The 72,089-nt window shown below is 38.5% G+C and overlaps 1 long non-coding RNA gene and 2 pseudogenes across 1 annotated transcript; 2 read left to right on the top strand and 1 right to left on the bottom strand.

Moving 5' to 3' along the window:
- Positions 1–10,703: 10,703 nt before the first annotated feature.
- Positions 10,704–12,428, top strand: LOC147619328 (fe(II)/2-oxoglutarate-dependent dioxygenase 4-like; annotated as a pseudogene).
- A 46,545-nt stretch (positions 12,429–58,973) lies between these two features.
- LOC147619327 (uncharacterized) lies at positions 58,974–59,580 on the top strand. Its single transcript, XR_015261905.1, has 3 exons — positions 58,974–59,117; positions 59,200–59,289; positions 59,382–59,580. It is a non-coding gene; the product is annotated as an uncharacterized LOC147619327 (long non-coding RNA).
- An 8,818-nt stretch (positions 59,581–68,398) lies between these two features.
- LOC147619326 (uncharacterized) lies at positions 68,399–68,922 on the bottom strand (annotated as a pseudogene).
- Between the last annotated feature and the right edge of the window lie 3,167 nt (positions 68,923–72,089).

The raw sequence follows: 72,089 nt of genomic DNA, 5'->3' as shown, positions 1-72,089 counted from the left end.
ATAGCATGGCTTGCATAGTGCTTTATGCATAAGCCTCATGCATAATGCTTTATGCATAAGGTCTCATGCATAACTTTATGCTTAAAGCTTTATGCACAAGCTTTAGCATAGCTTGCAGAAGGCTTGCATAGCAGCATAGTTTGCGTAAGCTTTTGTATGTATGCATTACTAATCCTTTTCTCACCCTTTGTTCGTTTTGTAGGTCCTCTAATCATCTCTTTCAACATCACGAAAAAGAGGTAAGTGCTTTCCTCTCTTTCCTCTCTTTCCTCTATTATTATTGCACCCTTGGGTGCTAGGGATTTGTTTTGTAGGTTTGCGCATAAGCATTATGCATAATGCTCATTCACGTTTTATGCATAATACTTTATGCATAAGCCTCATGCATAGCTTTATGCATAAGGCCTCATGCATGCTTTATGCATAAGGCCTCATGCATAGTTTTATGCTTAAGGCCTCATGGGTTAAGGCCTTATGCATAGTGCTTTATGCATAAGACCTCATGTGCATAGCTTTGTAGGCTTGCGCATAAGGTTTATGCATAAGCTTTATGCACAATCTTTATGCATAATTCTCATGCATGCTTTATGCATAAGCTCATGCATAGCCTTATGCATAAGGCCTCATGTATAAGGCCTCATGCATAAATGAATGAATGTTGAGGGATAATTCATGTATATGCTCTTATTAAAGTGTCCATGTGGGCTTTGTTATGTGTGTGTAGAAACATGTCTCGCACTTCAGATGAGACACCAGCTTACTCTCCATCCTTCTCTCCATATTCCATGTCGCCTGACCAGTTTATGGGTTTTTTAGCAGAAGCCATGCTCGAGCAAAGAGCGATGGCACAAGAATATTTTGGGAGAGGAGCGGGCACTTCCCGCACCATCGGGCACCACCACTGCTAACCCTAGTTTACCTGTACAAACCCCACAAAGAGCTGCCATAACCCCTCCCTCAAGTCCCTCGACCACTCGCAGAGGACAATGCTTGAATAGTGGAGGTGGAGCCGGTTGTTTTCCAAGTGGGGACATGGATGGGTCTACGTCCCCACGTGAGTGTCCTTCCCCATCTAGCGCCAGAAGCACTCCATGCTCGTGATCATCGCGACGTTTCGACACACAACCCACAACCCACGCTCGTGATCATCGCAACATTTCGACACACAAATCACACCTGTCCATAGGAAAAAATATTACACAATTGTCAATGGCAATGTGGTTTTCGATAATGTCGAGCAAGAGATGAAGAGCGGCATCCGCGAGCTTTGCCACATTGTCTTTGCAAATGATTATGACTTTATGACCAAAGTTGGTTAAAGATAAGAAAGATAGAGTCATAAATCAAATCAAGGATGAGTACAAGCCGACCGTCGGTAGTGATGTCATCCCCATAAGGTGGATAAAGGACCACATGGTGGACGTCATGAAACATATGCGGGGAGATGTGACTAGGAGAGTGAAGGTAGGGGGTGAGAAGCCTTGGTACATGAGCACCGAGGATTGGAATGAGGAGAAACAAAAGCATGCAAGAAATCCCCAATGCTACAAGCAACAGGAGGATGCGACCAAAGCCCGAATGGAGAGTGTAGGAAGCTCTCACCTTGGAAGCGGCGGTTGGGACGCATTCCATGTCTACTTTTTATAAGTATCAATGCTGATCTTGTATGTTTCATTTGATGTTATGTCTACTTTGTAAGTATCAATGCTTATCTTGTTGTTTTGATACTTTTAGAAGTGGTTGGTCGATCGGCAACGGGAGAAGAGGAGGACATTGCTCGCTGCCATAACACGTACTTTATTTTGGAGAAGCTTGAGCAAGAAGGCACCAACCTCAATTGGGGGCGCATTGTAGATATGTTAAGTGCAGTAAGCATTAACCTTATGATTTGTATACTTGCTTTACCATGTCATGTTAGATCGTTGTTTTGTAGACCAAAAAAAGCATCTTGTATGGTTTTCGCAGGGGGACCAATGCCTGACCCTGAGTGAGGGCTCCGCATAGAGTGGCCTTACCCATGTCTTTCCTCTTGTACATACATATTTCGGTTAGCTCACATCTTTGTTTGAGCTTATATAGCTTGTATGCAACTACTTTAAGCAATTTTGGCTTATCTCGTCAGAGCTTGATATGTAAATTTCAATCTTGCAACATAATTTGGCCATTGTTTGCACTTGTGTGAATTGTGTGTTATGGCACTCTAACTTTTCCAATAAATTCGCTTCGTTCTTCACATAAGAGTACAGCTACCTTTGGTACTCTATAATTTTGACATAATGGTGCATCCAGCTACAAGACTGCAGTTGGATGCACCATTATGCCAAAAAAATTATTATCTGCACGCGTCGAGATAACTGTCGAAATAGGAGTCAAAATGTTGGTCGAAAAATCAGAGTCGAAATGTCAGTCGAAATCAGAGTCGAAATAAGCGTGGAAAACATAATTATTTCAACCCTTATTTCGATGCATATATCGGCGCTTATTTCGATGTTTCTATTTTAACGCTTTTTTGACGCGTATTTCGATGTTTCTACTATTTTAAGCTTAGGTCTAAAGCATCGAAAAGAGCATAGATAATGGCCCCGCCTCTTGTAGTGAAATAAATAGTTTATGATGTGTTGTATTTTAAGTCAAATAGATTTATTGTTGCTTTAAACCTCTTGAATGTTTTAAATAGTTTGTGATGTGTTGTATTGTAAGTCAATTGTTGCTTTAAACCTCCTGAATGTTTTAAATAGTTTGTGATGTGTTGTATTGTAAGTCATTATATGATTTTTGGTTTGCTCCTAGTATACTCTGAATTTTTTCTAAATACAAACTTGTTTAGTTTCTGAAGTTAATACATCTTTTATTCTAGATAGTAGCATAAAAAGTATGTTTTGCTTGAAACAAAGGTGCATGTTTGTGTGTTCCATTTTTCAAAAGGTTTTAAAAATGGGTTTCAGCATCTTTGACAATTGGGTACAAACCAAAAAAAAAAAGGAAAATAGAAAAGGCACATGGCACAATTGACACAACTACATGACGTAGGGATATGTGCCACAAATTAGAGAAGGTCCACTCTAAATTTATATTTTATTGTTTTGGAAAGGAGGCTTGATAAACCTCACCATTCCTTTGTGATGATTTGAATGTTTTTTTGCAACATGCTTGGAATGATTCTTTTGTTTGAAGGAGCTATGATTATGACCTTCATATGGCTCCACTATGTAGTTTGTCATGCCTTGTCGTAAAAAATCTAAAAATACAAGGATTCAACACGGAGCACAAAGCATGGACTTTCTCACTCTTAAGAAATCATGCTTTGATATAGACTACAAAAATAACCTTTAAAGATTATAGCCAAAGTGTTGATTCTATTCAAGCCTCAAGTGCGATACTCTTGAGAATTTCTCATGTCATCGTCATCGACGTGGTACTAAAGATAAGAACTAACTTAATTCATAAATAGGTTTGCATATACCATCATAGTGGCCCTAGTGTGGATCAATGATACTAGATGATGTAACTTAATATATTCATATATATATAGGTTTGCATACCTTCAGAGTGTAGATCGAAATGATACTAGATGATATTCAAAACATTGCAACCTCATCGTGTGTGCACTCAAGTGACATGATGTCCTATGGCCCATGATTTTAAATTATGGGAAATGAGAATGACTTTATTTCATGATTAAGATCAAGCATTCCTAAAATTTCCAGCATAAATTATGATTGGTTCTCATAATACTTATATCTACCCTTTCCAGAAGCATTTTGTTCTCTAATTATATCCTACTGTTTATTGATTTTTGTACGCATTAGGTCTATTTTTTCTTTTTTTCTTTTCAAAAAAAGGCTGATGAATTATGATTAAGGAAGGGGAGAAATTACAAAGACGACATCCACGTGTCGATCATGCATAGCTACTATCCTAGTGGCTGGCGCGTGGCCACAGCACGTGATCATGCATGAGGAAAAACAAAGGAAAAAAAAAGGGGATCCGAGGCAATAAGAGCCACTTGTCTGGTTCTATATCGCTCCGGCCAAGTGTCACACGCGTGTTAGCATGTGCTCCACGTGGTCTGGGAGGATCGGATTAGCCTGTTGGCGGGATCATAGCAGGTCGCTTCTTCCAGACTGGTTCCTGCTTGAGCTCCAGCCAAGCTGGTGATGATTTTCCTCTCGCCTCTCCTCCTTCGTCCTCCTGAGGAACGAGCTCTCTTTTGCTCTGGCTAGCCGCCGACTCCTTCTTTCCCTCAGGTCGCCGGATGGGGCTTGCGAGGGATCTTCGTCTCGCTTGATTGCTCTTCCTCCTATGCCTCTTAAGCACAGACGGTTCTGTCTCCCTCGACAGCCTTTGGACGAGAGCCCTTCTGTTCAGCTTCTTTCTTTCTTGAACTTGAATCCGGGATCTCCAGCAGAAGGGGGCTACCTCTGGGGGCATGAGGCTTCCTTGCCCTTCAAGGCTGATTGGTTTCTTTTGGGTCCCTTGATTTTTAATTTACGACAGGTTTGATATAAAGGGAATAATCTGTTCTGACTCATTTCCTTTCTTTGCAGGTACACAGCAGAGGTAGATGTGGATGGATCCGACCTCTTGTTGATTTGGGCCTCTGCTATCGAAGGCTCTGGCATATCAGGGACCACCAAGAGACCTTCATGCGAAGTCTCCTGGCTCTTCTGTGTTGCTTCTCTTTTTTGATCTTGAGTCCAGTTGGTAGGCTCTCCTGACGGCGGAAGGGGGACTACCGGGGTCCTTGGAAGTACTCTTGACACACCAGGCCGCCTTCCTCTCTTGATGGAGGATAAGATGGCTCTGCCTCTTTCCTTCTTTGCAGGTACATAAAGGATGCATCTGGCACATCGGGATCATGAGGTTGTGGACTTACCTGATTTTGCCGAGATGCGGTAGCCTCTCCAGAATTCCTGGTGGACAGGCCAGCGGTGACTCCTTCTAGTCGATAGGTCACTTTTCCTTAGTAGCCTTTTGACTTCTCTTGGTTGATTAGTGACTGCATGTCTGTTGTTTCCCTCTTCTCCTGTGAGGGGAGGGCTAGGATTGTTTACTGCATCCTTCTGATAGCTTCTATTAATGCTCTGTCTTTTGAAAGGAGTAAGAGGATCTTGTCTCTGGTTTTTTCAAGTTGATTCATTGTGAAATCTGATTGCCTCTTTTGTAATTTAATCAACAGCATCTTCTCTAGCTTGAAAAGGGCTTGTGTTTGGATGTTCCAGTATCTGTTGCAGGATTTTGCTAGGGGAGGGCCCTTAATTTCAGGATTATCAAAAGTGGCAGCTAACCTCTGCAGCCATGCATGCCATATGTACTCGCACCTTACTACATTCCACAGAGCTGTAGAACAACCTATATTTTCTCCAAGAATTGTATTCTTCCAGTTTACTTCTTTCCCCCAGCTTAGAATAACTGCCTGCAACTCTTTGTAGGATTCTGAGATGTGCTTGCAGTGGATAAAAATGTGTAGATCGTCCTCGGGCTGGCCACATCTAGAACATTGGTCAGAGGCAATGTTGAACTTGGCTGCCTTACACTGGGTCCAGATGGCTCTGTAAGCAATCAGCCATGCGAGACAAGATTTCTTAGGTTCTATGTGTTGACTCCACAGCTCTTTGAGGCAACTATACCATCTTTTCCTGTCTTCCCAGGCTATGTTCCATGTGTGGTTCAGAGTAACCTGGATAGGGGGAGACTTTTCAAGATAAGGAATGGGTAGAATGGGTTTATTTTTTATCTAGCGAAAGGCCAGGAAGTTGAAGCTGGGGGGACTACTGATTCTCCAGATTTCCTGGGTATCCCATTGGGAAGTTCTGCTTTGTACTAGATCTAGTTCAGGGGTTCTGCAGTCGTATTTGCCTACCAGCTCTGCTCTTGTGAGCCAAGTACCGGTGAGGGGGTTAAAAATATCTGACCAAGTAGCCAGTCCTTTCCTGTGCAGATTGAGGGCAATATTCTCTTCTTCTGGACCTAGAAGAGGCTGAGGGAAAAAGGACCACCAGCAGGAGTCGGCAGTTATTAACCCTTCTGATTTCTTGTCATTGAGATTGATGGACAGTGCTCCTTTAGATCTGAACCAGGCTTTCCAGATTGAAGTAACAAGATGACTCCCTTTGGGGGTAATGGGATGTTTCGAAGCTACTATTGTGGTCATGGGTAGATTTACCCATTTATTGTGTCCGGTGATAGAAAATCTGGGGAGGTCTTTGACCAGAAGCTGAGCCCAGTCTTCAGATGGATTTTCCAAGGCTCTGATTATCCATTTAGCGGCCATTCTGTCTGCGATCAGACGGATGTCTAGAATCCCCAGTCCTCCCTTGAATTTTGGGACCATGCAGATCTCCCATTTAACTTTAGGTCTGCTTCTGATCCATGGGTCACCTCCCCACAAGTAGTTTCTGCAAAGCTTGGTGAATTCGTTGAGATCAGCATCAGGAGGCCTCCAGCAAAACTGAGGAAGTAAATCGTGGCTGGGATGATGAAGTGGTTGATGACCATGATTCTACCTGCTAGGGACAGTTGCTTCCTTTTCCATCTAAGTAGCTTACTTTCTATTTTTTGCATTACCCATTGCCATCTTTGTTTCATTGACACCCTGAATCCCATGGGGATTCCAAGAAGCCTGAAAATTTCCCCATCTTGGATGCTATGACATCCTGTTTCCAAGAGCCACGATGGGGGGGGTACGATGAGAGTTTTGATGCCTGTTTTACTGTGATTGACTTTGGATCCTGAAGCCTCACAGTAGATTTGGAGACAACTCCAGAGAACCTTGATATTATCCTCTTCGTTTGCAATGAGGCTGTTGGTATCGTCCGCGAACATCTGAGTGCACATTTGCTCACCGTTAGGAAGTTTGATGCCCACTAGTTCTCCTTTGTTTATCCTGTCCTTTATCAGCCAATTGAGCCCATCTGCAGCTATAGCATAGAGTAGGGGAGCTAGTGGGCACCCTTGTCTGATGCTTTTTTCAAGAGGGAAAGGGTCTGACAGCTCTCCATTGAGGATGATTTTGGCTTTGGCATTCCCAAAAAGTGTCTGAACCATATGGGTGAACTGAGGTCCCAGCCCCATATCTCTTAGGGATTGGAGGATGTAATCCCACTGGATTCTGTCGTAAGCTTTCTCAAAGTCTATCTTGATAAAAAGGAAATCCTGGCTGGATTTTTCTGCATAGTCGAGACCTTCCCATAGGGCGATTATGGAATCCAGGATGAACCGACCTTTGATGAATCCTTTTTGTTCCCTTGAAATCCAGTGTTTCATGTGATTACTCATTCTAGTGGCTAGAACTTTGGCTAATATTTTGTAAACACTGTTAAGCATAGTGAGAGGTCTCCAATTTCCCAAGATCTCCTTGGGGCCTTTTTTGTGGATCAACTTGATGAGACCTTGGTTGATTTGTGTTGGCAGTGCTCCATATTTCAGCGATTCATGCCAAACTTTGAGGATGGGGCCTGTTAGCACCTCACAAAAGGATTGAAAAAACTCAGCTGGGAGACCATCCTCACCTGGGCTCCTGCTGGGTTTGAGGGAATAGATGACCTCTTTGATTTCCTCCTGAGTGATTTCTTTCTCTAGAGTAGCAGCTATGTTGGGCGGGACTGTTGAAGGTCTGACTTGTTTTATTGTGTCCATTGCGGCTGCCTTGGATGGGGAGGGGAGTCCTTCTTCCTGGAAAATGTTGCTGTAGTATTCGGTGATCAGTTTTCTGTTCTCAGTTTGGTTCAAAGCCAAGGTACCTTCCTTATTTGTTAGCAAGGGGATATGCTCTTGCCTTTGTTTGACCTTGAGAATTTTGAACATTTCTTGGTTAGGTCTGTCTGCTTTTCCTGTCCACCATTCCCTGGTAAATAGTTTAGTGTGATGCAGAGCTATTTCTTCCTCTCTTTTGATCTTGGCTCGGATCTGGTTGGTATTGGCTGGGTTGCCAGAAGCCTCTTGCTGGTGCAGTTGTTCTTGGAGCTTTGTGAGTCTGCTGCATCTATGGGCTGCAACCTCTTTTTTGACTTGCCTGAGAAGGTTTTGGATTGACTTGACAGCAAGGTTCCAAGCTTTGGCCGGAGAGAGGGTTTTGGTGAAGAAGGATTCCCATATGAGTTTGACTTCTTCTTGAACTAGAGGCAATTTGAATAGGGCTGGATCTGTATGAAACCAGCACGCTTTGTGTCTGTTCTCCTGGTTATCCATTGTAGTAATGACAGGGTAATGGTCTGAGATGCAAGTGGTTGTGTCTACAACACATTCGCATCTGTTGAATTTGGAAAAGATTTCACCACTTGCGTATGCTCTGTCCAGCCTGGCTTTTCTGGCCAGGTCTCCTGAGGAGTAATTCTGCCATGAAAAACTTCCTTCCTGGCCTAGATCCTGTAGGTTGAATCTACGTTTTACCTTTTCCCAAGCTTGTTTCTCTGATCCAGCCAGGGCTAGACCTTTGGATTTGAATCTGTCTTTGAGGGTTTCTACCATGTTGAAGTCTCCCATTATCAGCAGTGGTGCTCTAAGACTTAGCAAGGATTTCCAGGTCCTGATTCTCAGCTTCTGAGGGCCGTGGGCATAAACACCGACAATGGAGAAGTTGTTCATGTGGAATACTATCCACTGATTGTTAAAGTCTATTTGAAAGTCTTTAAGATCTTGCATGCTGTCATAATGAATGCCTACTGCCAGTCCCCCGGCTCCATGAGTATGAAGTGAGTGGACCCAAAAGTGATCGGAGGAGATGGTGTAAAGCCTTCTTTTCAGTTCCTCCCCTGACGTCTTGATCTCCACAAGGGAGATGACGTCCAGATGTCCTTTTGATTTGATCCATTGTTTTACTAGCTGTGCCTTCTTAGAGTCAGTAAGCCCTTTGACGTTGAAGCTTGCAGCTTTCATTATCTTTTATTTGGGGGTTTGTGGGGACCTCCTTTCGCGGTTGACTGAGGGGTGGCTCCCAGTTGTGCCCTGCCTCTCTTGAGTTCCTTGCTTATATCCATGTCGTTGGGGTTACCAGATGGTGGGATGAGACCCTTTTCAGCGGCTGTTATGACTGTTGTGTCCATGTCAACCACATCCAGATTGTCGATTTCCTTGTCTAATCTCAGCTTGTTGATGGGGGTACTTTCAACAGTGTCATTTTCTTCTTCAGCTTCCCCTGGATCCGGAACAGCTACAAGAACAGAGTATCTATTTGGTTTGACAATAGGGTGAGAGGGCTTGGGCTTGGTGGCTGGTTTCCTTCTATTGACTTGGACAAATTCAGGATCTTTTAAGGCTCCGGAAGGCTGAGGGGGGCCGAGAGAAGGGTTGGATTGACTAGGGTTGAGGGGGGGGTCTTTTTCAGCTGCTTGGGGAAGGATGATCTGAGGGTTTTTTAAGGGGCAATTTCTGATGAGATGACCCTGCTTACCACAATGAAAGCATGAATTAGGCAAGTGCTTGTAGAGGATAGCCTGCGAATGAGAGAACTCACCACATCCTATTTCTATCTTGTCAGGGAGGGGGAGGGCTAGGTCAAGTTCGACTAGGACTTGGGGGTGCCACGCTGGGTTGTAATCCGAGAAGGCTTTGGTTCCTAAAATTTGACCTAAGGGGGCTAAAATAGCTTTGATCCCGGGGTTTAAGTGGATGGGGAGATTAGGGAGCTCAACCCAAACTGGATATACTGACGACTTGGGACCGTCTGGGTTGAAGTCCTTAGACCACCTCATGAAGCAAAAGGGTATATGTCTAAACATCCATTGGCCCGAGCTGATGACTTTCATAGCCATGCTTGCATCTTTGAATAAAAAGAGGTAGTAACCTTTGGGAAGGGCTTGTGTAAGAGTCACCTCTATTCCAAGAGGGGACCAACTTTCTCTTATCCAGGCTCTCATGGATTCCTTGGATGGTCTAGGTCCAAAGAGGAGGCCCACCAGGCATCTTTCTGTATAATCTTCTACTCTGCTCCTTACCTGATCTATTGGCAGGTTAACGTGTACAGTGGTGGCTGCGTTGTGACCTCGGTCAGTGGAGTTGGCTGTCTCTTTCGGCGGGACTGAGTCTGCTACTGCAGGTTCTTTTGCTGTCGGTCTGGAAACCTCTTTGTACTGGTCCTTGTTCTTCATGTTTAAGAGCTGAGCTTTGGCATCTTTTAGTTCCTGCATCAGTCTTGAGTTTTCGTCCATTACTGCTTCCATGATATTCTCTCCACTCCACGTCTTTTCAGGGATGGGGTTCCACGGGTTGGGTGGGGGGGCTAACTGAGAGGTTGAAGGAGATGCTAAGTTAAAGTGACTGCTGAGCATTGGACTTACTTTTGCAGGTGAAGCTGATACGTTCTGGGGTCTACTCAAGGACGGGCTCCTCCTCACAGTGCCCATGCACTTGGGAGGGCATCCGCCCGCAGAGAAAGAGAGCCTGCGCTGCAGATTGAAAGGGCGGGAAACAGGGGAAGAAACAGAGGTTCAAAACCAGCTTTTAAAATCGACTTTAAAATCCAAATTAGGAGCCTTTTCAACGCATTAGGTCTATTTGCACATGTCCAATACTAATGCAATAAAGAACAAAGCCGTTCATAGTATTTAAACGTACGGAGGATATTCATCATGTGTAAATTTGAAGTATCTGGATGGCTTCTGTTCCTCTCTCACACGCTCTGTGCCTCGCACATATTTATCCTTCCTTTTAGCTGGCTCTCTCTCTCTCTCTCTCTCTCTCTCTCTCTCTCACACACACACACAATGGTTGAATATATAGAGCAACCTCAGATTCGAAGCATCAAGGAGCTTGTAGATTCGGGACTTCGGCACGTGCCTGCCCAGTATATACGCCCACCCGAGGAGAGGCCTTGCCTCTCCGAGACTGCTAACTGCACCCTTCAAGTGCCAATTATTAACCTTGCAAACTTCCATGGACAAGCCAGGGCCCAAATTACCAAAGAAATTGGGCTCGCCTGCGTCGAGTGGGGCATCTTTCAGGTACTGAAAAGCACCAGTATCCCTGCAACTGCCAATACTTTGCATTCATTAAGAGCCCAAAATATTGGCTTTCTGTGACGGTAAGCTGCAGGAGCTTGCTTTCATAGTATCAAAGAGCCAACCTTGCACAACCAACGTTTGCATTAAATTCTGCAACAGTAAGCTGCAGGCGTCTACCTTACAAAACCAACTTTTGAATTAAATTTTGATGTAATTATAAGGTGATTAATCATGGGCCTTACAAAGCCAACTTTGGGGTGCTGTTGCCGACTTCTTTGCATTGCCAACCGAGGACAAAATGCGATTAATCTCGGAAGACCCATCTTGTCCATTGAGCTTCGTCACTGGCTTTGTTACCCACGAAAGAATTCGAGAGTGGAAGGACACCTTAGGATTCAAACCTTCCCCTACCATGGATGTCAAGCTGCTACCAGACTTTCTAAGGTGAGTTTTCGGACACAAAAAAAGATCCTCCCTTCCAATATATATTGTTACATCTTTATTATGTCATCTATTCCATTTTGATAGCTTAATTTTTCACGTGAATGAATTTTCAAGGATCCATATAAGAGTCCTGAAGGTTTCCTTATTATGGCTTGTACCCCCTTGTCGATGTTCCTGTATCATGTTACACGTTAAAGTTGTTGAATCATCATATGTACTTACAATTATGCCCTTTATAATGTCTTCTGAACTCCCTTGGTGGACGTTGTTGAATCACCATTTGTTCATACTCCCAGGGCCCCTATATTAGACTTTCATAAACAAATGGCTACCGTTGCACACATCCTATGTGGAGCAATTTTTGCAAGTTTGGCATTGGAGGCCAAGGCCTTTTATAAGCATATTTATCGACAAACCATGGGATGCAATTACTACCCTACTTGTCCAGAGCCAGAGCTTACACTTGGGTTGAGTTCCCATTCGGATTTTGGATCACTCACAATCTTGATGCAAGATGAAGTGCTAGGATTGCAAGTTAGAAAAGGAGATGAATGGGTCAATGTGAATCGTATATCAAATTCATTTGTTGTCTTTTTGGGAGACCAAATTGAGGTACGTTTTGATGCATGCCATGCAAGAAACATTAAAAGCCACTTAAATAAGATTTTGTAGACATATTGTACGTGGGTGAATGGCATTCTATTGCATGTATTACAACCACTTTAACACAACAAGACATTTGTGATGTAATGATGTTCTTATACTTATCTTCTTTCACAGATATTAACAAATGGACACTATAAGAGTGTCGAACATCGCGTTGTCACAAACGTAAAGAAGCCAAGAATGTCCATTGCTTGTTTCTATGGTCCAAGTGAGCATGAAAAGGTGGGACCTTTAGACAAGTTTGTGAGTGATGGAAGTCCAACTACATACAAAGAAACTATTTTTAGTGACTATCTTAAGAATGGATTCAGTAAAGGACTAAATGGCAAGTCCAATCTCGAATTTAGTAGGGATCAGCAATCCATTCCCCCCAAGTAACAAAGAATTCCATTGTCTTTCGAATGTACACATGGTAGTACCTTATGATCAAACTCATCATGCCTTTCTCTTTGTAAAATAGGGAAAAAATAATCATATAGAGGTTTATGTTAGGCCATCCTTTGTCCTATATAGGTAGTATATTATGGTCAAAATCATCAAGCCTTTCTCTGTGTAAAATAGGAAACAAATAATCACAAAGATGTATGTTGGTTTTTCTCTATCTTTTGAAAGGAAGAATGTTAAAAAAACATTGCCAAAAGCATGAAGCCTCTCTATGTAAAATAGTTTTAAAAAAAGCACATAGAGTTTTATGTTAGTTTTCCTCTATTGTTTCAAAGGAAGAATGTAAAAAAACACTCTTTGCCCCCTAAATTTGAGCTTAAATCAATAGTGAAGTGACTCTCTCTCTCTCTCTCTCTCTCTCTCTCTCTCTCTCTCTCTCTCTCTCTCACACACACACACACACACATATATACGTCTATATGTATATGTATATACATACATATATATAGACATGTCTATATGTGTGTGTGTGTGTGTGTGTGTGTATGTGTATTATATATGTATATATGTAAATATATACATACATACACATTACACATATACATAAATATAGATGTGGGTGTGTGTGTCTCGTCTTCGTGTTCGTGTGTGTGTGCATATGTATATATGTATCTATGTTTGTAGTGTATATATATGTATAAATTTATATAAAATACATATATACATACATACCTACCTATATGTATGGATGTATGTAGTATATATATATATGTGTACTCGTATGTATATATATATATATATATACATACATACACACACACACACGTATATACATATTTATATACATACCTACAAATATACATATACGTATATATGTACATACATATATACATGTGTGTGTATGTATGTATGTATGTATGTACATACATACATACATACATATATGTGTGTGTGTATGTGTGTGCATGTGCACGTGTCTATGTACACACACACACACACACACACACACACATACTATGATGCGTTTGAGGATTTGTGAGAATGCATCAATTTGTGTTCGTGGAAGTGTTAAGAGGGTATTTTCCTGACTAGTTTGCATGCACACCATTATTAATAGTGTCATTTCCTTCAATAGTCCCTGCCAAAAGCAATGTGGAGAAGCCTGCACCAGCAGGTAAGAGTACAAAGAATGCATGAACACACTTTAAAAAAAGGTCATCGTCACCGATTAGAATTTCTTCAAAACCAACAATCCCCTCATGGGAGGATTTTTGGAATTCCGGAAGATAGATGGACATTTTGATTATTATTTTTTTTAGAAAAATAGCGTTTTCATAAGGTGAATTTTAAAAATAAAATGGTGGTTGATTAGGCTCTACCCAGCTTAGTTTAAACACTTTATAACTATGATTAGTGTAGGATTAGGGCATCTTCACCACAGCCATCATTCTTGGTACACTCATGTTTTAACAACCATGGTGTGAACACCACACCGTAAAAGCACAGTAGGGTGGCATGGTTTGAACCCAAGCCAAGGCACATACTAGCTCTCAAGCTCTTTCATTGGCCAAGGAGCCACATGCAAACTACATGTTTATGGAGGCAATCGACAATGATATACAATGCCTTCTCCCTTAGGCTATACTTTACACATTGTGCTCACATTTGCCAATGCGATGTTGATGACGATGGTGACAATGGTGATGATTATGATCTTGCCTTTGTGCACAGTACATCAAATCTCCCTCCCTTCCAATATTGTTACAAATTCTAATTAACACATCTTTTTAGCATTGCATCTCTTCCATCTTAATTTTTCATTGTAATATACGTGAATGAATTTTCAAGGATCAATACAAGAGTCTTGAAGGTTTACTTGATTATGGCTTGTATCCTCTTCGTGTTCTTATATCATGTTATACGTTCAAGTTGTTGAATCATCCTTACAATTATGCATTTTATGTCTTTCGAACTCCTTTGGTGGTCTTATATTATGTTATACATTTGAATGTTGTTTGAATCATCATTTGTATATACTCCCAGGGCTCCTATATTAGACTTTCATAAACAAATGGCTACATTGCATACATCCTATTTGAAGAAATTTTTGCAAGTTTGGCATTGAAGGCTTAGGCCTTTTATAAGCATATTTATCCACAAACCATGGGATTCAATTATCTAGGGCTAGAGCTTACATTTGGGTTGAGTTCCCATTCAGATTCTGGGTCACTCACAATCTTAATGCAACATGAAGTGGCAGGACTGCAAGTTAGAAAAGGAGATGAATGGGTCAATGTGAATGCCATATCAAATTCATTTGTTGTATTTTTGGGAGACCAAATTGAGGTATGTTTTTTATGCATGCCATGCATGAAGCATTAAAGATTTTGTAGACATATTGTATGTGGCTCAATGGAATTCTATTGCATGTACTATAGTCACTTTGACACAACAAGACATTTTTTATGTAATGATGTTCTCATACAATATATATTAACAAATGGACACTATAAGAGTGTCGAACATCAAGTTCTCACAAAATAAAAGAAGCATGTGTCCATTACTTGTTTCTATGGTCCAAGTGAGACCATGAAAAGGTGGGACCTTTAGGAAAGTTTGTGAGTGATTAAAGTACAACACTTGGATGGCAATAAGGAAAAAGCTTGTGGTGGGACAAAAGTGCCCATGGCATCACTACATGGCCTCACTATAGCACTACCATAAATATGAGCAGTAACCCTAAGGTGTCTGTTCACACCTGGATGACCGTGGGGAAAAAACTTGGTGGGATAAAAGTGCCTGTGACATCAATACATAGCCTCACTATAGTACTACCATAAATCTCTAATGTGCTAATTGTGATAACAATTTATTATGTGGTAGACTATTTAGGCCCTGATACATTTACAAAATGTGTTAAGAAGCTGGTAGACTATTTAGGTTATAGTAAATCTAAAAAATGAGTTAAAATTAATCCCAAGAAAACTCCTGCTAGACTATTTCAAAATGTTGTGCCTTTTTTAAACAACTTTACAACAAGGATATTTTAGTAGAATTATGAAAGATATATTTCATCCTCTATTGTATGTATGTATGTATATATATATATATAGTACGAACTAATGCTAGTGGCACTAATATAGAAGCCTTCTTAAGGTAAGATAGAAAATGAATATGATAGCCTTTGCAAACATAAAAATCATTTGATCTCAAAAATATGAACAAAAAGGGCCTTTTTGCATGTTTCCTCATGACCCGTGGTCTATTTGTAATCTCGAGCAAAGTGTCACTTGACTTATGAGTCATGGTTGTAAGTTATACTACGTTTTGAAGGTTTATAAGCATTACATGTGTTGTTATTATGTTTGAGTTTATATGGATCATGAAACTTTGAACTATTTTTATAACTTGATCTCAATGGTTACGAGGCTAGGTGGGAAGAGATAATGAAAATAGAAGTGCATTTGAAAACTATTTATAAAGGAAAAGAAATTATAATGGATAAGGAATTACCTTTGATATTGCATTAAAAAAAGTTTTAATGATTAAGATACGAAAACATTGCAAGATATTAAGGAATCTTGAACCCATTATTATTACATTCAATCTATGAGGTCTAAGGTTGGTATATGAAACAAAGAAAATAGTGAGATCGCCAACTAATTATCAAATCCACATAGGTATTGAGAAACTTTTATTATAAGGAATTGAATTCTTAAGAAGAATGTCCACAGAGCTTATTACATGAACTTATGAGATCTAATAAAGAAAGTAATAAATTAATCTCATGATAGTTCTTGTGTAAAAAAACAAGAGAAAGGCCACGGAGCTTGAAAAACATACTTATTTGAGGTAATAATGAAATAAAGATACCAACAAAGTTTCAACATGTTATTTTTGGTACTAGGTTTTTCATTTTGAAAAACAAAATCTACAAGGTTTCTTAGTCCTATGAAAAAAAATGTCAAAAAATAATATATGTGGAGTTAGTAATGGATAGGAAAGGAAAAGGACACTTAGTAGTACCAAGTGAATTACCTAAGCTGGTGCATTCCTAGTCAAGAGAAAGTAAAAGAGCCACAAGCTACAAACTTCTCTATTCATGTGTTTTGTTTACATCAGGAGGGGTATATTAATTCAAAAACATTATAGAAATACATTTATAGGAAGGGTTTTTTAAACCAATTTTGAAAAAAAAAACACAAGTTTATGAAGAAAAAGGGGTCATTTTATTCATAAAAGTATGTAAGTGTAAGGGGTTTTATAAATACCCCTTCAATGCACGTGATACATAAAAAAGTTTAGAGGCCGTGAAGCCCCCGTGGTTTTGAATGTTCTTTGTTTTAGATATCATTTATGTATACTTTTAAGAAGTTTGGTATGTTAAATAGAGATCTAAGACTCATAAGTTTGGAAACATGTGTTTTGGAAGTTGGTCACTCACCTTGAGATGTGGATAAGTGGTTAAATTGAGAGAGTTTTACTAAAGTGCATAAATAACATCTTTGAGCATTTCTTGGTGACAACTAAAGTAAATGGAAAAAAGTAGAAAATATAATTTGTGAAACTTGATCTTAAGACAAAAAAACTTGATGAAAGGAAGTACTAAAAAATGAGGTTACAAATAGATGGCATTGTTTGCCCCACGCACATGCTTTGACAAGGAGCCTTAATGGTGATCTAGGAAGACCACGATAAGGATATCATGCACATAAAATGTAGTGAAAACTCAACGATCTCAATATGTAGAATGCCAAACTAGCCTATATATGGTATCCAAGGTAAATTATATCATAGGCCAACCACTATATGGACCCAATCAACCAAATCAATATGTAAAGTGCTTTGTGTCTCATTCCTAGTAGCTTAAGAACCATAAGTCTACCAACTTAGTTTTCATCAAAGATCTAGTACTAGTTTTTTCAAAGAACTTTGAGAATTTTCTAAAGCCATGATTAATTACCTTGATTTAAAATGCAAGAAATTTTTGCTCTCCCTTTGAAGAGAGTGAGAAATGTACCAGATTTTCTTAATTAATATAAGTAATTAAGGTTATTAGTGACTTTAATCTAAAAAGTAAATGAAAAATTCTCTGTAAGATTCCTCCCCCAACCCCTTTTTGATGTCTAGTATCTTCCCCTGTAATCAATTCCCTCTTCAGAAATATAAGAGATCTTGTCTCTGCCTGTTTTGGCATAGAGAGAGAAAATATTCTAGAGAGAGAATATTCAGATTTTGAATATTTTTGGATAGAAAAATATCTCATCTTATTAAAATGAATTCCCCTGAAACAGAAATTCAGAAAGAACTTTCCAATGTGCAATTGGAATTAGTTGGAAATGGGTATAAAGGACCTTAGCCTAAGGGTCTAGATTTTCAGAAATTCTTGGATTATGGTCCAATTAAGATTCCTATGAGCCAATAAGATCAATCCATGTGTGGGGAGGAGATAAATCCAATTTTGTAAAAAGAAGATACCCAAAAATGAGTAAATGCTCACATAAGGTGAAGAGTTGAAAATGTACAAGGTTTATTAGTAAAAAACTATGAGCAATATTAAAAATATGAGATATTTTGGGTATAATGATTTCATTTTGACACATATGTAAGGAAGGGGAGTCCCTTCAATTCTCACATAAGGTGAAGAGTTGAATATGTACAAGGTTTATTAATAAGAAACTATGAGCAATATTAAAAATATGAGATATTTTGAGTATAATGATGCCATTTTGACACATATGTAAGGAAGGGGGAGAGCATTCAATGAGGCGCCTACTTCACATGGGCAAATTGAGTTTTTATCATAAAAAATTAAGATATTTCATCTCTCCTCATTCAAGTCTAGTTCCAAAACGTTAGCTTAACTAACCTAAAAATGGTCAAAAAGTGACCAAACTGACTTGGAAAATTCTAGAATCAGTTTGTTTGGTTAGGAGCTCAATTTTTCCTATAAATAGGAGCCTCCCCCTTGTTAAAAAAATATAGTGTTTAGTGCATTGTTACTCTATTTCACCCAAGCCAAGAACTATGAATTTATTAATAATTCATTAGTTTTTGACATTTCCCTCTTTCAAAGATTGGTTGGCCACTCTTGTCCAAACAAGAGTTGAACCCTCAAACCATCAAGCCAAAGGAAAGCTTTCAAGTCATTAGTAAGTTGGTGATTCTTCTTTTCACTTATTTTATAGTTTTTATGGCCTTAATGGTTCTTATGCTTTATGTTTTCTTTAAAAATGTTATACCTCATTACAAAAAGGTATTTTCCTCTCTTTTCTAACTAAACCAACCATTTTCTATCCTAGGTGAATGGTTAATTAATTAATGTCAGTTTTTATAATGATTATTTTATTATAAAAGTGTTACTTTTGGCTTAATTGAATTTCATGCATAGAGGTATGCATTAAAGATGAATATTTTATTATAAAAGTGTTACTTTTAGCTTAATTGCATTTCATGCATAGAGGTATGCATAAAAGATGAATATTTTATTATAAAAGTGTTACTTTTAGTATAATTGAATTTCATGCATAGAGGTATGCATAAAAGATGAATATTTTATTATAAAAGTGTTACTTTTAACATAATTAAATTTTATGCATAGAGGTATGCATAAAAGATGAATATTTTATTATAAAAGTGTTACTTTTAGCATAATTAAAATTCATGCATAGAGGTATGCATATAAGATGATTATTTATTGTAAAAGTGTTACTTTTAGCATAATTGAATTTGATGCATAGAGGTATGCATAAAAGATGAATATTTTATTATAAAAGTGTTACTTTTAGCATATTGAATTTCATGCATAGAGGTATGAAAAAAAAATGATTATTTTATTATAAAACTGCAAAGAAAAAAAATGATTATTTTATTATAAAAATGTTACTTTTATCATATTGAATTTCGCGCATAGAGGTGAAAAAAAATATTATTTTATTGTAAAAATGTTACAGAAAAAAAATAATTATTTTATTATAAAAGTGTTACTTTTATCACATTTGAAATTCTTGCATAGAGGTATGCATAAAAGATGATTATTATATTGTAAAAATGTTACTTTTATCATAATTGGATTTCATGCATAGAGGTATGCATAAAAGATATTTTTATACTAAAAGTGTGATTTTCATCATAAATGAATTTTATGCATAAATTAGATGCATAAGAGAAATTCTTTTATTCTAAAAGTGTAATTCCTACTAAATTGAATTTATACATAGGAAGATGCATAAAAGATTGATTTTTATTTTAAAAGTGTTAGTCTCCTTAAATGGAATTTATGCATAATTAGATGCGTAAAGAAATCTTATATTAAATATAAGAATTCCCTTGTATTCTTTAAAAAGATAAGAGGTGTATGAGATGTGATAAGAGATGTGATGAGAAGTGATAAGATACTTATGGGATGAGTTAGGATGTGATAAGATGAGATAAGATGTATATGAGATGAGTTAGGATGTGATAAGATGAGTTAGGATGTGATAAGAGGTGTATGAGATGTGATAAGAGGTGTATGAGGTGTGATAAGATGAGATAAGATGTATATGAGATGAATTAGGATGTGATAAGATGAGTTAAGATGTGTATGAGATGAGGTAAGAAGTGTATGTGATGGGATAAGATGTATATGAGATGAATTAGGATGTGATAAGATGAGTTAAGATGTGTATGAGATGAGGTAAGAAGTGTATGTGATGGGATAAGATGTATATGAGATGAGTTAGGATGTGATAAGAGGTGTATGAGATGTGATAAGAGGTGTATGAGATGTGATAAGATGAGATAAGATGCATATGAGATGAGTTAGGATGTGATAAGATGAGTTAAGATGTGATAAGATGTGTATGGGATGAGATAAGAAGTGTATGTGATGAGATAAGATGAATATAGGTTGTGATAGGGCGAGAATGGATGTAATGTAAAAGAATAGATGTGAAGGCGTATGGGGCTATATGAATGGGAATGTGGAAATGGATGTATGAATGAGGATGTGTGGATGTGAATGTGGATGTGGAGGAATGGATGTAGATATGGATGTGGATGTATACATGTAGATGTGGATGTATGCATATAGATGTGGATGTATGGATGTGAATGTGCATGTAGATGTGGATGTATGGATGAGGATGTATGAATGTGCATGTAGATGTGGATGTACGAATGAGGACGTGGATGTATGCATGTGGATGTGTATGTATGGATGTATGTATGTGGATGTGGATGTATGAATAAGGATGTGAAAATGGATGTATGCATGGATGTGTATAAAGAATAATGAATGTGAATGTGTATGGGAAATAATGTGTCGTCGATATGAATGAATGGATAAGAATGAGTACATATGAAAGGAATGTGGAATAAGTAATGTGGATTGAGGAGGGATAATGTGGAAAGACGGAGTTCGATATAGAAACTATATTTTGTGACTGTTTGTAAATGACTGTTTTATGTCAAGAATGCTGGGAAAGCATTTTGACCGTCTTATGGATTAAGGTCATGGAGACCTAACTGATAAAGTTGCAACTGCTGACGGAGAGTCAATGGATGACGTCTCGCGTAGCAAGGTCGACCAAGGTCTTGACCAGCCTCGATTCGATTAAAATGGTGAGCTTCCGGTACGGTGGATAAGGGACCAAGGAAGCGGCCTATGAGTGAAGTGCTAGGTCACCTGCGACGAAGGATCCTAGAGGGTGCTGACCATACGGTGCTCGGGCTCTAGGTCGCCCAGGATACCCACACGTGCGTCGAGAAAGATAATGGAACAAGGAGTAAGAGTTGTTTTCTAAAACCGGACATGGATCTGGTTGATTGTGTTGCCATATATATATAGGCAATGATGTGTGTGAACACACTTAGGACCGCCGGGGCACTTTTTCCCTCTTTAGGAGGTTTTTTTCCCCGGCTTGTATATACGCCCATCCTTCTAGGGCTAACTTATCTTTTGTACATTGACACAATCTAATACTTGGTGTTGTGTACATTCTTGCTTCTTCTTCTCCAAGCTTTGTGTACTTTCTTGCAACCCTAATTCCAACAATTGGTATCAGAGCAGGCATCGGCTCCCAGGGCTACGCTGCCAGCACCCTCCGACTCACGTTCTCCGATTGAGGTGAGCTTTCACGAGCGCTTGCGGGTCCCTATACTCTGCAGTCAACCCATAGGGCTTCGCGTTCTCAGAATTCGCATCTGAGGTCGTTTCGGGCTCCGTTTTTGCATTGCAAGTTCTGCACAGGTGTTTTCGTCATTTTCTGCAGAAATTTCGACAGTGCAATTTTCTGCAAAACAAGCATACGTATTCTATTGTGACCGTGCTACATAGCACGAGTTGTTCTATGTTCAATCTTTGCTTCATTACAGGTAGCTTTTGCATCAGTTTCAATCAGTGGCCATGGCTGATAACAGCAATGATGTATTTCGCATGTTGTCTGCTGAAGACAAACTGGATGGAGACAGTAACTACCCACTTTGGGCATACATGATGCAGCATGTTTTGGTTGCAAAAGGAGTGTGGAACATTGTGCAGGGTATGGATGTACGTCCAGGTTCTTTGGATGTAGGATCTATTGAGGATCTTGCAGGTTCTAGCAGCTCTACTATTGCTGCTGTTTTACCCAATTCTGAACAAGCTCGTTGGGATGGTAAAGATGCGCAGGCTCATGCCTTGATTGCACTTTCTGTCAAATGTAACATCACCCCACATATTCGTTTAGCTAAAACAGCAAAAGAGGCTTGGGATATTCTAGTTGGTTTGTATGCAGGTCGTAACGAGGCAAAAATCTCTTACTTGCGTAAAGAGCTAGAATTGAAGATTATGCAAGAAGATGATGACATGAATGTTTTTCTTGCTGAGATTAAAGATCTCAAGGAACAGTTGATTTCTGCAGGTGAGATTATTCCTGATCATTCTCTTGTGCAGACTGTTCTTGATGCTTTACCTGAGAGATATCAGACTTTTACTTCCACGTGGAGACTTCTTGCTGAGGACAGACCTGATGCTGTCAAGTATGATACTTTAGTCAACAAACTCTTGCAAGAAGCGCAGTCGAGGCAAAACAGAGCCAGGCAGCATGCAGTTGATCAAACATTTATTGCTGCCCAGCAGAGCAGAGAAGAAGTGGTAAGGCAGCCCCTTCCACTGTTTCTTCTCCTATTAGTAGGTCTGCAACTTCTTCTCCTTCCACAGGTAGTAACAATAAGTCTGAGAAGGCTCTTGATAAAGGCAAGAAAAAGACCAGGTGCAACTATTGTAAGGTAAATGATCATGTCATTAAAAATTACCCTAAGCTAAAGGCTAAAGAGGCAAAGAAGAAAGAGTCAAATGCAGCCACAATAGCAGATGCTTCTACAAATGCAGATTATGCAAATGTTGTGCAGGATACAGAATGGGCGTTTAGCGTGTATTGCCAGTATGACCCATCTGTACATGATGCATGTTTGGTAGTTTTTGTTGACTCTAATGTATGGTATTTTGACAGTGGTGCTACAAAGCACATTACCTCGCATCGTGATATGTTCACTTGTCTTGAGGCTGTCTCTAATGGAAATACTGTCACATGTGCCAATAATGCTTCTTACCCAGTGAAGGGCGTTGGTAAAATTATGCTTACTGCTGCAAATGGCAGCGCTTTCACACTTTCAGATGCTTTGTATGTGCCAGGGATAAAGAAGAATCTATTGTCTGTCTCTGCGCTTGCTAGACTTGGACTTGTAGTCAAATTTGTGGATGACAGATGTACTGTTCATGATTTGACTTCTGGTGATACGATTATTGCATCTGGCACCTTGTTTCGTGGGCTATATAGGCTCAATTCTTATGACAAATGTGTGGAAGATTCAGCAAATGCAGTTTCTGATGAAAAGGCAGTTTCAGATGCAAAACTATGGCATGCTCGTTTTGGTCATCTGAACTTTGCTAGTTTGCTGCGTTTGCAGAAATTTGATATGGTTGCTTCATTGCCCCCTCTTGAGGCACCATTGAAACATGTTTGTGAAGGCTATATTTTGGGCAAAATGCAGCGTTCTGCGTTTCCAAAGGATGGTTCTGTGCGGGCCACTCGCAAATTGCAACTTGTACATAGTGATGTATGTGGGCCTATGCAAACTCCGTCATTTGGTAAACACTTGTACTTCGTGACTTTCATTGATGATTACTCAAGGCATGCATGGGTATATCCACTAAAGGCAAAGTCCGAAGTGTTTTTGTGCTTCAAACAGTTTTTTCTTATGGTTGAAAATGTATCCAATTGTACTGTGGGCACCCTCCGTTCTGATCGAGGGGGGGAGTACTTGTCTAAAGAATTTGATGCATTTCTGGCTAATCGTGGGATAAAACACCAATGTACAGTGCCGTATACCCCTCAGCAAAATGGTGTTGCTGAGAGGAAAAACAGGTCACTTATGGAGATGGCACGATGTATGGTCAAGAGCCAAGCTTTGCCACATGCATTTTGGCTTGAGGCTGTCATGTGTGCTGCATATGTACTCAACAGGTGTCCCACTAAGGCCTTGCAGTCTATTACTCCATACGAAGCTTGGCATGGCAGGAAGCCTTCTATTGGTTACTTGCGTGTCTTTGGTTGCTTGGCCTATGCTTTAGTGCCTGTGCAACAACGCAGAAAATTGGATGATAAGGCTGTCAAATGCATTTTTGTTGGCTACAGTGCTGAGAGCAAGGGTTACAGATTGTATCATCCGCAGTCAAAGCGTATCTTGATTAGTCAAGATGTTGTTTTCGTGGAAGATGCTGTGCAGCCTTTGTTATCATGTACCAAAGAGACAGGTGTGAGCTCACGGGATGTATTTGATACGTTGTTGCCTCTATTTACAGGTGGGAATTCAAATGTAAGTCCTAATGAGGCAAATATTCAGCCTATGCAGATTTCAAACGACATCATAGATCAGCCTATTTCTGATGCAGATTTACAGGATGTAATTTCTGAGGATAAGGCTGAAAATGAGCAGGCTAGAGGTATGCCTAAATGGCTGGTGCAAACCTTGCGTGATAATAAAATTGATGCACCTATATCTAGTCGTACTCGTTCAGGTTTTCAGCATGCCTCTTATGCATCAGATTGTTATGCTTTGGCTGTGTCTAGTATGTGTGAAGAGGAAGAACCTCTTTCATTTGATGAGGCACAAAAATCAGAAAATTGGTTGGCTGCAATGCAAAGTGAATATGATGCTATAATGAAGAATGGTACATGGTCTTTGTGTGATTTGCCTATTGATAAAAAGGCCATTGGATGTAAGTGGGTTTTTAAGTTGAAACGAAAGCCAGATGGCAGTGTTGATCGCTATAAGGCTAGACTTGTTGCAAAGGGTTATGCTCAGGAAAAGGGCATTGATTTTGATGAGACCTTTGCTCCTACTTGTTGTATGACTACCATTCGTAGCATTTGTGCATTGGCAGCTCATAATGGTTGGAATGTACATCAGTTGGACATAAAGACTGCGTTCTTGAATGGAGATTTGCATGAGGAGGTGTATATATCGCAGCCTCGTGGTTTTGTTCAAAGAGGGCAGGAAAACAAAGTGTGCAGGTTGAAAAAGGCTTTATATGGTTTAAAGCAAGCTCCACGAGCTTGGTATGAAAAGATACATGCATATTTGACTGCACATGGTTTCCAGAATAGTCCAACAGAAAGCACTTTGTATGTTAAACGTGTGGATGATGTACATCTAATCATTGCTCTCTATGTTGATGACATGCTGCTCACAGGACCAAATGAAAGTCATATTGCTGATTTTAAAGCTGATTTGAATGCCTCTTTTGAGATGTCAGATTTGGGGCATTTGCATCATTATTTGGGGATACAATTTAAGCAGTGTGATGGAGGTATTGCTTTGTGTCAGAAAAAGTATATTGAGACATTGTTGTGGAGATTTGGCCTTGAAGACTGCAAGCCTATTGCTACTCCAATGGAGACAGGTTTGAAGTTGAGTCTTCATGATGCTGGAGATCACTTTGATGTCACACTCTATCAGACAGCTGTTGGTTGCCTTATTTATGTATGCATTACGAGGCCGAACATTCAGTTTGCAGTCTCACAGGTGAGCAGGTTTATGCATAGCCCAGGGTCTCAGCATTGGAAGGCAGTTAAACGCATCTTTCGCTACTTGAGTGGCACCATACATCTTGGGTTGTTTTATCCCAAGGGAGGATCGTTGCCGCCAGATTTACATGCTTTTTCGGACTCAGATTGGGCTGGTTGCTATGACACAAGAGTGTCCACAAGTGGTTTTTGTTTCATGCTCGGTAGCTCATGCATATCTTGGTTGAGCAAGAAGCAACCTACTGTGGCCACTTCTAGTTGTGAAGCTGAGTACAGGGCAGTTTTCACAGCTACAGTTGAGTGTGTGTGGCTCAGACAGCTTATGGCTGACTTGGGTGTTGGACAGGAGTCTGCTACCTCTATCTTCACTGACAGTCAGAGTGCATTGGCGTGCGAGAAACCCAGTTTTTCATGCTCGCACAAAGCACATTGAGGTGCATTATCACTATGTCAGCAGGGAGAGACTCTCAGCAGGCGAGATCAGCTTGGCCTATGTGCCAACACAGGACAACCTCGCCGATCTTTTCACTCTTTGTGGACTAATCTACTTCGGGCATGGCACTCCCCTATACATGAGTGCCTGCTCTCGTTCACACCATCACTCCTAGGGGGGATTTGTTGCCATATATATATAGGCAGTGATGTGTGTGAACACACTTAGGACCGCCGGGGCACTTTTTTCCTCTTTAGGAGGTTTTTTCTCCCGGCTTGTATATACGCCCGTCCTTCTAGGGCTAACTTATCTTTTGTACATTGACACAATCTAATACTTGGTGTTGTGTACATTCTTGCTTCTTCTTCTCCAAGCTTTGTGTGCTTTCCTGCAACCCTAATTCCAACAGATTGACCTTGCTGGTCTTCAATGGATGAGTCCTTGGCTCTTTATATGGATCTGTTGGTTGATCTTGCTGATCTTCAACGAGAGTCCATCTTGATTTTTATAAGTGATTATATTGCCGAGTATTATGGGCTAGGAACTATTGAAAAGGCCCCTGAGTGGACAGGTGGTGAGCGTTCTGGTTGCCAATGATGCCATAGATACTCTGATGAAGGAATGATGGAAAATTAAGAATCAACCGGATAATTTTGGAAGATTGTGATCAGTGATACTATGGTTTTATTAAAGGATTGTTTTAAAGTTAGCTGATGCTGAGAAAAAGGCAATTTCATATTGGGTGTGTAAAGTGGTGTGACTAGTTTTATGTTTGCATGAACTTCCGGCTAGGGGGCCTTGGAACTCTTTTCCTTGGTACCCGGGACAAAACCTAACCAAATTCCTAATTGGATCCCATCACTACAATGGTTGGGAAGTTACCCATGGGACTGGATAGGGTTAGGCTGGACTGATGGATCCGTAAATCGAGACTCAATTTCTGTTACTACGATAGATAAAGTAAATCCCAGATAGTAATTGTTCTATGGATAGGAATCAACGGCTGTGCCTCTTGATGGGGAAAAAAGCGTTGATCCCAATGATCCAAGTGCAAGTTTCTTCCTTGATTTGACCAAGTATCTTTATAGATGCAGTCGGGTCGCTTGATCAGAAATGGTCTTGACTACGTTAGAGTAAAAGTTATCCTGGTGGAATCGCCCGTGATTTCCGAGTAAAGGAAGTTTTTTCGGGTTTGGTTTTGGATAAACCGACGGATTAGTCTCTTGTCCGGATATCCGTGGGCGAGGCCCCGAGTATGAGACCTCTGCCCCGCGCAAGATGTGCTACTTCCGCTGCCAGCACCCCGAATCCGTTGCGCGGTGGGGACAGGGATCTCATAGTTGGTATCAGAGCAAATTGGCTAATAAAGATCAACTGAGAAGCCAAATATGTCAAAAATTTATCAAGAAGCACAAAAAGGTTGTAATTGTGTGATATAATTCATACAATTTGATATTCAAACTGATAATTCGTAAATTAGTAATTGGGTCTTCGGATGGGAGTACCGTAATTGTATGGAACCCTGACTTGCCATGAGGCCTAGGCATGATGGTATTTACCTTATAGTTCTAAGTACCATGACTACCCGTATATACCGAGGGTATAACTGCAGCTCTTTATCGGTAGTATATACGAGTAAATCTAAGACTTGAAATTATAAGCATTAATGCTATCCAGTTGAATTCGAATGTGGTTGATATGATTTTTAATTCTGTTTGAGAACTGATGAAATTGATTTGGATTCTGATTGAAATATGATGATCCCTGAAAATTGGTTAAAATGTAATAAGCTAAGCGAAACCACAATGAGGATGAATGGGACGAGTCCCTGTAACATTTGATATTCATATCTAGAATGATGATAATAATTTCAGCAAATCACTATGAGATTAGTGGATTGTGCTGTCAAATTGCTACTGTTAACACTTGACCGGCAGATCACGTTAAGGGATGACAAATTGAAAACTTGCTTGACTGAAATTCTTGTGGAGGAATGTTCATGAATAAAGAAATTTTTTTGATCTAATGGACCATTGTCGTGTTAAAAATATGGATGATATGATCTGAATGAATTATTGATGAGTTCTATATAAGGGATATTTATCCCCGTATTCTGTTGGGTTGACCAAAATATAAGGAACCCCAGAATAAATTGGATCTTAAGAAAAAAGAGTTGTCCTCTACTTGCGAGATGAGGACATCTCGCACCTTTTTTAAGTGGGGTAGAATGTAAGATTCCTCCCCCAACCTTCGAGGTATACAGGAGTAAGAACCTCCCTTTCTGATCTTATAATTATTCCCTCTCTAAAATAAAAGAAAGATTTTGTTTAAAAAAAGGAAGACCCTTTCCCCATAATACTTCTCAGGAGCCCATCTATTTCAAGGATTTAGAACGATGAGTTCAGAAGTGAGAATAGGTGTTTTGGATACCAAGGTTTTGGTCTTCATTCGAGTATGGCCCAAAAGAAGTTCTTTATCTCTTAAGAAGTATAAGAAGGTATCCCCCAAATATTGTGGGCCATATCTGAATTCAAAGAAAGTAGGTGACTTAGCCTACGAGCTTCTTTTACCTCCTCATCTCAAAGTTCATAATGTATTTCATGTAAGCCTTCTATAGAAATATGTGCCAAACCCAAATCATGGAAAGACGAAAAAACTTCAGTGGCAAGATACCCCGTTGGCTTCTAGGTTACGCTAGTTCCTTATTTTATATTAGTCGTAACTCTTACTTGTCGCTCGCAGTAATCTTACTTCCATCAATCTCCTTCTTTCTTAACCTCCTTCATGGCTTGGCAGCAAGAAGTGGTTTTATCCATGCTGATTTCTCACCTTCAAGACACAAGCGAGTCTGTGAAGAAGGATTTTATAGAACTGTATGAGCGCTCACTTTTCCCTCACTTGGGAACTTCTGTAGCTCATACCAAATGGCGGACCTATCAAGACATAACTAGGGTAACACCGTGGGGCCAGCAGCACTTTCGTAACAATGTCCGCTTGGCGATGGTTATTGAAGCTTTGGGTTTGGGTCCCCGATACTACTGCGTGATGGTTATTGAAGCTTTGGGTTTGGGTCCCCGATACTACTGCATGATGAGATCAAGGCATGGTGGATTTTCTGAGCGGGTCTTCTTACTAGCCTGCTTTCTTCCTCACCAGAAGATATGCCTTTATCCCGTTTTTGGCTTGCCTCTTAGAGGTCCTTTTCTAAGATCACCTCATACCATTGAGGTGGATGCTGCAATAACCGGCCAAATTATTCCCATAGATGAGTTACCTTATACGTGTGCTGCTTTTGTGACCATATGATGGACGGGCTTATGGAATTGTAAAGAGTTCTTCTATCTTTACTGTATATGTTCCAAGAATGAATAAAGTTGAAATCTTTGTTCTTGTCTTGAGTCTTGCTCTCCTTGAGACTTTTCTTGGTGGTTAATCTTAATTAAATTTTCTCTCAGTCTCATATTCGTGCATCTTGCGAAATTATCCCAAGTTTGCGAGATGAGGACATCTCGCGTTTTTTAAGTGGGGTAGAATGTAAGATTCGTCCCCCAACCCCTTTTTGATGTCTAGTATCTTCCCCTGTAATCAATTTCCTCTTCAGAAATATAAGAGATCTTGTCTCTGCCTGTTTTGGCATAGAGAGAGAAAATATTCTAGAGAGAGAATATTCAGATTTTGAATATTTTTGGATAGAAAAATATCTCATCTTATTAAAATGAATTCCCCTGAAACAGAAATTCAGAAAGAACTTTCCAATGTGCAATTGGAATTAATTGGAAATGGGTATAAAGGACCTTAGCCTAAGGGTCTAGATTTTCAGAAATTCTTGGATTATGGTCCAATTAAGGTTCCTATGAGCCAATAAGATCAATCCATGTGTGGGGAGGAGATAAATCCAATTTTGTAAAAAGAAGATACCCAAAAATGAGTAAATGCTCACCTAAGGTGAAGAGTTGAAAATGTACAAGGTTTATTAGTAAAAAACTATGAGCAATATTAAAAATATGAGATATTTTGGGTATAATGATTTCATTTTGACACATATGTAAGGAAGGGGAGTCCCTTCAATTCTCACATAAGGTGAAGAGTTGAATATGTACAAGGTTTATTAATAAGAAACTATGAGCAGTATTAAAAATATGAGATATTTTGAGTATAATGATGCCATTTTGACACATATGTAAGGAAGGGGGAGAGCATTCAATGAGGCGCCTACTTCACATGGGCAAATTGAGTTTTTATCATAAAAAATTAAGATATTTCATCTCTCCTCATTCAAGTCTAGTTCCAAAACGTTAGCTTAACTGACCTAAAAATGGTTAAAAAGTGACCAAACTGACTTGGAAAATTCTAGAATCAGTTTGTTTGGTTAGGAGCTCAATTTTTCCTATAAATAGGAGCCCTCCCCCTTGTTAAAAAAATATAGTGTTTAGTGCATTGTTACTCTATTTCACCCAAGCCAACAACTATGAATTTATTAATAATTCATTAGTTTTTGACATTTCCCTCTTTCAAAGATTGGTTGGCCACTCTTGTCCAAACAAGAGTTGAACCCTCAAACCATCAAGCCAAAGGAAAGCTTTCAAGTCATTAGTAAGTTGGTGATTCTTCTTTTCACTTATTTTATAGTTTTTATGGTTCTTATGCTTTATGTTTTCTTTAAAAATGTTATACCTCATTACAAAAAGGTATTTCTCTCTCTTTTCTAACAAAACCAACCATTCTCTATCCTAGGTGAATGGTTAATTAATTAATGTCAGTTTTTATTATTATTATTTTATTATAAAAGTGTTACTTTTGACTTAATTGAATTTCATGCATAGAGGTATGCATTAAAGATGAATATTTTATTATAAAAGTGTTACTTTTAGCTTAATTGAATTTCATGCATAGAGGTATGCTTAAAAGATGAATATTTTATTATAAAAGTGTTACTTTTAGTATAATTGAATTTCATGCATAGAGGTATGCATAAAAGATTTTTATTATAAAAGTGTTACTTTTAGTATAATTGAATTTCATGCATAGAGGTATGCATAAAAGATGAATATTTTATTATAAAAGTGTTACTTTTAGTATAATTGAATTTCATGCATAGAGGTATGCATAAAAGATGAATATTTTATTATAGAAGTGTTACTTTTAGCATAATTGAAATTCATGCATAGAGATATGCATATAAGATGATTATTTATTGTAAAAGTGTTACTTTTAGCATAATTGAATTTCATGCATAGAGGTATGCATAAAAGATGAATATTTTATTATAAAAGTGTTACTTTTAGTATAATTGAATTTCGTACATAGAGGTATGCATAAAAGATGAATATTTTATTATAAAAGTGTTACTTTTAGCATAATTGAAATTCATGCATAGAGGTATGCATATAAGATGATTATTTATTGTAAAAGTGTTACTTTTAGCATAATTGCATTTCATGCATAGAGGTATGCATAAAAGATTAATATTTTATTTTAAAAGTGTTACTTTTAGCATATTGAATTTCATGCATAGAGGTATGAAAAAAAAAATAATTATTTTATTTTAAAATTGTAAAGAAAAAAAATAATTATTTTATTATAAAAATGTTACTTTTATCATATTGAATTTCGTGCATAGAGGTGAAAAATAATAAATTATTATTTTATTATAAAAATATCACCAAAAAAATAATTATTTTATTGTAAAAGTGTTACTTTTATCACATTTGAAATTCTTGCATAGAGGTATGCATAAAAGATGATTATTATATTGTAAAAATGTTACTTTTATCATAATTGGATTTCATGCATAGAGGTATGCATAAAAGATATTTTTATACTAAAAGTGTGATTTTCATCATAAATGGATTTTATGCATAAATTAGATGCATAAGAGAAATTCTTTTATTCTAAAAGTGTAATAACTACTAAAATGAATTTATGCATAAAAGATTGATTTTTATTTTAAAAGTGTTAGTCTCCTTAAATGGAATTTATGCATAATTAGATGCGTAAAGAAATCTTATATCAAATATAAGAATTTCCTTGTATTCTATAAAAAGATAAGAGGTGTATGAGATGTGATAAGAGATGTGATGAGAAGTGATAAGATACTTATGGGATGAGTTAGGATGTGATAAGATGAGATAAGATGTATATGAGATGAGTTAGGATGTGATAAGATGACTAAGGATGTGATAAAAGGTGTATGAGATGTGATAAGAGGTGTATGAGATGTGATAAGATGAGATAAGATGTATATGAGATGAATTAGGATGTGATAAGATGAGTTAAGATGTGTATGAGATGAGGTAAGAAGTGTATGTGATGGGATAAGATGTATATGAGATGAATTAGGATGTGATAAGATGAGTTAAGATGTGTATGGGATGAGGTAAGAAGTGTATGTGATAGGATAAGATGTATATGAGATGAGTTAGGATGTGATAAGATGAGTTAGGATGTGATAAGAGGTGTATGAGATGTGATAAGATGAGATAAGATGCATATGAGATGAGTTAGGATGTGATAAGATGAGTTAAGATGTGTATGGGATGAGATAAGAAGTGTATGTGATGAGATAAGATGAATATAGGTTGTGATAGGGCGAGAATGGATGTAATGTAAAAGAATAGATGTGAAGGCGTATGGGGCTATATGAATGGGAATGTGGAAATGGATGTATGAATGAGGATGTGTGGATATGAATGTGGATGTGGAGGAATGGATGTAGATATGGATGTGGATGTATACATGTAGATGTGGATGTATGCATATAGATGTGGATGTATGGATGTGAATGTGCATGTAGATGTAGATGTGGATGTATGGATGAGGATGTATGAATGTGCATGTAGATGTGGATGCACGAATGAGGATGTGGATGTATGTATGTGGATGTGTATGTGGATGTGGATGTATGAATAAGGATGTGAAAATGGATGTATGCATGGATGTGTATTAAGAATAATGAATGTGAATGTGTATGGGAAATAATGTGTCATTAATATGAATGAATGGATAAGAATGAGTACATATGAAAGGAATGTGGAATAAGTAATGTGGATTGAGGAGGGATAATGTGGAAAGACGGAGTTCGATATAGAAACTCTATTTTGTGACTGTTTGTAAATGACTGTTTTATGTCAAGAATGCTGGGAAAGCATTTTGACCGTCTTATGGATTAAGGTCATGGAGACCTAACTGATAAAGTTGCAACTGCTGACGGAGAGTCAATGGATGACGTCTCGCGTAGCAAGGTCGACCGAGGTCTTGACCAGCCTCGGTTCGATTAAAATGGTGAGCTTCCGGTACGGTGGATGAGGGACCAAGGAAGCGGCCTATGAGTGAAGCGCTAGGTAACCTGCGAAGGATCCTAGAGGGTACTGACCATACGGTGCTTGGGCTCTGCGTCGCCCAGGATACCCACACGTGTGTCGAGGAAGATATTGGAACAAGGAGTAAGAGTTGTTTTCTGAAATCGGGCATGGATCTGGTTGATTGACCTTGCTGGTCTTCAATGGATGAGTCCATGGCTCTTTATATGGATCTGTTGGTTGATCTTGCTGATCTTCAACGAGAGTCCATCTTGATTTTTATAAGTGATTATATTGCCGAGTATTATGGGCTAGGAACTATTGAAAAGGCCCCTGAGTGGACAGGTGGTGAGCGTTCTGGTTGCCAATGATGCCATAGATACTCTGATGAAGGAATGATGGAAAATTAAGAATCAACCGGATAATTTTGGAAGATTGTGATCAGTGATACTATGGTTTTATTAAAGGATTGTTTTAAAGTTAGCTGATGCTGAGAAAAAGGCAATTTCATATTGGGTGTGTAAAGTGGTGTGACTAGTTTTATGTTTGTATATATTTCCGGGTAGGGGGCCTTGGAACTCTTTTCCTTGGTACCCGGGACAAAACCTAACCAAATTCCTAATTGGATCCCATCACTACAATGGTTGGGAAGTTACCCATGGGACTGGATAGGGTTAGGTTGGACTGATGGATCCGTAAATCGAGACTCAATTTCTGTTACTACGATAGATAAAGTAAATCCCAGATAGTAATTGTTCTATGGATAGGAATCAACGGCTGTGCCTCTTGATGGGGAAAAAAGCGTTGATCCCAATGATCCAAGTGCAAGTTTCTTCCTTGATCTGACCAAGTATCTTTATAGATGCAGTCGGGTCAGCTTGATCAGAAATGGTCTTGATTATGTTAGAGTAAAAGTTATCCTGGTGGAATCGCCCGTGCTTTCCGAGTAAAGAAAGTTTTTCCGGGTTTGGTTTTGGATAAACCGACGGATTAGTCTCTTGTCCGGATATCCGTGGGCGAGCCCCGGAGTGTGAGACCTCTGCCCCGCGCAAGATGTGCTACTTCCGCTGCCAGCACCCCGAATCCGTTGCACGGTGGGGACAGGGATCTCACATTCTCCTTCTTTGAAGAGAGTGAATAGTGTACCAATTTTTTACTAAGATATTATGATTCTTTTATGAATCTAAGAAAGTTACATATGTCATTGGATCACCTTATAACTATCCTCATGGGGTGAGAAAGGGGGAGGGGGAGGAGGGGTTGGGGCTAGGGATATGGTCATTGAAATATGTAAAATACCATAAAAGATCAACAAAGGGAAATAATATTTCATGGACTTACGAAAAGATGTACATGGAGAGAAAATGTACAAAAACTTAAACTAGAAAAAAAATACATTTAGTAAAATAAGGGTAGGATTCCTATCTCTAAAATTATAGAAGAAGTTCCTCAAAATATTTAGTATTTTAATTTGTAAAACCCCCAAGAGACTACCATGTCAACCCATTGTCTCATGTTATTAAACCAAAGGCATCTTTAAACCATAGGTTTGTAATAATTTCAAAGAAATTTTGAAAGAGAGATATCACTTTGATCATGGAGTAGTAGCAAAGAGAATTAAAAAACTCAAGATTCTTTTTAAGAGTGCTCTTTAAGAGTCCCTAGTTTCTTTAAGACTTCTCGTTAAAAGTCCCTAGTTTCTTTAAGATTTCTCTTTAAGATGATCTTTAAGAGTCCCTAGTTCCTTGCACACGAGACTCCGTAACTAGATACTTTGTGTAAAGAAGAGTCTCAATTTAGGTAAAGCTATCCTGAATTTTCCATCAAGGATGATAAATCTAGGGTCTTGGTTCTAGACTTTGGCCTTTACACTTTCAATCTTTATAGTCTTATGTTTGAGCTTTCATGGTTAGCATCTCGAAAATGAATGAAATACAGGGACAAGAAAATTCAACAAAGAAATAATATCACCTCGTTGTCTTTTGATGCATTTCAATTCCCTTATGTTTTTCTTTAGGTTTCAATCAGGATCCATTGTCTTTTAAATTAGTATTATTGTGTATTTTTTTTCATTTAAATTACAATTTTTTAAATGTCATATTTACTTAGTTCTCATGACTTTATTTAATCTTATGTGGTTAGCATGTATGGAAACATAGATGAATGATATTGAACTCTATTATTAAGGCTTCCTTAGTAGTGTTCATGTCCATATTCCTTCCATTTGGAATATTCACAAATGCTTTTTAAATAATCGTGTGTCTAAGAAAATATTGTAGTATATTTTCTTGTGTTTTGAAGATAATGAACAAAGTTTTTCTAGTTCTTTGTCATTACTACTACAAAATTTTTCTAAAACATTTAAAAAGTTTTGGAGTTTCAAATAATGTAATCATAAATATTTTTGAAAATATCTCGTAGATTTCTATATCTCTCTGTTGGTGGCATGATGGATTAAGTTTTTAAGGCTAAGTCCTTTCCATGTATTATAAAATAAATAGTTTGTTTGCACTAGTCACTTAGAGTATGTAACTTATTTTTCAACATGGCATATTCTAGAAAAACTAAATAGTTTATTGTCATTTCATAACATTTTTCATACATACAAATAGAAAAATTAAATAGTTTATTGTCATTTCATAACATTTTTCATACATATAAATAGAGTTCCATTTTTTGTATTCCTTCTATAAGTTATCCATTTTTTCTTGGATTGCTCTAACATATTTTTTCTACAAAGATTAAGTTGTGATTAAAAAATGAAGGGGCTACTCAACCATAGAATCTACAAGCCTTACTTGTTGGACATGTGCTAGTTGCAATGCCTGCATATTATTACATCCAGAGTGGAATACTTGTCTCTCTAACAAGCCTTTATATTATTATATTTGGTTGTTGGACACGTGCTAGTTGCAAGGCCTGCATATTATTGCATCTAGAGTGGAGTACTTGTCTCTAAGAAGCCAAGTTTGTATTATTATACCAAGTTACTTTTACCACTCCCATTTGTCCTTTTGTGGAGATTTTTGTTAGATAGCATCTAGTTTGATATCCTTGAATATGATGGACTTGTAGAAAAATGATGCAAATTTTAGCATGTGTATGTTAGACAGCATCTAGTTTGACATCCTTGAATATGATGGACTTGTAGAAAAATGATATAAATCTTAGCATGCGTATGTAAAAATGCAACACGTGATTTGATTTGATGCCACACATGATTTGATTCGATGCCCATGCGTATCTTATTATCATAATGTAACATGGTGGATAACTCCTAAACTATTCCTATTCTTAAAAAATATATCCACACTAAAGTCCTTACAAGGTGAAAAAAAACACGACCTCTCATTGTCATATTGTAATACCAACTCCATTAACCTCTCACTTCTGTCATTTTGTAAACAACATTACTCTCTTCACTTGTTGAATAATCTACCTACATCACAAGTCCTTACAAGATGAAAAGCATGTGGCCTTGTGCCCACCTTTTATGGTGGATTGAGTGCTTTTTCCTAGCAAGGATACACACCAAAAGGCCTAGTTAAAGCATTCGGCTTGTCATTTATGGAGTGTTGTCAAAGCTTTGATCTAACCCACTTGACTCGGCCAGCTAATAAGGTATACTTGAAGTGCAAGCAACCTGAAGTCAATTAAGATCAAGAAAGGGATAGAAATTAAAGCACGAAGACAAAGCAATCGGTTGCGTATGCGAGAGGCGTGTAGCAATTGGTTGCGCAATTCTGCATGTGCATAAAGAAAAATGCAGCCAAGGCGTTCATGGATCGATTCGCTCGCGTGTCGTTCTAGCATGCAGGAGCCCACTCTCTGCGCGCTTCTTTCGCGTACAAGGAAAACACTCGTACAAGGAAATCATCTCATGACTTGGAAAAATCCAAGCTTAATTAATGTAGCTGTTACAATTTTTCGAAAATTGATCTTGAAGAATAGAAAGAGAAGGTTTTTGTAAATTGCAAATTAAACTTAGAAGAGAAGACCAAACAGTTTTTTCTCATGTGGCAATAACCTCACAATACCCAAAAAAAAAAGGGGAAAAAAATCATGTTCATCGTATGAGTTGAAAAAATCCAAGCTTAATTAATGTAGGTGCTGAAATTTTTTGAAAATCAAACTTGAACAATAAAAAGAGAAGGTTTTTGTAAATTGCAAATTAGACTTAAAAGAGAAGACCAAATAGTTTTTTCTCATGTAGCATTATTGGAAGGGTTTAAAAGCTCTCTTAATTTTATATAAAAAATTGTATTTTTTTATAATACTAGGGCTTATGGCTTAAGTATAGGCGTTAGAGATTAGCAGTCAGGGGTTTGAGAGTGGTCACTAGCCAATCACCTAGCGCTAAAATGGATATGTCTAAAAATTTAATACCTTGGGAGTCTCGTAATAATAAGTGGTGATTTATTATAGTATTATGAGTCTCTTGGATGCTTAAATTTGTATGTTAAAATGTTTTGATTGGAGAGATGTAAGGTTGAAATGGGAAGGTTTGAATTTTTTTTAAAAGGGCATCAAGGTTGAAAGAGAAATGCCCCATTTTTGGGCATTGTAGCCTACAAATCACGGACATTAAAAGTTATTTATTTGATTCAATCATAGCAAGGTGCCTACTCATATTTTGATTTCTTATAAGCTCCTTGGATTTATAGAGAACTAAATCCAAAAAAGCAAGAAAGTTAACGAAAATGGAAAGCCCCATATCCTTTAAATTTTGTGAGGAGTGGAAGAGGACACGATGTGAGAAAAATACACAATAGACATCATGCTGTTAGGCTACCCAGGATTTACATCCTCTTCTAGAGATTTGCCATGATTCTTCTCATTCTCCCTCTTTATGGATCCCCCCCTCCTTCTTTGATGACTCCTTATGAGTTCTCTCTCTCTCTCTCTCTCTCTCTCTCTCTCTCTCTCTAGTAACAAAAAATCAAAGGAAGTTTATCTTATCATAATCCATGCTAAAGAATGAGAAAATGGTAGGGAAGTAACCTCACGAAGTGAACTGGGAACAATTGGTGAGAATAGCCTTTTTCTGACGATGGAATAGGATCGTAACCAATTTCTTGTCAGGATGGGGTTCCTCTCTCTCTCTCTCTCTCTCTGGGGGGGTCACTATATGTAAAATATCCCTATCGCGTGCATTCAAGGCCTATATTTTAAATCCCTTATTTGTGAACTTTTTTAACTATATAATATCCCCTTTTCTTTATGAATCTGTAAATTTTTTTGAAAAAATTTTAAATCATACTCTTATGTAAATATATTTCTGTAAGTTTCATAAATTAAAATTATGCTTATGTTGAACGCACGTGATATTCACATTTTTTGTGAGTGACCCCCTCGAGCTCTCTCTCTCTCTATTATACACACACACACACACACACACACATATATATGTATATGTATGTATATAAAGATATATGTATATATATATATATATATATATATGTATGTATGTATGTATGTATGTATGTATGTATACACACACAAAAATACACACATATTTATATGTGTGTATATGTATATATGTATGTATGCACACACACACACACATATATGGATATACATGTGTACGTGTGTGTGTGTGTTAGTCATGGACATTGCTAGCTAAGGAACAATATGGTGATCTCTTGTTTCAACATAAGCTGAGCTAAAGTGTGTGTGTGTGTGTGTGTGTGTGTAGGACAATCAATTATGAGTGATTAACATTACCTTAAGCTATCATCAATGTACTAATCATGTTGTGAAGGTACTGGGTGATGGTCTCTACTGCACCACCAGACATGCACCACCAGATACCACACAAGGAAAAGATGTACAGATATCAGAATTGGGGTGCTCCCAAATCCTCAACTCTAGGGCACCTAACAACCTAAATGATTCCCTTTGATCCTTTGCTGAACAAAACAGGCCTAAACTAATTGCTCTTGTCCCTTTGAATAGGCTTATCTAGACTATTGCACCTCACTGGCCTCTAAAGTCCATAAACGCTCACTCACCTCAAACTTCATGGGAACCCAACCTAACAACTCACATATTGACAATCTTTGAGCTACTTCACAATCCTTTGAGTATCAACTTTGACGCAAATGAGATCCCTACCAAAACAGTTCAGTGAAATCTATCCTTAATGCTTCTTAGGCTACTTTGACCCAATGCTTAGCTGATCATGAATGCCTTTATATCTCCTAATTGGCTCTATTTGTCTCAAACCTAACATAGAAATCTTCACATCTTCACACACAGATGGGCTCTCCTCAACAATCTCAACCAAAACCACATCTCTTTAAAATCCCATTTCTAGTTTAACTCAACCTTGACTCCCATACCTCAAAGCTTCATCCTCAATTTATCTCAACAAATTGTACCAAAGACAACATACCTAGACCAAATCAGGCATCACATCAAAATTATTTATCATCCCATACACAGTAGACTCAAGCCAAACTGTTTGGTATCTCGAAACTTTTAAAACAAGACAAGTATCAACATCCCTAAGACATGGGCTCAAAAAGGAAAACAAAAACATAAAAAGAGGGGAACCTTCACAACTCGAACCCAGCAAGAAGAACAATCTTCACAGCTTTATCTTCATTCCCACAACATCAAGCCTTAATGATGTAATGTGGAGTCTTCTTTGGGGACCTTCATCTTCAAACTCAGAGGAAGAGTTGAGCCAAGTTACGGATGAATCCAAGTTCCAACAAAGTTCCCTTCACAGAGATCCTAGGGGATCTCCACATCCTCGATGATCGTTTGCTCCCTTGTAAACCCTCTACTCTGGATTGACCCAAATCTTCTCTAACTGCTAGCTTATTTACGCTCCCATGTATTCTTCCAAATGACCTCTTTATTGCCTCTACAATTCTCGCCAAAACAATGCAACTCTAACTTGAACTCTTCCCAAAGAACTCCCCTAATCGCTTCTCTACTGCCTCCTAAATGAAATTTATAGAAAAACTTGCATATGAACTAATGGCTAATAACTTTCTCTCTTTTTGGGTGTAAGAAGCATTTTGTTGTCGGCTAACCACTATTCTCCTGCCACTTTGATTTCCATGTTAACTGCAATTGAGAAACACCTGACTATTCAACAATATGATGCACCACATCATCATTATGTCATCCTTATCCACTCCACATGGTTCCATATATCATCCCCTATCCTTTTCCCATGTTTCATTCCATGACCTATCAAAACCACATCCACTCTCTACACTTTGCCTTCTCTTCCTTTGGGTTTATCCATGTCTCATATGTATCCATCACACAAATGCCTCTCACAACGTAACCAAGCTACATAAGTTTAAATGAATGAGACTCAAGAGCAATGGAATGTGATCAAGAGTCACCACATACGCATACACATGAAATCAATGTAAGATGGACACAATCCCATGCAAAGTAGAGAGCATGCACCACAAAGGACCACCTAGTATATTAAGCACTAAGCAAGTACACAAAGTATGCACTCTACTCCCTCCACAGAGCTCATTAATGTGTTGTAGAAGTGCCTATTTATAAAGATTCATGAGAGGAGGAGGCATCTAAAGGTGTAGAATCACTCTAACTCCCTCAAGATCTCTCACATGACTCACCTAAAAGGTGATGGTGGCTAAAATTAAGGAGTCACCTAGTTGACCTACATATAGCTTCTAGCATGATTCTCTTTGCTGCATAGGTATCATCACTTCATAAACAAATGGCTACCATTGCACACATCCTATGTGGAGCAATTTTTGCAAGTTTGGCATTGGAGGCCAAGGCCTTTTATAAGCATATTTATCGACAAACCATGGGATGCAATTACTACCCTGCTTGTCCAAAGCCAGAGCTTACACTTGGGTTGAGTTCCCATTCGGATTTTGGATCACTCACAATCTTGATGCGAGATGAAGTGCTAGGATTGCAAGTTAGAAAAGGAGATGAATGGGTCAATGTGAATCGTATATCAAATTCATTTGTTGTCTTTTTGGGGGACCAAATTGAGGTACGTTTTGATGCATGCCATGCAATAAGCATTAAAAGCCACTTAAATAAGATTTTGTAGACATATTGTACGTGGGTGAATGGCATTCTATTGCATGTATTACAACCACTTTAACACAACAAGACATTTGTGATGTAATGATGTTCTTATACTTATCTTCTTTTACAAATATTAACAAATGGACACTATAAGAGTGTCGAACATCGAGTTGTCACAAACCTAAAGAAGCCAGGAATATCCATTGCTTGCTTGTATGGTCCAAGTGAGAATGAAAAGGTGGGACCGTTAGACAAGTTTGTGAGTGATGAAAGTCCAACTATATACAAAGAAACTATTTTTAATAACTATCTTAAGAATGGATTAAGTAAAGGACTAAATGGCAAGTCCAATCTCGAATTTAGTAGGGATTATCAATCCATTCCCCCTAAGTAACAAAGAATTCCATTTTCTTATGAATATTGTACACATGATGGTAGTACTTTATGATCAAACTCATCATGCCTTTCTCTTTGTAAAATAAGGAAAAAATAATCATATAGAGTTTTATGTTAGCCCATCTTTTGTCCTATATAGGTAGTAGATTATGGTCGAAATCATCAAGCCTTTCTCTGTGTAAAATAGGAAACAAATAATCACAAAGATGTATGTTGTTTTCCTCTATATTTTGAAAGGAATAATGTTAAAAAAACATTGCCAAAAGCATGAAGACTCTCTATGTAAGATAGTTTTAAAAAAAACACATAGAGGTTTATGTTAGTTTTCCTCTATTTTTTCAAAGGAACGATGTAAAAAAAACACTCTTTGCCCCCTAAATTGACTCTCTCTCTCTCTCTCTCTCTCTCTCTCTCTCTCTCTCTCTCACACACACACACACACACACACACACACACACACACACATATATATGTCTATATGTATATGTATATACATACATACATATAGACATGTCTATATGTATGTGTGTGTGTGTGTGTGTGTGTATGTGTATTATATATGTATATATGTAAACATATACATACATAAACATTACACATATACATAAATATAGATGTGGGTGTGTGTGTCTCGTCTTCATGTTCGTGTGTGTGTGTGTGTGCATATGTATATATGTATGTATGTTTGTAGTGTATATATATGTATAAATTTATATAAAATACATATTATATACATACATACCTACATATATGTATGCATGTATGTAGTGTATATATGTAAATATATACATACATACACATTACACATATACATAAATATAGATGTGGGTGTGTGTGTCTCGTCTTCGTGTTGGTGTGTGTGTGTGCATATGTATATATGTATGTATGTTTGTAGTGTATATATATGTATAAATTTATATAAAATACATATATACATACATACCTACATATATGTATGCATGTATGTAGTGTATATATATATATGTACTCCTATGTATATATATAAATATACATACACACACACACACACACACATATATACCTACATACCTACATATATACATATACGTATATATGTACATACATATATACATATATATACTATATACAAGTGTGTGTATGTATGTATGTACATACATACATACATATATGTGTGTGTGTGTGCACGTGCATGTGTGTATGTACACACACAAACAAACACACATATACTATGATGCGTTTGAGGATTTGTGTGCATCAATTTGTGCTCATGGAAGTGTCAAGAGGGTATTTTCCTGACTAGTTTGTATGCACACCATTATTAATAGTGTCATGTCCTTTATTAGTCCCTGCAAAAGCAATGTCGAGAAGCTTGCACGTAAGAGTACAAAGAATGCATGATCACAATTTAAAGAAAGGTCATTGTCACCAATTAGAATTCCTCCAAAAACAACAATCCTGTCATGGGAGAATTTTTGGAATTCTGGAAGATAGATGGAGATTTTGATTTTTTTCTTTTTAGAAAAATAGTATTTTCATAAGGCGAATTTTAAAAACAAAATGGTGGTTGATTAGGCTCCCCCACCTTAGTTTAAACACCTAGTAACTATGATTAGTGTAGGATTATGGCATCTTCACCATAGCCATGCATTTTTGGTACTCATGTTTTAACAACCATGGTGTGAACACCACACCATAAAAGCACAGTAGGGTGGCATGGTTCGCACCCAAGCCAAGGCACATACTAGCTCTCAAGCTCTTTCATCAGCCAAGGAGCCACATGCAAACTACATGTTTATGGAGGCAATCAATGATGATATACAATGCCTTCTCCCTTAGGCTATACTTTACACATTGTGCTCACATTTGCCAATGCAATGTTGATGAGAGGATGGTGACAATGGTGATGATTATGATCTTGCCTTTGTGCATTGTACATCAAACCTCCCTCCCTTCCAATATTGTTACAACTTCCAACTAACACATCTTTATAGCATTTCATCTCTTCCATCTTAATTTTTCATTGTAATACACGTGAATGAATTTTCAAGGATCAATACAAGAGTCTTGAAGGTTTACTTGATTATGGCTTGTATCCTCTTGGTGTTCTTATATCATGTTATACGTTCAAGTTCTTGAATCATCCTCACAAGGAGATGAATGGAAGGACACCTTAGGATTCAAACCTTCCCCTACCATGGATGTCAAGCTGCTACCAGACTTTCTAAGGTGAGTTTTCGAACACAGAAAAAGATCCTCCCTTCCAATATATATTGTTACATCTTTAGCATTTCATCTATTCCATTTTGATAGCTTAATTTTTCAAGGATCAATATAAGAGTCTTGAAGGTTCCCTTATTATGGCTTCTTGTACCCCCTTGTTGGTGGGATGCAATTACTACCCTGCTTGTCCAAAGCCAGAGCTTACACTTGGGTTGAGTTCCCATTCCGATTTTGGATCACTCACAATCTTGATGCAAGATAAAGTGCCAGGATTGCAAGTTAAAAAAGCGTCGATGTAAATCGTATATGAAATTCATTTGTTGTCTTTTTGGGAGACCAAATTGAGGTACGTTTTGATGCATGCTATGCAAGAAGGATTAAAAGCCACTTAAAGAAGATTTTGTAGACATATTGTACGTGGGTGAATGGCATTTTATTGCATGTATTACAACCACTTTAACACAACAAGACATTTGTTGTGTAATGATGTTCTTATACTTATCTTCTTTCATAGATATTAACAAATGGACACTATAAGAGTGTCGAACATCGAGTTGTCACAAACCTAAAGAAGCCAAGAATGTCCATTTCTTGTTTCTATGGTCCAAGTGAGCATGAAAAGTTTTAGACAAGTTTGTGAGTGATGAAAGGCCAACTACATACAAAGAAACTATTTTTAGTGACTATCTTAAGAATGGATTCAGTAAAGGACTAAATGGCAAGTCCAATCTCGAATTTAGTAGGGATCATCCATCCATTCCCCCCAAGTAACAAAGAATTCCATTGTCTTACGAATGTACACATGGTAATACTTTATGATCAAACTCATCATGCCTTTCTCTTTGTAAAATAGGGAAAAAATAATCATATAGAGGTTTATGTTAGGCCATCCTTTGTCCTATATAGAGGTTTATGTTAGGCCATCCTTTGTCCTATATAGGTAGTAGATTATGGTCAAAATCATCAAGCCTTTCTCTGTGTAAAATAGGAAACAACTAATCACAAAGATGTATGTTGGGTTTCCTCTATCTTTTAAACGAATTGATAGACTTTGCAATAAAAAAACATTTTGTCTCAAATGAACCAAAATGGATTTTTTGGCCTATTTCGTCATTGTTAATGGTCTGGTCATGAGAGGAATTGATAGCCTTTGCAAAAATAAAATCATTTCATCTCAAAAATATGAACAAAAAGGGCTTTTTTGCTTGTTTCCTCATGACCCGTGGTCTACTTGTAGTCTCGAGCAAAGTGTCACTTGACTTATGAGTCATGGTTGTAAGTTATACTACGTTTTGAAGGTTTATAAGCATTACATGTGTTGTTATTATGTTTGAGTTTATATGGATCATGAAACTTTGAATTATTTTTATAACTTTATCTCAATGTTACGAGGCTAGATGGGAAGAGAATGAAAATAGAAGTGCATTTGAAAACTAATTATAAAGGAAAAGAAATTATAATGGATAAGGAATTACCTTTGATATTGCATTATAAAAAGTTTTAATGATTGAGATAAGAAAACATTGCAAGATATTAAGGAATCTTGAACCCATTATTGTTACATTCAATCTATGAGGCGTAAGGATGGTATATGAAACAAAGAAAATAGTGAGATCGCCATCCAACTAATTATTAATTCCACATAGGTATTGAGAAACTTTTATAAGGAATTGAATTCTCAAGAAGAATGTCCACAAAGCTTATTACATGAACTTATGAGATCTAATAAAGAAAGTAATAAATTAATCTCATGATAGTTCTTGTGTAAAAAAACAAGGGAAAAGCCACGGAGCTTGAAAAACATACTTATTTGAGGTAATAATGAAATAAAAATACCAACAAAGTTTCAACATGTTATTTTTGGTACTAGGTTTTTCATTTTGAAAAACGAAAGCTACAAGGTTTTTTTGTCCTATGAAAAAAAATGTCAAAAAATAATATATGTGGAGTTAGTAATGGATAGGAAAGGAAAAGGACACTTAGTAGTACCAAGTAAATTGCCTAAGCTGGTGCACTTTATTCCTAGTCAAGAGAAAGAAAAAGAGCCACAAGCTACAAACTTCTCTATTCATGTGTTTTGTTTACATGGGTTTAAAACTTGAGGTGTCTAAAAATATGCAAGTGTAGCACGTAGTTCATCAAGAGGGGGGTATATTAATTCAAAAACATTATAGAAATACACTTACAGGAAGGGTTTTTAAAACCAATTTTGAAAAAAAAAACACAAGTTTATGAAGAAAAAGAGGTCATTTTATTCATAAAAGTATGTAAGTGTAAGGGGTTTTTTAAATACCCCTTCAATGCACGTGATACATAAAAACGTTTAGAGGCCGTGAAGCCCCCGTGGTTTTGAATGTTCTTTGTTTCAGATATCATTTATGTATACTTTTAAGAAGTTTGGTATGTTAAATAGAGATCTAAGACTGATAAGTTTGGAAACATGTGTTTTGGAAGTTGGTCACTCACCTTGAGATGTGGATAAGTGGTTAAATTGAGAGAGTTTTACCAAAGTGCATAAATAACATCTTTGAGCATTTCTTGGTGAACTAAAGTGAATGGAAAAAAGTAAAAAATATAATTTGTGAAACTTGATCTTAAGACAAAGAAACTTGATGCAAGGGAGTACTAAAAAATGAGGTTACAAATAGATGGCATTGTTTTCCCCACCCACATGCTTTGACAAGGAGCCTTAATGGTGATCTAGGAAGAATAGGATAAGGATATCATGCACATAAAATGTAGTGAATCTCAATATGTAGAATGCCCCTAGTTCCTTGCACACGAGACTCCATAACTAGATACTTTGTGTAAGGGTGAAAGCATGTATAGGTGGTACCACTTTTTTCACCTTTTGGTGGTACCACCAATAGCCCCTAAAAGGAGGGAAGTTTAGTGTTTTTAAAATTAGTAATATGGAAAATAGTGGGCCATCATAAAATTAATTGGGCCCCCCTCTTCAAAGCATGCAATGATTTGGTGCCCTTCTCTTAATATAGAAAATAGTGGGCCATCTTGAAAAGGAAACGGGCCACCCTCTTTTAAGCATGCATTGATTTGGCATGTCGCGCGCACCCCCCTTCTCCCTCTACTCCTCTTCTCCCTTTGTTTCGTTCCTGCATTCCCTCTCACCAAGTGAGCTTCCTGCCCATTCATCCCTCCGCGCATCACTCACGGTTTCACCGTTTCACAGTCGTATGCGTAGAGATGAGTGATCCCACCCCCAAGAAGAAACCCCCCTCCCTAGGAGGTACAAGAGACCCTTTGTGGATGCTGACTCGGTCGTGCAGACCCCTTCACCAATGCTAGAGCAAGGTGAAGCTTCCCATACAACATGTGGCCCCCCAATAAGAAAGTCCACTTGGAAAGGTATTGTGCTCCTCTTTCATGTCTACTGCATGCACATATTCTTCTTACACATCTCCTCCATTGGCTTTTGTTTGCACATTGTTTCCCTGTCTCAATGCATGCTCCCCTTGAGAACTAACGTTTGCTTGTTCTCTTATTGACAGCGTCATCTGAGTACGTAAAGCTCTCCTGTTTTTGCTACTCAGCAGTAGCAGCAGCTGAGTTGCATGATGCTGAGTACGGCTTGAGCATGGAGGGCAAGCTGCCCAAAGACCTTACTGTCGAGGATTTGCAACCCGAGGAGTGGCTGACTGTCTTCAAAGTTCCCGAAAAGAAGAAGACAAAGGTCTTCCTGCATATGGTGCAAGATCACCTATACGACGCTTGCCGTCTTCAGGCCGCCCCCTCTAATGGGAAACTAATGACAAAGTTTGCTAGGGGGTTTGCCTTTGAGAATTGTGCAGCTGCTAAAGCTCAACCCGAAAGTCAGAAGATTGCATGGGCTGTGGTGGGTGGTATGGTCTTGGAGAATGTGAAGGCTCAACGGGGAGGTTTGAATCGCAAAGTGAGGAAGTTCATGTCCGATTACGGTGTTTCTGTCTTATATGGACAAACAGAGCCTGTCACCTACAGCTTATCTGCTCCTCACTTCACAGGCTCCCTCTGCCTTCAAAGTCACTGCCCACCTGTCTCTCTGTGTGTGTCCTCCACACTCACCAGTTCTAATCACCCTGTTTAATCACCCTGCAAAACCGACTGAGGTTGCATCCCAACCCCTATACATAGAATGGTTAGGTAGAATTGCTGTAGATCTTGATGGGTAGGCCCATATTGCTGAAGCAAAGGTTGGTTGTGCTAAATTGGTCTTAGCAGAGAAGAGGGATTTGTGGCTATGCAACAAAGGCACCTATTCGGCCTATGCCCTGATTATAGCAGAGATGGAGAGACTTAGAGCAGACATGGAGATATTAAAAGCATCTCCCCTAGAAAATGAAGCTCTCATTCTGAAGAAGGAAGCTGAGATAGGAGTGCTGGAGAGGGTGGTCTCAATGGCTTCTGGTGCTGTGACGTCTGCTGCAGAGATGAAGGAGGAGGTGTCCACTAGGCAGGTACTTTTGAAAACTCAAGCATTTTTCTATCCTTTAGGTAGTGGTCCAAGCACTTGCAAGTGATATATGCACTTGCAAGTGATTTAAGCACTTGAAAGTGGTGTAGCATTTACACCACTTGCAAGTGCTTGTTTCACTTGCATCACTTGCAAGTGCTTAGAGGTCATCAAGTTCATAGACCACTCATAAGTATTGAGACCACTTGCAAGTGCTGTGACCTTTTGCAAGTGTTATACCACTATAAGTGCTTACATCACTAGCAAGTGCATAGAAATTCTTAGAAGTTTAACAAGTGCTTAGACCACTTGAAGGTGCTAAGACCACTTGCAAGTGGTCATATCTTTTGCAAGTGGTCATAACACTTGCAAGTGCTAAGGCCACTTGTAAGTGTTTATGCCTTTTGCAAGTTCTAAGACCACTTGCAAGTGTTCATACCATTTGCAAGTGCCTAGGCCACTAGCGAAGTTCAAGACCACTTGCAAGTGTTCATAGTGCTTTCAAGTGCTCATACCACTTGTAAGTGCTTAGACCACTTGAAGGTGCTAAGACCACTTGTTGCAAGTGTCATACCACTTGCAAGTGCTAAGGCCACTTGTAAGTGTTCATGCCTTTTGCAAGTTCTAAGACCACTTGCAAGTGTTCATACCACTTGCAAGTGCCTAGGCCACTAGCAAAGTTCAAGACTACTTCAAGTGCTCATACCACTTGTAAGTGCTTAAAACACTAGCAAAAGCACAAAGCACATACAATTTCTAAGACCTTTAACAGGTGCTTAGAACACTTGGAAGAGCCACTTGCAAGTGGTTGCATCATTTGCAAGTGCTTAGACCACTTTCAAGTGCTTAGACCACTCACTGGTGCTTAGACCTTAGGGCACTGCGCAGAGACCACTGACAGGTGTTCAAACCACTTACACCTGCTTGAAAGTTCTGATGGCTAGTTGTTTTTCATTATGTGCAGGCTTCGATTAAGGAAGTGGAGCATGTGTTATGTGAGCTGAGGAGACAGGCCTCCTTCATGAAGGAGGCATGCACTTTCTTGAAGAGAGAGGGGAGAGCCCTTCTAGTGCCTACCCCGCCTGCCAAGTCTATCCTAGGTGCTGACACTATCCTCATTGGTGGAAGTGCATTGTTCCGGACTGTTCGTGGGAGATACCACTTGTAGCAAGATGTTGGGCACTTGGGAATGCATATGAGGAGTCCATAGGTAAGGCATGCCTCTTTCATAGGGGACAGGATTCATGCTACTTTTGATATGTACAGTAATTGTCTGTTATGTCTCAGGTGAGCCACAGGCTGGCGAGGGGGTGGACCCAGCCGCTTCCAGCTCGTCCATGCATGATGTGGACGCCCCCTTCGACCTAGACGCCTTGATGATGAAATACAAAAACATGGTGGGTGGTTGTGGTCTGTCTACTGAAAAAGCTGATGTGCTTGGTGATGGAGGCATCCTGAGGGAGACACCTAGTTTTGAGATCACACAAGGTAATTTTGGTTCTGTAACATGTTATCCTCAGATATGATTATCCATGAGCATTGTGATCATATTAACTACCTGTGCTCCTAACTTGATTTCCTATTGCTATCCCAGGTACTGATGTCATTAAGACATTAAGTCATGTTAGTGCTCCAACTGGAGAGCTAAGCCGCGCTGTCGTGACGTGGGCGGTGTCGCTGGGAACACACTGGGTGTCTGGCTGTGAGAGTTACATCCAAAATCCCTAGCATTAAATGTCTTCTCAGCTTCTCATGGAACAAGGTATAGCATGGTATTATCACAATCTCTTGACTCAGGCATACATTCAATGGGATGTCTTCAACAACTCATAGAAGAAACACTCATCATCATTTCCATAGATCATCATCAAAGATTCATCATCATACAAGATATTCACATAACATATGCTATATGTGTGTAGAACATGATTGATAATGCAACAATACCCATGAGAAAAAAAAACAACAAACTCACAAGACACGCGGCACTCTGTCAGTTGCGAGTCCAACTGTTGGATCTGTGTCTTTTTAGAAGCCGGCAAAGCATAATTCAGAACATCTAATGATTGGGCATTTGAAAGAACTGTGGAAGTATTCTGCAGTCGGATGACCACATCTTTTGATTGTTGAACCTCATAGTCTAATGTAGCTGAGAGCTGATCTTGGGACTTGTTTTGGCCAATGTACACAAATACGCAACCTGCCACTGCAGCACCCGTGAAGAGAAGCAAGAACAGTAGAGGGAAGAAATTTCCGCCTTCATGGGACCCCTTCAGTCTGCGTCTGCAGCAGCATCAGTAAAGAACCAACACGTAGGCCAACCCTATTACCAGCCACACAGCTGCTAGAACAAAACCAGGGCCACCAGTATACCCTTTTTCTATGGTGCAGCCGCTTCAGTCCACCGGTGCCTTTCTGACCTCTGCAGCCCATCAGTCTGAATCACCAGCACATACACCCTGAGAGCCTCATCTATCTTCAGCGTCTGCCGGCTGTCCACCTTTTTCCAAGGCAGCCCTTCTTGCCTGCGCTTCTCTGCAGCGCCTCTCTCAAAAACACACACACCCTCCCTTCTGTCACAAGGCTCCCCTTTGCTGCAGCAAACGGTCCCCACTCTTCGCCAGCTTCCTCCAGTGGCTGCTTCCTCTCTCTGTATGCCCCTTCAGCCCCCTAAGCGGCGGCTCATACCAGCAGCTATGAGAGACCCCCCCAGTACGTCAGCACCTGTGGCTGCAGCTCGCCACCTTGACGGCTACTGCAGCTTCTGCTTCCCGGCGACCTCACTGTCTTGCCAGGCGACTCTCCCTTTTTTGCACCGCCCCCTCCCCTCATTCCACACACTCTTGGCTATCCCCCCCCACAGCATCACCTCGGCGGCGGCTCTCTCCATTTCCAGCTGCCGACCAGCTTCTAGAATGGTGCGTTGGCAGCCACCTAAAGCCCCATGTGGCCTTTGCTTTTGCAAGCCACGTTTATTATCTTTTATTTTATTTTCTTCTTATGAGGCCTACAAGATGGCCACCTCCTTTTCACACCCAAATGCCCAATACCTTCCAAATGCAACCCACGATCCTTGGGGACGCGTACACACTTCAAGACGACCAAGCGGCTGATACCATCTCCATGGACCCTGTTTCAGACAGGCCTGCAACAAGCTCGAAACCAATACCGTCCACCCTATACACCTGGCGACGCCCTCAAAAGCAAAACTCTCCACACGCCATACATCTCGTATGTACACAGACACTTAATCCCATGCATCTGGATTTGCATTTAATGGCCTCACATGCATGGTTTCACTCCATAGACGCGCCATAGCACGACAGCGCGTCGACAAAGGTGTACATACTGAAGAGGAGTTGGACCCAAATATGGAAGAGACCCTCCAATTTGTTGCAGGAGAGCTACGGAAGAAGAAGAAAAGGTAGGTAGAGGATGGGCCTCTTCGCGACCCCAAGAAAAGTACTAGCCCAATTTTCCCCAAAGCCCAAGCATGCAAGAAGCTTTAGATTCTTGCAACTTTGTAGCTTTTTGCTCATGCAAGCTGCATTATTTTGTGGCAATACAATATATAAGTCCTTTGTCTCAGTGCCTGTGCGTGTCTTGACCATCTTAATTGTTGTGCATGTAGTTAAAATTCAAGTTGTTGGCTCGAAAACCCTACCACCCCCACTGATGAGGTAGAGCACATTGAGCACTGTCCTCTCCACGCTATCAGTTTTGACGCTTCAATGACTCTCGAGACCTGGCAGTCGTTGTTGACTTCAACAAGGTTCTTTTGTGCATGCACGATAAGCGCAGGACAAAGATTCCCCCAAATGTCTCAACGCTGTACTTTTCCAAAGTCCGTGAGGATGAGAACATCACCTATTACGTACGGTAGGATGCAAAGGTGTTCTTACTTGCGTTGAGTCAGGTTGCAGAGGTATTTGTGTAGACCTCCACAGAGGCAGGGAAGTGGAGATAGCCATGGATAAGTGCCTACCTCAAGCCAAGAAATGCATGAGTGGATGGCTGTCGCCGCAAACCGCTTGCCATGTTTGCACTTGGCGCTTTGATATTCCTCCTAGGCCAATGTTCTTGAAAAACATGAATACCTTCTGGCATCTTTTCCTGAAATTCAATAAGACAAATACACTTGTGCTAGATGACTCATTGTATAAAATGTACTCTAATGATCCTACATGCTATGTGATCCTTCCTGAAGTAGAGAAGCAGACTGAGGGACAGTGGGAAATTTTTCTGAAACTGGATGTGGCTGACTTTGTGTTGCAGTGGGTAGAAAGTGCTGATAGAGCAAAAACTGTCTCAAAGAGTACCCTTTTGATGTCAGGGATGATGCCTTGCAACGATCGAATTGGAGAATCGTGCGGAACAATGTTGAGGAAATGAAAGAAATTGAAGTCCCCAACTTGGATCCTAAAGAAAGAAAGTATAAGCGTCCAAAGAGTAAAAAAGCAAATTAGAAGTGCTTTTGCTGGCATCTTTCCCATTGCACCATTAGGGCCAAAAACGTCTCAAAATGGGCTGTGTAAGGAATTTCGCTAACTTGCTAATTAGTAGAATGTTGACGGTCAAAACGGCTCCAAATTTAGCCGTTTTGGGTATTTAAAGCGTATCTATCTGATTGAATACGTATCTAAGTGCATATTTTAAAATCTAAAAAAATATATCGTTTTCATGCTACTCTTTAATGGCTCGTCTCGAAATTTGTCCTCTTTTAGTGACTACGCGGCAAAATGACCATTCTCTCCAAACGCGCTCTTATCCATTCTCCAAAAAAATTTCACTCCTCTGCTTCTCTAAAAATTTCACAAGCTACATCTCATTCTCATTCTTCTGTGTCTCTCATGATCTAATAGCTCTGCTTATATTTTTTGCTCTGTTTTAGTAATGAGTGATACATCTAATCGTAAGTTTCATTTGAATATCAAGCTCAACCAAGAGTATGCAACTACACGGAGTGTCTACAAAAGATCCCTTTCATGTGCAAATGAAGCTCAACATCTTCGCAACGAAGGAAAGAAGCATATTGACCTATGGACAGATGGAAGTCTATATCCACCGGATCCCAAAACAGGAAGGTATCCTTCTTTTCACACACCACATGATTTGATTAGATTTGTTGGTGATGGGGAGGATGGCTTACTTGGTTATAGTTCAAGACTATCTCAATCACATATTAATTATGCAGAATATACTACATATCTTCAAAATACTTCATCTTTGAATGCAACAAAAATTATAGAACTTGAAAACAAAATAGTGTCTTTGAAACAAGAAAATGATCAATTGAAAACCTTAAAAGAAACTCCAATAGGATTAAGAGCACGAGTAAAACGAATGCGGGATGTAGTTAACTTAACAGAGAGATCTGGACAAAGAAAAAAAAGGTTAAAACTTGTAAGAGATCATGTTACTAACCTTCTAGGATTTGACATGTCTAATGCTCAGGAAAGGGTAAGATTTTTGAATGAGCTTATGAATAGGTCGGATATCTTGAAACTTTTAGAACTTCCTGGAAATCAAACTAAAAAAAAACTGGTCTTTCAACATCTATTAAAAGATATGGACTTATTAGTCCAGCCTTCCCAAATGCAAGAAGTTTGTGACACAGTGGGAGTGAGTAGAAAGGGATACAGAGCCATCTCTAAAACCTGGTTCAGGGTCCTTAAGTATTACAAAATCAAAGCTTTTGGGTTGCCTAGACCTCACAATGTTGGAAAATATAGAACTCTGTTAAATGAGGAAATTTCTAAACATTTCGGAGAGTATTTCCATATTGAGGGAACAATGCCATATGAGAGACAAAAAAAAAATCATCTTTTGAATACAACGTTTATAATAATATTTGGATGAACATTAGAAAAGTCCAATCTTTTATGGTGAGATATTACAACATAAGAGAAATAGATTGTGAAGGAAAACTTGTATTTGTTTTAAAATTAGATGAAGCTCAAATCCAAAAATGTCAAAAAATGGAAAGAATATCTATATCCCTAATGAATAAAGCATTGGACTATAGTCAAGGTAAGCTTGATTCTCCATACCACAAAACTCAATCAGAAATGGAGCTATGGTGGATTGGATTAGCTCAGGTACCAGCAGAGAGTCATGAAACATTAAAGTGGCTCTTCTCATAAACAGACATTCCTTCAGTTATTCAGAGCCAAAATACAGGTGAACACCTTCATGTTGACGACATAAGTGATTTCATTGTGGAATGGCATTTGAGTGTCGACCTCAAGGCGTTGAAGTGTATGTTTGGTGTATGTGGAGGAGCAAATACCAAATATCCATGTCTTTATTGCATGGCAAGCACAGGGACAAGAGAATGGCTTGCAGAAAATGAGATTGGAAAACCACCATCCAGAAATAATGTGAATGTTGTCGGTTATCCAACTTCTATTAAAATATGGGATCCAATTCTACCAATACATTTGAAAAATGTGCATATATGTACATTGCATGCAGAGATAAGAATCTTGGACAAATTGCTCAGACTTCATCTCGACTATGCATATTCTATTAAGCCGACTAAACTTGCAGATGAGTGCATAGAAAAGTGCGAAGCCTTGCTCTCTCAAATGGGTTTTCATGGTGGGGAAGTGCATCTTAAAAAAGATCCTGTTCTTTCTGGAGGTACAGGTGATGTTCTGCAAGATGTTTCAATGGGAGGAGCAAAAGCGAGAAGATTTTTGAGCAACCATGACACCAAACAAGTCAACGCAATGTGGAACTGTTGGAAACAGCTATGTGTCATCACCACAAATGTCAAAAGTAGACCAGATGTAGCCAACAAACGTATGGAAGTTTGGAAAAAACTCGACAATTTTTTCAAAGTCCTTAGACAACAAGTTGGTTCAAATACTTATGTAGATGATTTCAAAAAAGCAATAAAGCTTTTGATCAAAGCTATCATAGATGCCTGGGGAGAAAAAGACATAACTTATTACTTGGTGAGTGTTCAGACTTATCAAAACAGTTATAAATTGGTGTGTCCAGACTTATTACTTGTAATTTCTTGAATGTACTAACAAAAATTGTCTTTGTAGCATATTCTTTACTTGCATGGACCATATTTTGCTCTACAGAAGGACCACTTGCAACATGGAATACACAAGGAATGGAAAAGTCTCATTATCAAGCGAGAACTTCCTTTTTTAGATGTACCCGAAGAGGAGGAGGTGGACAAAGAAGAAGCAATGCACTTAAAGAATTATTCAATTGGTTCTACAGGAGGCAATTACAAAGGATGAGATCAAAGACCCAGCAATCTGAAACTACACCAACACCTCAAGAAAGAGACTAATGATTACTAACACATTTGTACCTCTAACAAAATATTTGCTGAAATATAATCGGTCCTTGCAAAATATTGTGTACATTAGTTTTTGATTCTCTTGGGACTACTTGGCATGTCACCTCTGTATCTCAAAAATTTTCTCCTTCTATAACCTCCAAGAAGATTGATATCTGACACCTCAGCTGCTGCAGCTGCATAGCTAGAGTAGCAAAGAAAGTATCCTGCTCTTGAGGCATTGAAACCTGCAGCATATCCAAAGATTCTAAGAGCAGCAGCTCTCTCCAGAAGCAAAACCTTGTTAGCATTTATTTGAAGGGGAGTATATCCCATGAACCTTGACAACACCTTCAAGGCAAATATTGGCAACTCAGCATCTTCAGAGAAGTTCATGTGGAATGCACAGAACACAGCCTTATCCAATGTAGGCAAGTAGTGCATGAGAGCAGATGAAGGCCTTCTTGACCTAGTGTCTGTAGATTTCACTCTGTTGCCTCTAGCTCTTCCTAGAAAATCATCCTTATCAAGCAATTCAATCTGCAAGACAAAAACCTCAATTTAAAAAAATTACAATCACAATAACATTTTACAAAAGATTAAATGGAATCTACCTTCTGCAACTCATCCTCAATTACTACTTTGTCTTTCATCAAGTTGCATGAGCAAACCCTTTCCACTTTATCAGAATCTGCCTGAAGCTTGAAATCTCTGCCAAAAGACTCAATACCTAACTCAATAAGCCTGTTCTCAAAATCCTCATCACTCAAGGAAGGTTTCCCCTCTTCCACTTTTTTAAGGCACAAGGCAAGTGCATCATTAGCAGGGATAAATGAGTGGTCAGATGTTTGCAAATCAAGTGCCAAAAACTCTTCCTTTGACTCTACTTCTGTATCAATAAAGTCTTTGGCCACTTCACAAGCTTCTGAAATTGCTGCAATACAGTAGTCTTCTCTGATATTGAAGAGACATTGAAGATAGGACAGAGGAATAAAATCTTTCTCATTGATATAGAAGAAAGGAAGGTTTGGAAGAGTAACAGAGGATTCAGATATGCTTGCTTCCTCTGAGGGCTCTTCAGTAATAGTGAAAGCCCTAAATTCTGCAACATCAAGATTGGCACTTTCTCTCTCCTCAGCTTGAACATCAATTTCTTCCTCTTCTAAAATCTCACATTTCTCTAACTTTGAAACTGTGGTGACATTTAAGTTTTCTTCCTCATTCTCTGCATCAATTTCTGGTTGTTGCTCTTTATCCTGTATTTTTGCTTTCAAAAATAGGAAGAAAAGAAAGGAGACATCCTTGGGGACAAGGTTGCAATGCTTTTTATGGATTGGACAAGAAATGGATGAAGGGCATGTGAAAGAGGTTCTATTTGAAAATCTACTGAACCTCTTTGTAACTTTGGCTTTCTCCACAGACAGCTGTGTAAAATCTGTAAGGTGACAAAAATCATGGTCTCCGATACGAAAACAATGAGCTTGAATTGACATTTCAATTGCTTGTACTCATCTTCAAGAATGTCCTTTAGCTTCAACAAAACATCTGAAAGAGAAAACCTTGGATTGAATATCTCCACTGCATCAACGTATATCTTCATATCATGACCATCTTGCAAAATAGCATTCAAGAGTTTCTCACTTGGGCTTTCCTCAACAAGTTCATGTCGACCCGCAACACTTTTACTCATTGAGATATTTGAGAAAAATGCCTGAAAAATTCTGATGAGCCCGAACGAACCGAAAATGAAAGGTCCAAAAAAATTGGAATGCCTCTATCGCTTGGTGCGGGCTTTGGCAATTCCAAGGTCCCAAAATAAATATTGAGTTTTGCAAAATAGGGCTAGGAAGAGAATACGGTGCACAGCTTGATTTGACGCAAATAAGTGGTCCAAAACTGGGGAAAAAAATTGAAAGAGAGTTTTGAAAAATATATGTAGCGTGATTAAAACACCTTAAATAGTGACCGTTTATGCCACGTGGTAATAATGATTACATGACACGTGTACCCAACGGTCCTTTGTACGACATATCCGAGGTATAAAAAGTTAATTTTGTTGAAAATATTCATATTTTTCTCCGACACTGTATCAAGCAAAAACAGGCCACCTTATTTCCCCAAACCTACTTTTTCATTTCTTTCCCATATGAAGCGATTGCACATTTCCAGGTCATTCGGAATCCTTTAATCGCTTCGTTCCGTCCTTCTTTCCCATATCAAGCGATTGCACATTTCCTGCCCGAATCAAGCGATTACGCTCATCCGAGATTTTTGGATTTGCCTCATCGCTTCGTTCGGGACTTCTACTTTTTTTTATTTCCTGAATCAAGCGATTATCACTTTCCATTATCTTTGGATTCGCTCTATCGCTTCGTTCGGGCCACCTTATTTTTTTGTCCTTTTATACGAATCTCTTCATCCGGTCTCTTTTTTTAAGCTTCAATGGCAAGGACAAAACAGACTGCAAGGAAAGTCTACCCACCTTTGGAGACTGAAAAAGCTGAGGACAAACCAGGACCTTCCAAACAAGAAAAGCCTCTTCCAAAGCCTCGTGCGAGGGCGACAGCAAGAAAGAGATTGAATTATCAGGTGAAGTCCTTAAGAGAGATAAGAGCAGCACAGAAATCTACTAGTCTTCTCATCCCTCGACTGCCATTTACTCGGGTTGTCAGGGACATATCAGAAAGGTTAGTTGGCAAAATGAGAAACACAAATCTTCAGAAAGTGCGATGGGAGACCCAGGCCCTCATGTGTCTTCAAGAGGCTGTTGAAGATTTTTTAATGGACTTTATGAATGATGGCTACATTGCTGCTGCATTTGCTCATAGGATCACTCTTATGAGCAAAGATTTTGTGCTTGTGTCCAGACTTAGATATAAGTTTGACAAAGCTTTGGAGCCTATTCCAAGTCAAGATATGAGAGCTTTTGAAATTCTTAGTATCCCTCCAGCAAGGCAACCCAAGCAATCAGTTGTTATTGAAGATATTTCTCATTCTTATGATACAAGAAAAGCTCTGGATATCAAAGAAGAAGTTGAAAAAGAGAGAGAGCAGGAGAAGATTTCAGAGGATGCCATTCTTTCTCAGCAAGCTGAAATTCTCCATGCATCCAATTCAGAGCTTTCTCAGAATGTGACAGGTCAAATGATAGTAGATGTGTCCATGCATGGAGAGGATGAGGTTTATTGTGACATTGCCCCTGAGGACACAAGTATGCTTGTGAATCACAATATTGAGATATCTGACACAGTCCTCTTCATCTGTCTGAGGTTTGTGTGGATTTGCTTTTGTTTTCTTGATGAATTTCTCAGATTCCATATTTTGTTGACATGTTTTGTTTGTGTCTCCAGATGTCTTATGAGGGATCTTCATGAATCAATGGCTGTGCAAGTGACCATTCTTGATCCCCTTGTTACACAGTGCCTTTTCAATAGGCAAGGGGATCTTGCAAGTTTTCTCAAAAACTTTGATATGCTTACCTGCAATTACATTGTATACCCTTATGTTGAAGTGTAAGACTCATACTCAATTATCTTTTGCCTATAATAGACATGACAGTATTCATAACTAATTTCAGTATTCATATTATCACAGAGGCCATTGGAGTCTTATTATCTTCAATCTATTGGATAGAGATGTGATCTTTATGAACTCTTTGGCATCCATTCATGGGAGAAGTAAAATGTAAGAATTAACTTTTCCATGGTTTATGTTCCAGAACAATTTCTTGCATGATTTCAATTATTTGGTTGACCCTCAATATTTTATGCTTGTAGTGCTGCCAAACTTATCTTGAGTTTTCTAGGTTCTACCTATGTAGACTACAAACTTGAAGATTTTAAGTACTTCAATCAGGAAGTTCCCTTGCAGAAAGACTCAACATCTTGTGGATGGATGGTACTTGCTAATGCTTGGAGATATCTTGAGTCAAGATTTAGAATGACAACACTTACTGTAAGTTCATGAATGAAAACCATTGATTGATTTAGTGAATACATTTAGTGCCCTATTTTCTTACTTTCTTATTTTCTTTTGTCTTAGTTGCATGAGTATCCAGATTCTTGGGTAAGTTGGGTAAGGGAGAAGGCAGTGTCCATGGTTTTGAGCAGATCCATCAATCCATATGATCCTGATTCTCCCTTTCCACCTAATAAAGGAGCCAAGGATACAACTTCAAAGAAAAGGAAAAGGGAGAAGAAGGAAAGCAAAGACAAGGATGACTCATTCAAAAAGGAAAAGACCTCTGCCAAAGAGAAGAAGAAGAGAAAGAAGAGCCCTACTAAGAGCAGATCTTCCAAGGGGAAAAAGAGCCATTCTAAAGAGAAGAGCCATTCTAAAGGAAAGATCCCTCAGGCTACAGAGAAGATCCCTACCCCTCCTGCTAAAGAGAAGAGCCCTAGCCCACTTGCTAAAGAGAGGAGCCCTAGCCCACTTGCTAAAGAGAAGACCCCTAGCCCTCCTGCCAAAGAGATGAGCTCTTCACCAGCTCAAGGGAAGACTCCTATCAAAGAGAAAATCCCTAGTCCTCCTACCAAAGAGAAGAGCTCTTCTCCAGCTCAAGAGAAGACACCTATCAAAGAGAAGACCCCTGTCAAAGAGAGGAGTGCTACTAAAGGTCTTCCTTTTCACTCACCAGTGAAATTTAAAATTCAGAAGCGTCGTTTATCCAACAAAGGTAGTAAGAGGGCAAATGTTAGCTCTCCATTAAATTTCTTGTTCATGTTCCCCAAGAAGACTGCCAAGTCTCCAAGGCCAACCTCCAAAGAACCTTCTCCAAAACCAGACCCCACTGCCAAATCTCCCTCGCCAACACGTGAAGGTCTCAGAGAGGAGCCCAACTTACCACCATTAGGGGAATTCACTCTAAAGTCTTCCTCTCCAACACCTCAAGTGCTGAAAACTCCAGAGCTTGAACCTCAATCAGCAAAATTTGATCGAAGCAAACAGAAGAGAGAAAGATTCTCTAAAGATGCAGGGTCATCTCATGCCAAAAGGAAAGTTGATTTTGTAGAGTGATTCCACATATTGGATTTTGTTTTGTTCATTTTGTCCATATGAACACACCCTTTTTGTGACAATATTCTGTACTTAAATTCAGTATCAATAATTTGATATTCAATTGTTAAACCTCGTTCTGTGTCGCGAACAATTTGTTAACCAATTTTGTGAAGAAGTCAAGATGAAATCTAGCCGAATATATTGATTACATTATTGGATAAATCCTTTTCAACTATACAAACTTGCCCTTGCAAGTGGCTCAAATACAACTTTTTTTGGGGGGAGACATGTGATGCATGAGGTTACACTCTCCATCCTTGTACTGACAACAATATCATCTACTTTGAATCTATATTTCAGGTGATATTTCGTCCAGAAACTCAAGCGACTCTCTAACATGTTATAGTCGCCAGTTTGATGTTACTATGAGTTTCCTGGGATCTATGAATGGATGGACTATGATGTTAAATTCAAACTCTGGACAATTCTCTTCAGAATCCAAAGGGACCCAACTACCAAGCTTGCTTTTCCATCTCCTATAGTCATAGCCCAAAACTAGGGATTGGCGACACAGTTGGTATGAGATGGACAAAGAATTTGGGCTTACTCTACAAACTGATATTGTCCCCCATATGAAAAGTTTCCTTGGTACTCCATCCTTCTCCAAGTACAGTGTCCAGATCAGTCAGAGATAGTCTTCTATTAAGCCACATCGTTCTTGTCCTCTCCAATTCCATTGTTTTGAAACATGCCACAAAGACATGTATAGGCAAGAACCATTGAATTTTTATCCTTCTTGAAATCCTTCCAGGAGACATAGCTTTAAGAATATCATCTTTGATTTTGGATTTGAAGCTTGTTATGGTATTTGGATCAGGAACTTCCCATTCTAGTGACATTAATGTGGGAATAGGTATGTCATATAATTCTCCATGAACACCTTCTCTTGATGGAACCCTGTATTCTGCAAAATACACAAATAAATCCACTGATTTGTAAAATGAAGGTGGTTTGTCTGCGTACATGACATCTGCAATCCCCTTGTGAATTGCTTTGAATGTGCCACTTAAGCTCTCAACAGGCTGCCACTCCACAGCTGTTGACGGAAAGATAACTGAAATGAAACAAACAACAAATATATCAGAAAGAGAAATATTGTGTTGTATCAAATAGATAAAGTTTTGTTGAATTACAGTAAGAATGGAGAATTGGATGTTCATCCAAGTTCAACACCATGTCTTTGGCCATGTAGACATGTTGAACTTTTGCAAGCCAGCCATTGTCGGTCACTTTGAATGCAAGAACACGACCTTTCCAATGGGATTTCACTTCATTTCGCTTGGTTCTTTTCACCCTGTGGGCACCTTTGCAAGAGGGAAGCATTGTTACCCAATCATTCACACGAAAAGACATGGGTTTCCAAACACCATCTTCTCTCGTGTTATGAAAATCACAAGAAGTTATATTATGAGAAGGACGACGTGAGGACGCCATAGAAGCTCACAGATAAGAGAAAAATAGTGAATCTTTTGAATAGTGAATCTTTTGAAAGTGCAAAGAAAGGAGAATCAACCATATGCCAAAATGAAGGGAAGGTGGAAAGTAGACGTTTGAAAAAATTTGGTGTTTTGTCATTAATAGCATTGTTTTCAAGGCCTGAAAAGAGGATTTCGTATCTTCATGCTTGATTTTTTGAAATAAAAAATGAAACAAGATGTCACTATTTTGGACCCAAACTTTAATGTTAGCCATCGTAAACGTCTAAATTTAGTCGTTTTAGCCGTTCGCCACTAAAATAGAACCGTTAAGAAGACATTTGGAGGAGACAAGAATGCCATACTTTTGTATACATGTCAATTCACAATTGGACAATTTCTTAATCCTTAGATTAACAAACAGCCCTTTTCTAGCCGTTTTTGGCCCTAATGCAGAGGACTGCCTATAGCCCCTTCACACTGCCATGACACCATGCCCTTACTGTGTAGCTTAATGTACTCTGACACTGTGCCTATATTGTGTGGCTAACTTCCAACACTCCTTGACATATGTACAAACAAAAATGGTTTTGACCTTGAAACGATTTTGTGTCAATCTGGTGTCATTTTCTTTAGTTTATACTGTGGTTGCATTTTGTGGACTCTTAAGAAAGTGATTGGAAGATTCCTCCCCAGCCTCTCAAGATGTCCAGCATCTTCCCCTGTAATCAATCCCCTCTTCAGAAATATAAAAGATCTTGTCTCTGCCTATTTTGACATAGAGAGAGAAAATATTCTAGAGAGAGAATATTCAGATTTTGAATATTTTTAGATAGAAAAATTTCTCATATTATTAAAATTAATTCCCCTGAAACAGAAATTCAAAAAGAACTTTTCAATGTGCAATTGGGATTTATTGGAAATGGGTATAAAGGACCTTAGCCTAAGGGTCTAGATTTTTAGAAATTTTTGGATTATGGTCCAATTAAGGTTCCTATGGGCCAATAGCATCAATCCATGTGTAGGGAGGAGATAAATCCAAATTGTAAAAGAAGATACCCAAAAATGAGTAAATGCTCACATAAGATGAAGAGTTGACTATGTACAAGGTTTATTAGTAAGAAACTGAGTAATATAAAAAATATGAGATATTTTGGGTATCCAAAAATGAGTAAATGCTCACATAAGATGAAGAGTTGAAAATGTACAAGGTTTATTAGTAAAAAACTATGAGCAATATTAAAAATATGAGATATTTTGGGTATAATAATTCCATTTTGACACATATCTAAGGAAGGGGAGTCCATTAAAGGAGGTGCATATTTCACATGCTTGAATGAGTTTTAAACTAAAAAATAATGTGATATTTTTATCTCTCCTCTCTCTTGAATCAAACCAAATCAAAATGGAACCAAACCGAATAAAAAAGGAACCAAACTAGATCCAAATCTAGTCCAAATTCAACCAAACTGAATCTGGAAAATTCTAGAATTCAGTTAGCTTTGGTTAGATCTTCCCTCTCCTATAAATAGAACATGAGTCCTTTGAAAAAAAGAGAAGAATTTTACTATACTAAAGTTATGCTGAAATAATGCTAATTTCTACTATTCTCTAAAATTCTCTCCAAATTGAAAAAATTGGAGCTTCCCTCTTTCTTCAATCCCCATTGGTGGCTCCATCAACATACTTAACCAATTGATTGGTTGGGGGCCTCTACCATGAACAAAGAATCAAGCAATTTGTAAGGTAAATGGTGAATTTTGATCTTTTCTATAATTTCTCAATGCTTCTCTCTTCTCAACCCCTCTCAAGCTTGAGAAGCTTAATTGGAATGATTTTTGAATTCTATTGAAGTTAATTGATGAATGGTAGTGAAGAATTACATAATTTGATGAATGTTATTGAAGTTAATTGATTAATGATAGTAAAGAATTACATAAATTTTTATTTATGCTTAATTCTAATGGTTTTTATGTAATTTCTCTCTCTCACTCAAGAAATGATCATACTCATGACCCATTCTCAATCCAAATGAAGCTTTTCATAGAGCTTTTCCTTAATCCAAGATTAATCTATGCTTGAGGTCAAATTAATGGCTTTTTTCTATGCTTTTAGTTTATGTATTTCATGAATATTGATGATTCAACCCATTATTGGGTTAATGATCCAATTAGGGATCATTCTAATCATTTTCTTAATGATAAGCTTTATCCTTCAAAATAAATTGAGATTTATCAGTCATAGTAGCGGAGCTATGGCAAAATTTTTATAAAAATTACACATAAAATAATTTTATTCAAAGCATGAAAAGAGAACTTCCTACCATATTCTAGGAATTATCATCCTAGATTAATTGAAAGAATTTTATTGTAATCATGGAGAAATTGATTTTTATGTTATGCATAATTGATGATTATTTTATTGTAAAAGTGTTACTTTTATCATATTTGGATTTCATGCATAGAGGTATACATAAAAGAATTATTATTTTAATATAAAAGTGTTTCTTTTATCATATTTGTATTTCATGCATAGAGGTATGCATAAAAGTTGATTATTTTAATATAAAAGTGTTTCTTTTATCATATTTGTATTTCATGCATAGAGGTATGCATAAAAGTTGATTATTTTAATATAAAAGTGTTACTTTTATTATATTTGGATTTCATGCATAGAGGTATGCATAAAAATTGATTATTTTATTATAAAAGTGTGACTTTTATCATATTTGGATTTCATTCATAGAGGTATGCATAAAAGTTGATTATTTTATTATAAAAGTGTGACTTTTATCATATTTGGATTTCATGCATAGAGGTATGCATCAAAGTTGATTATTTTATTATAAAAGTGTGACTTTTATCATATTTGGATTTCATGCATAGAGGTATGCATCAAAGTTGATTATTTTATTATAAAAGTGTGACTTTTATCATATTTGGATTTCATGCATAGAGGTATGCATAAAAGTTGATTATTTTATTATAAAAGTGTGACTTTTATCATATTGGATTTCATGCATAGAGGTATGCATAAAAATTGATTATTTTATTATAAAAGTGTGACTTTTATCATAATTGGATTTCATGCATAGAGGTATGCATAAAAGTTTATTATTTTATTATAAAAGTGTGACTTTTATCATATTTGGATTTCTTGCATAGAGGTATGCATAAAAGTTGATTATTTTATTATAAAAGTGTGACTTTTATCATATTTGGATTTCATGCATAGAGGTATGCATAAAAGTTGATTATTTTATTATAAAAGTGTGACTTTTATCATATTTGGATTTCATGCATAGAGGTATGCATAAAAGTTGATTATTTTATTATAAAAGTGTGACTTTTATCATATTTGAATTTCATGCATAGAGGTATGCATAAAAGTTGATTATTTTATTGTAAAAGTGTTACTTTTATCATATTGGATTTCATGTATAGAGGTATGCATAAAAGATATTCTTTTTATACTAAAAGTGTGATTTTCATCATAAATGGATTTTATGCATAACTTAGATACATAAGAGAAATCCTTTTATTCTAAAAGTGTAATTCCTACCAAATTGAATTTATGCATAAGAAGATGCATAAAAGATTGATTTTTAAATTCAAAGTGTCATTCGCATCTAAATTGAGTTTATGCATAGGAAGATGCATAAGAGATGGAATTTTAATTCAAAAGTGTCATTTTCATTTAAAATGAATTTATGCATAGGAAGATGCATAAAAGATTGATTTTTAAATGAGATGTGATAATATGTGATAAGATGCGATAAGAGGTGTATGAGATGTGATAAGATGTGATAAGATGCGTATAAGAAGTGATAGGATGTGATAAGAGGTGTATGAGATGTGAAAAGATGTGTATGAGATGTGATAGGATATGATAAGAGGTGTATGAGATGTGATAGAATGTGTTAAGATGAGTTAGGATGTGTTAAGATGTGTATGGGACGAGGTAGAGAGTGTATCTGATGGGATAAGATGTATATGGGATGTGTTAGGGCGAGAATGGATGTATGGATGTAGATACGGATGTATGTATGTATGTGGATGTGGATGTATGAATGAGGATGTGAAAATGGATGTATGTATGTAGATGTGGATGTATGGATGTGAATGTGAATGAAGATGTGGATGTGGATGTATGGATGTAGATTCGGATGTAGATGTATGTATGTGAATGTGGATGTATGAATGAGGATGTGAAAATAGATGTATGCATGTAGATGTGTATGTATGAAGGTGAAATTGGATGTATGTATAATGTGGATGTATGAATGAGGATGTGAAAATAGATGTATGCATGTAGATGTGTATGTATGAATGTGAAATTGGATGTATGATGTGGACGTACGAACATGCATATGTATGTAGAATAATGAATGTGAATGTGTATGTGAAATAATGTGTAGTCTATATGAGTGAATGGATGAGAATGAGTACACATTGAATGGAATAGGGAATAAGTAATGTGGTCCGAGAGTGGATAATGTGGAAAGACGAGAGTTCGTTATAGAAACTGTATTTTGTGACTGTTTGTAAATGATTGTTTTATGTCAAGAATGCTGGGGAAGCATTTTGACCGTCTTGAGGATTAAGGTCATGAAGACCGAACTGATAAAGTTGCAACTGCTGACGGAGAGTCAATGGAGGACGTCTCGCGTAGCAAGGTCGGCCAAGGTCTTGACCAACCTCGGTTCAATTTAAATGGTGAGCTTCCGGTACGGTGGATTAGGGACCAAGGAAGCGGCCTATGAGTGAAGCGCTAGGTCACCTGCGAAGGATCCTAGAGGGTGGTGACCATACGGTGCTCGGGCTCTGGGTCGCGAAAGATACCCACACGTGCATCGAGGAAGATATTGGAACAAGGAGTAAGAGTTGTTTTCTGAAACCGGGCATGGATCTGGTTGATTGACCTTGCTGGTCCTCAATTCTTCCTTGATCTGACCAAGTACTGTTAGAGGTGCAGTCGGATCAGTTTGATCAGTAATGATCTTGACTACGTTAGAGTAAAGAGTTATCCTGGTGGAATCGCTCGTGCTTTCCGGATAAGGAAAGTTTTTTTGGGTTCGGTTTTGGAAAAACCGACGGATTAGTCTCTTGTCCGAATATCCGTGGGCGAGGCCCCGAGTGTGAGACCCTGACCCGCGCAAGATGTGTTACTTCCGCTACTAGCACTCTGAATCCATTGCGCGGTGGGAACAGGGATCTCACAGTGATGGTTTAAAAGTGCTTATCTAGGTACTGAAGTGCTTGTCAAGTGGTTTAAAAGTGCTGGTCTAGACACTAAAAGTGCTTCTCAAGTGGTTTGAAAGTGCTTCTCTAGGTATTGAAGTACTTGTCAAGTGGTTTGAAAGTGCTTGTCTAGATACTAAAAGTCATTAGGACCTCAATGGAAGGCTTCTTGGGCCCTTTTATTTGGCAGTTTAAGGAGTCAAACCTTTTCTCTTAAGAAGAAACGTTTTCTAATTAGAAGCTTCAAAACGGCTACTTTATTCGAATTTGAATTTTGGAGGGAAAATGGAATTTAAAATCTAGCGGACAAAACCATATCATGTAACATATCTATGGAAAGCTCTTGATGCGTAGATCACGGATCTATAATCTCCGCTCAAATCGGAGCTTGTATGTAGAAGTTATGGAGGTCCGAAAATTGTAAAATTGCCTCCCCCCTTTTTGGGGGAAAAAGTGCACCCTTTGACCACTCTTACACCTCTCTTACAAACCCAACATTTCACTCCACATGGCAAACCCCCATTTGGCTATTCCTTAATCACCTTGATTAGGCTTGGGCAAATTAAAGGGCCCAAGAAGACCCCATTCACTTCCTAATGGCTTGTCCAGGTACTGAAGTGCTTGACAATAATTTCTCAAGTGGTCTGAAAGTACTAAACTTGTGCTTGTCTAGGTACTAGAAAGTGCTGGCTAACTGCTGGTCAGGTAATTCAAAAGTGTTTGTCAAGGTGCTTAAAGCGCTTGTCAAGTGGTCTGGAATGCTTGTCTAGGTACTAAAAGTACCTGACAGGTGCTTACCATGTGGCCTCCAAGTGCTTGTCAAAAGTGCTTGTGTAGGTCATTCAATTGTTTGGGAAGTGATGGTCAAGTGGTCTGAAAGTGCTTGTCTAGGTACTTAAAGTGCTTTTCAAGTAATCTGAAAGTGCTTGTGTAGATCCTTGAAGTGCTTGTGTAGGTACTAGAAGTGCTTGTCAAGTGGTCTTAAAGTGCTTGTCTACTACTGAAAGTGTTGTCAAAGAGTTGAACGTACGAAATAGTGCTTCTTAGGAGGACGCATTGTGCTAGCTTGAAAGTTAGAACTTACAAGTTCTCCTCTGGGGGCATGCTATTATAGATTTGTTCAAATACATCATTTGACAATTCATATACATTAGGCTCACCTTCTACCGAGCACATCGTAAACCTGATGCATCGCAGCAGGTGGGAGTAGATAAAAGCAGGGGGCTTGTCATCCAAAAAAGAACGTAGGTGTCATCTTGGCCATTTACCTTATCGTAGAAGAGTCCCTCAATGACAAATGAGTTCTTTTGAATACGGTTATGCCATTCATCCCTGTCAGATTTGATGGTCAAGCGCTTGGTTTTAGTGCACTTCAAGATGTAGAAGTCTGCACCTGGCTCTTCTGCATTCACTGCAAAGTTTTGGCCAACCATCAAGGCATCACTTAGGTCATCATGGTGGCCAGCATACATGGGGGCTCCTGGTAACTCATCATCGCTGGATGCTTCTCCATCATTTTGAACATTGACAATCGGTTGTATTCGCAAGTACTGCCACCTCTCAACGTGGTCCTTGTTTACACATCTCCTCCATTGGCCTTTCATGCACACGCATGGCAAAAGCAGGACAATGGTCTGCACCGTAGCCCGTGCATATCTGATTGTATGTAGCCAATGACATAGTGGAAGGATCGAGACCCTTTGATCCGCATGCAATCCCACTCTCTATCTCTGTCTACATCACCGAGCTTGACCTCCCAGAATCTACAATCAACTTTCTTTCCTGTCAATGGACATTCTTTCCTGAGGGTTGCGTTGAGGAATGCCACCACACTTGAAGCATTATGTGACACTCATCCATCAGATTTCAGCTGCTCCTGTGTGAGAGCTCTTTTGAGCACCGCACTAGCCCCATCGTGCTCGCCCTTCCCATGGCCGAATGCAAAGAAACTGTGCATCATCTCAATACCTGTCATATTGAAGTATCGGGCTACAAAATAGAAAGAGCGCCTTGCTTTGAATTGTGAAGCGGTGCCATCAGACCACACCTCAGACCACACCTAGTGTTGCCTGACACTGCATCCTTGAGCTTTCAACCACTTATTGTGCAAAATAAAGCAGTGCTGCACAAACAAAGTGTCGTGGATTTTGTCATCAGAGATGTAGAAGTGGGTTGTCTTTTGAATGGTACCAAGCACATCACGGAGGTACGAAATGTGGACCAAGATTGTCACCTGAGTTGAATACCAATGCATTGACTGAATTTCATTCTGCACCTTGAAGGAGTAACTCTGCAAAATCCACTACCGACACCACTACATCATCTGGAAATTTATCCAAACACTCTTTGAATTGTTTAGCTTGCCATTTGTACTTATAATTGTGTTTGATGAAGTTTCCCAATTTGCTTTGAAGCAAGGAAGTGAAAGTCCTCGGGTTGACTTGGTGAACAACAAGATCTTTCTGAGTTTTTGCTTGACCGTTCTCATCCCCTTCCTATGTAGGAACGTTGTCAAAAAGCTTGACAGTCATCATAGAGATGTCATCGCTTTTTTCATGTGGACACAAGGAGATCTGTTTAATGCCACAATGTTGGCATGTACCCAAAAGACATTGTCTACGGTGATAAGCATAGTCAATGGGTTTTGGGCACAATACAGACTCCCATAGGTCTGTTAAGCTTGGAAATGTGGCATTGGAGGATGCGCACTGCGATGTTCCATTATGAGAACTGCAAACAAGGCACCTGCCAAACTGCATGGCCGGCCATGTAGCCCATATCTTCCCTGGCGCATCTGATTAAGAGCTTTCTTGAAGTAGACAAGCTGCACATGGTATTCACAGCAATAAGTGTTGGGGTCCTTCAACTTGTGTACGAAGTATGGCTTTAGACCCTCAAAACATCTCAAGGAGATCCTTATAATAGGATGAGCCACTTGGAACCGCATATAGAAGTCCCTCTGTGACAAAAAAGACAGATTTAGACACACTATCAACCATTATAAATTATTCTAAAGCAACCTATAGCATTCGTAAGCATTATGACGCACTTTCAATCAGTGTAAAGCTATGACACTCATTGGGTAAAGCTCTTAGACGCACTTAGTAGCACTTTCTGCACTTGGCAGCACTTGTAAATGGTTGTAAAGCACTATAAAGCACTCTCAGGCACCTACAAGCACGTAGAAGCCTGAGGATCCATTTAGATGAACTTGGAATAACATGGAATTTTTGAAAAACACTTGGAAGCACTTGAAAACACTAGCAAACACTTAGAAGCAAGTAAAGCATGTGGGAGCACTTGGAAGCACTTAGAAGCACATGGAAGCACTTAGAGGCACATGGAATCACTAGCAAGCACTTAGAAGCACTTGGAAGCACTTAGAACCACTAGCAAACACTTGGAACCACTAGCAAGCACTTAGAAGCACATGGAAGCACTAGCAAGGGCACTAGAAGCACTTGCAAGCACTTAGAAGCACTAGCAAGCACTTAGCAAGCATTTAGAAGCCCTAGAAAGCACTTGGAAGCACTTACAAGCACTTACAAGCACTTGGAAGTAGTTAGAAGCTCCTGTTATCACTTCTGAAGCGCTGTTAAGCCATTACGAGCATAAGCACTTGGAAGCATTTGGAAGAACTCTCAGGCACCTAGCAGTTTTTTGAAGCACTATTAAGCACTCGGAAGCAACAAAAGGCACTTAGAAGCACAGAGAAACATTTAGATGCACTTGGAAGCACTTACAAGCACTTACAAGCACTTGGAAGCAATTAGAAGCTGCTGTTATCACTTCTTAAGCTCTGTTAAGCCATTACGAGCTTAAGCACTTGGAAGCATTTGGAAGAACTTTCAGGCACCTGCTGGCATCTTTTTGAAGCACTATTAAGCACTCAGAAGCAACAAAAGGCACTTAGAAGCACACAAAAACATTAAGATGCACTTGGAAGCACTTACAGGCACTTACAAGCACTTGGAAGCAGTTAGAAGCTCCTGTTATCACTTCTTAAGCTCTGTTAAGCCATTACGAGCTTAAGCACTTGGAAGCATTTGGAAGAACTCTCAGGCACCTCTGGCAGCTTTTTGAAGCACTATTAAGCACTCAGAAGCAACAAAAGGCACTTAGAAGCACACAAAAACATTTAGATGCACTTGGAAGCACTTACAAGCACTTGGAAGCAGTTAGAAGCTCCTGTTATCACTTCTGAAGCTATGTTAAGCCATTACGAGCATAAGCACTTGGAAGCATTTGGAAGAACTCTCAAGCACCTGCTGGCAGCTTTTTGAAGCACTATTAAGCACTCAGAAGCAACAAAAGGCACTTAGAAGCACACAGAAACATTTAGATGCACTTGGAATGACATAAAATTACTTGTAACCACTATGAACCACTTAGAAGAACTTGTGATCACTTGAAGAAGTATGTCAAGCACTATAAAGCATGGTTAAGCAATATAGTGCACTCTCGGGCACTCAGAAATGGTTTGAAAATGCTCAGAAGCACTAAGATGCACTCATGACTTGGAATTTCTTGGAATCACCATGAAGCACTCAGAAGAATCTGAAATCAATTGTAAAGCTTCGTAAAGCACTATAGTGCATGGTTAAGCATTGTAATGCACTGTGAGGCACTTGCAAACATTTGGAAGCATGGTAAAGCACTCTAATGCCCTATCATACAAAATTTTAGTACTGTCAAGCACTCTAAACCATTGACATTTAGAAATTAGTATCGAATAGAAGAGCATATCCGGATACACTATCAATCATATGTG

This window comes from Cibotium barometz, chromosome 33, assembly GCF_041138505.1.
Source record: "Cibotium barometz isolate CiBa-2024 chromosome 33, ASM4113850v1, whole genome shotgun sequence".
NCBI classification, from domain to species: Eukaryota; Viridiplantae; Streptophyta; class Polypodiopsida; order Cyatheales; family Cibotiaceae; genus Cibotium; species Cibotium barometz.
This window is presented reverse-complemented; position numbering and strand designations above follow the sequence as displayed.